Here is a 72,089-nt window from a genome sequence, read left to right on the forward strand (position 1 = left end):
GTGGTGTCTCCTGTATGCTGGCGTTCGATGTCTGCCTCTGGTGCTCTCCATCTTCTTGGCCTGGTTTCATTCTAAAGGATTGTGGGGTATGTCTGGGGGTGTTTTATGGGGTTATGGATGTGTGTCAGGTGTGTGGGTTACACGCTTATCCAATGTGTGCACTTCTTGCTGTTAAGTCCACTTGCCGCCCATGGCGGTCGGAGCCGCCAATAGTCGTTCGGCCTCCACTGTCTGCCAAGGTGATTTGTGCATCATTATTTGGAGGGCGGGATGCGGGTGTGCTTGGCGGTGGCGGGATGGGGAGGTCTGGGATTCCCGCCGACTGGTTCATGGCGGGGAGTGGTGGTCTGGTGATTTTTGGCGGGGTTAGGATTTTCGTTCATTATATGGCGGGTTTCCATTCACCGCCAACGGCGGGATTATGTTTACCGCCGCCACGGCGGTCGGCGGTGTTTCCCACCGTGTGATAATGACTGCCATAGTGGCAACATGTCGTAATGGACGTTGGTTTGGGCTTCTTTCTAGTTGTGTTCTCCCATTTTTTTTATTACACTGATAGTGAAAAATGTTTAATTATTCACGATCAGTGAAATTTTAAAAAATTTAGTACACTTAGTTGGATTAGACCCTCCCTCACAGCTGAGGAATGTAAAAAATGCCTTTAATATATGTTGTGTGCATGCTTGAGGGTGTGTGTGTTTAGATGGGCAAATGTGTGTGTTAGTGTGAGCATGTGTGTGTGAGTGGAATTGAAGGTCAAAATGGCTGTGTGACGTCACTTCCGATACCCCTGGCATTTTGGTGAATTGGCGTTTGGTAGTCCTGGCATCCTTGGCATGGTTTCCCCAACCTTTTTGCCTCCACTTCCCAGGTTGTTGCTGTATGCTGTACTCTGTTGTTGCTGTTTTTCATACTCTGGGCACTTCACCACTGCTGACCAGTGCTAACGTGCAAGTGCTCCCTATGTGAAATTGTATGTGGAATTGACTTTTCCATAGTTGCCATATTTGATTTACTAGTAAGTCGCTAGTAAAGTGTACTAGAGGCTCCGAGGGCCTGTAAATCAAAAGCTATGAGTGGGCCTGCAGCACTGATTGTGCCACCCGCATGAGTAGCCCTGTAAACATGGCTCAGACCTGCCACTGCAGTGTTTGTGTGTGCGGTTTTTGACTTGGCAAGTGTACCAGGCCTAAACCATCCCTTTTTATACATGTAACATACCCCTAAGGTAGGTCTTAGGTAGTCCCAAGGGCATGGTGGAGAGTATGTTAAAGGTGGGACTAGTACTAGTGTATTTTACATGTCCTGACAGTGAAATTCTGCCAAATTCGGTTTTCAATGCTGCAAGGCCTATCTCTCTCACAGGTTAACATGGGGGCTACTTTTAAATATTCTTAAAGTGCAGTTTCCCTTTGAGCAGATAGAAATAAAGAGTTTGGGTCTCTGAACTCACAATTTAAAAATACATCTTTAAGTAAAGTTGGTTTTCAGATTGTTAGTTTGAAAATGCCACTTTTAGAAAGTAGGCATTTTCTTGCTTAAACCATTCTATGACTCTGCCTGTTTGTGGATTCCCTTCCTGGGTCAGACAGACAGTTGAGCTGTTTCTGAATCTCCTCTAGACATTGACACAAAGGGAGTTGAGGTGTAGCCTGCATATCCTGATGAGCCATCTGGGCTAGAGTGGAGGGAGGAGTGGTCACTTACACCTGAATGGGCTTTGCCTGCCCTCACACAATGCAGTCTCCAACCCCCTGGTGTGTGTCTGGGGCCTGGCCTGGTCAAGGCAGGATCTTGTGAACAACAGAGACTTTCCTTTGAAGATTTCCTACTTCAAAGGTAGAAAGGGGTATAAGTAGTGGACCCAAAACCACCGACTTTAGATTTCTTCAAGATCACTTGTGGATTCAAGAGGAACCTCTGCCAAGGAGAAGAGCTGAAGAGCTGAGGGGAAGTGCTGCCCCTGCCTGTGACTGTGATTTGTTGGGCTATCCTGCAGTTGCTGCTTCTGCCTGTGAAAGGGGACAAAGGCTGGACTGTGTTGTGCATTCCTGCTTGAGAAGAATCTTCAAGGGCTTGGACTGAGCTTTCCTCCTGTTTTGAAATCTCAGGGCCATCAAGGAATTCCTCTGCCAGCCCTGGGACTCTCTGCTGAGACTCCTGACCTGCCAAGTGGTGCCCTATCCAGTTCCTGGGCCCTTGAAAGGTGAAGTTGGCAGAACAAGGACTGAAATCCACGCACAGAACACCTTTTCCAGGGCGGTACCAATGTCATCAAAAGCCTGGCGGAAACACATCACTGAAGAGAACTGACTCACCATCGGAGACACAGGGAAGAAGAACACCACCTTGGAACTCGAACTAAAAGTTTTCCTGATGAACTTCTACGTTATGATCCACCTGAAACACCAACGCCGATGAAGATGATGGTGAGTACAGCCACCTAGCACACAAGGGAGGGAGGGAGGAAAACTAGAGTGACACACATCATCCACACACACCATACACACATGCAGCTGCAGATAAAAAACAATTTGCACCTGATACACAGAGAATAATACAAGGACAACAGGAATGCACGAAAGTGAATGTATTAATATCAACAGCTAATAAATTATTGAATTGTCCATGAAGCAGATATGTAGACATGTACACAAAGGGACACTGCCCAGTCCAATTTTCAAAGGGCCACATGACTTCATCCGGATAGACCTCTGCAGGGGCATCAGTTTGAAAATGGGCAGATACCTCGAGGGCACCTTAGCCGGATTCAGGAACAAGCCCACTGGTTCTGGAGGGGGCTCCATGCCCATTGCTCTATCCTGGGGAGAGCATGGCCACAGTCTCTCAGGTGGGTGACTTACCCACTGGTCCTGAATTGGGCAACATGCCCATTGCTCTGTCCTGGGGAGTGCAAGGCCAACGTCTATCAGGTGAGTGACTTGCCCACTGGTTCTGGAGGGGGTCCATGTACAGCAGCCCTTAGAGGCTGGCCTACATGGCGTACGCTGGTGGTGATGGCTACATGTTGGTGGCAGATGGAGGTGCCTCCTGGGCAGCCTCTGCAGGTGGTGATGCCTGCAGGTTGGTGGAAGATGGTGGTGCCTCCTGGGCAGCATCTACAGGTGGTGATGGCTGCAGTGTGGTGGCAGATGGAAGTGCCTCCTGGGCAGCCTCTGCAGGTAGTGATGGCTGAAGTGTAGTGGCAGATAGAGGTGCCTCCTGGGCAGCCTCCGCATGTGGTCATGGCTGTACTTCCTCAACTGGCGGTGGGGGCCCCTGTGACTGCTGGTGGTGGTGATGAAGGTGTCACCCTGACAGCCTCCGCTGGAGTAGAGGGCTTCGTCCCCACCATGACATGGGGTGTGGATTGCTTACCCTTCCTGGCAGGGGTTGATGGCTTCTTCCCCTTCATGGATGGAGGTACAGGCTCCTTTCCCTTCTTGCCTGGAGGTGCAGGCTCCTTCCCCTTCTTGCCTGGAGGTGTGGTATCCTTCCCACCATTCCCACTGTCCCAGTGGACTGTTTGGCTGAGGTGCTGGGCTGGGTCTTTGTGACCCTGCTCTTATGGGCAGGACGGGGGGAGGGGGAGGGAAGAGGTCAAGTTGGGCAAGAAAAAGCTTCTTAGGGACGGTGAGGTGGGAGGAGGGAGGAGTGATGGGAGTGGAGGTTGAGGGAGTGGTTGTAGGAGGTGTATGTCTGCTGGATTTGGGTGCAGGTGCATGGGCTGTATGCTGATGTAAGGTGGATGGCTGTTGGGTGTGTGAGTGCTTGCGTTTGTGTCCTTTAAGACGGGGGACAGACAGGGTGGAAGAGGACAGAGGGGACACGTGCATGGATGTTGTGGAGTTGTGTGCTAGTGAGGTGTGTGCGCTGCTTGGTGTGGTGATGCTGGTGGTGGATGTTGATGTAGTGCATGGAGGTGTGAGTGTGGACGTGACTGGGAGAGAGGTGGAGCAGGAGGAGGAGGGGGAGACAGTGGAGGGAGTGAATGTTGTTGTGTCTGCAACTGTATTATGTTTGCATGAGTGCTTGTGGGATGAAGTGTGGTGCTTGTGTTTGCCTGTGCCACTCTTGGGTGTTGTCTTGTGTGCATGCTTGTCTGTATGTGTGCCTGGGATGGGTTGGGGTTGAGGAGAATGGGACTGGGAAGTGGTAGTTGGAAGAGGAACGGTAGAAACAGGGACAATGGCTGCCATCAGAGAGGAAGCCAGAGCCTCAATTGATCTCTGTTGGGCTGCTAATCCACCGTGAATGCCCTCCAGGAATGCATTGCATTGCTGCATCTGGGATGCCAGTCCCTGGATGGCATTCACAATGGTTGATTGCCCTACAGAGATGGCTCTCAGGAGTTCAATAGCCTCCTCACTCAGGGAAGCAGGGCTCACTGGGGCAGGGCCTGAGGTGCCTGGGGCGAACGAGATGCCCACCTTCCTGGGTGGTGGGCACGGGCAACTCGCTGAGGGGCTACTGGGAGGGTGGAGCTGGTACAGGGGTGGTGGCTGTACCTGCAGCTGGGGTGATCAGAGAGGTGTCCGCCACCACCAGGGAACTTCCATCGGAGGAGGCATCTGAGTCTATGTTGTCACCTCCTGCCTCTGCCGTGGTGCTCCTCTCGCCCTCCGTCCCACTGGTTCCCTTGGCGTCGGTGGACTCTGCCTCCTGGGCCCTGTGGGATGCAGCTCCTTCTGTCGCCGGTGCCCCAGCTCCTATGCCAGATGATGCTAATGCACACAAGGACAGGTTGACTGAACAAAATAGGGGGGGAGAGAGACAAAGGAAACACTGGATCAGTGATTGCACCAACACCACAGATGGCATACACAGCACCGTCACACACAGGTAACAGGCTTAAGCACTATGCATTGCACTACCAGTGATATGGCTAGATGCTAAGGCAAGATGAGGGCCACACACCGCCAACTGCAGCACTCCTGGGATCCACAATGCCCTGCCTGAAATGGACTGCTAACAAGCTAGGTTACCTGTATTTGCCATACACTCATTACCCTAGAGATGACCCATGCTGCAATGTCTGGCCTGGCCTCACTCACATCCACCACCCGGATACCACCCCACCTACCAAATATTTTAGGTAGGTACTCACTCCCTTGTTGCTGCTGTGATTCCCTCAAGGGCCCATCCAGCTCAGGGTTGGCCAACGCCAGTATGCGGGTATCAGGGGGTCAGGTATCAACAGGCACCCCTTCCTCGTTGGGAGGCCATCCCCAGCTGGTCCTCCGCGGTCTTCTGTGCCCAGCGTCTTAGGTCCTCCCACCATTTCCGACAGTGGGTGCTCCGCCTGCCATAGACCCCCAGGGTCCGCACGTCCTTGGCGATGGCACACCATATTCCCTTCTTTTGATGGGTGCATACAGACAGGAGCACACCATTAAACAAATAGTCCAGCCTGTCACACAAATGGCCCACCATACCCGTTTACATCACCATTGGCAGACACATCGCCCAGCACACACCATGTACACCACCACAAGACATTCCCCCAACCCCACCTTACACGATGCTTGCACACACATCTCCATGCATCCTTCCCACATACATTGTGCCCAAAGTGTACTCACCTGTTGGTCTGGAGGCCCATGCAGCAGTCCCTACTGGGGTAGGACCCCATCCACCAGTCACTCCAACTCCTCTGAAGTGAAGACAGGGGCCCTTTCCCCGGTCACACAGGCCATGGTAGGTTCTAGACACAGGTCACAGCAGCACACGCAGTGTAGGCGTTCTCCTGTTGAAGGTCAGGAAACAAGTGAGGAATCATATACAAAATGGCGGTCACGTCTGCGGCGGTGTACACTGTCACCGCCGGCGTACATCCCCATTGGCCACTGTACTCCATAGAGCCCCATATTATCCAATGAGGAATCGCATGGCGGTGCAAGACCGCCTTCCGCCACAAAGCTCAACGTATGGGGAGTTACCTCACTTCTACCTGTCCCTACATACAGGACAGGCAGTCGCCATTTCAGGGGGGGAACAGTCATATCGACATTAACTGTGTCACAGATTAGATTGGAACATACCTCGCCATTAACACTGTCCCAATACATAAGTGCACCACATATACTGCAGTTGTGGTTCCATTGTTCCAATTGTGACAGCCTACTCACTCTTGTGTCCCTTCGATGCCTACCGCTGTGGATGAATAGGAGGTGGAGACATACCCCTGTGTACAGATCCCTGGTGGACTTAACTACACTGGAAGACAGGCACATTATCCTCACCTATAGACTGGACAGAGCCACAATCACAGAGCTGTGTTCCCAATTTGAGCCAGACCTGATCTCATCTATCCATCATCCAACTGGGATCCCCCCTCTTGTGCAAGTGCTATCAATGCTCCATTTCTTGGCAACTGGTTCCTTCTAAGTGACAGTGGGCTTGGCAGGAGGAATGTCACAGCCAATGTTCTCAATCGTGCTGGCAAGAGTGTTGTCTGCCCTGGTAAAACACATGTGCAGCTACATTTCTTTCCCCCCAGGTGGAAGAATTGGCCACTGTGAAGGCCAGATTCTATGCAATGGGACATATCCCCAATATTATTGGGGCGATTGACGGAACACATATTGCGTTTGTCTCCATCACCAGAATGAACAGGTGTTGAGGAATTGTAAGAGTTTCCACTCACTGAATGTGGAGATGGTGTGCCTGGTGGACCAGTACATCTCCCACGTCAATGCTAAGTATCCTGGGTCAGTGAATGATGCTTTTGTTCTGAGGAATAGCAGCATCCTAAATGTGATGGCCCAACTACAGAGCACAAGGTGTGGCTAATAGGTGAGCCTTGGTCCCTACCCACTGTATGTTAGTGTATGCTTTCTGGTGCTAACCCCATAGGATTGTGTGAGGCTAAATGTGCTCCCTCAATACTTGCAGGTGACTCTGGCTACCCAAACCTATCGTTGCTGCTAACCCCTGTGAGGAATGCCAGGACAGGGGCTGAGGAATGTTATATGGAGGCACATGGGCGAACCAGATGGATCATCGAGAGGACCTTCGGCCTCCCGAAGGCCAGGTTCAGGTGCCTCCATCTGACAGGTGGATCCCTGTGCTACCCACCCGAGAAGGTCTGCCAGATAGTAGTGGCATGCTGCATATTGCACAACCTGGCCCTCAGACACATGCACCTTTTCTGCAGGAGGAGGAGACTGGAGATGCCTCTGTGGCAACAGTAGACCCTGTTGACAGTCAGGATGAAGAGGATCAGGAAGAGGACAACAGACCATCAGTTCTCCGTCAGTACCTTCAATGACAGACAGGTGAGACAGTGCAACTGCACAATTCTATGACTATTGGTGTATTCTCTGTGGCTGTAGCATGATGGCATTACCTTCCTTTTTATCTCACCTTACTGTCACCTATGGTTTGTCATGTTACAGACGTTGGTGATATAACAACTGTGTACTGATGTGCTGACTACAGCAAGCTACAGGTCATTATTTCTATGCTCTCACAGTGTGCAGTTCATTTGCACTAGATGTGACTGTTTCCATAAATACACATTTTCAATACATAAAATACTAGTAGTCAAGCTGTGTTCAAGGGTGTTTATTGTAGTGCTAATAAATTGGGGGGAAAGTGCAATGGAATGGGGTGATGATGGAGGAAAGTCCAGGGTATTGTTCCAGTCTGTTTGTAGTACAGGTGCAGTGTCCAAGGGGCCATAGGAAGGAGAGCAACTGCAGTTCAAAGTGGACGAGGTGACTGAGTGGGACAAAAGGGGGACAATCAGGAAAGTCTCATTTCTTGGTGGGGGTCTTGGCAAGTGCCTCTGGCTTGTTTCTGGGTCGCAGAGAACATTTGCGGGGTGGTTCACCTTCTGCAGGGGAAGGGGTGCTGGTGGCCTGTGGGTCCTGTGATGGGGCCTCCTGCACACTAGCTACAGGGGAAGTGGAGGGTGGTCAAAGGACTGGCTAGTGGTAGGGGTTCAATGGTGTGCTGTTGCTTCCCTCATAATGTTTGCCATGTCTGCCAGCACCCCTGCTATGGAGATCAGAGTGGTATAAATGGCCTGCAATTCCTCCCTGATCCTCTGATACTGTCCCTCCTGCAGCCACCTGTTCTCCTGCACGTTGTCAAGGATCTGGCCCATTGTGTCCTAGGAATGTGCGTCCTGGAGAGTGGGTTCCCTGGTCCTGTCCTCCCCCTGGTGCACAGCAGCCCTCCCAGTGTCCCTTATGGCCTGTGCCTCTGTCCCCTGAATGGTGTGCCCACTAACCCCAGGTCCCTGATTGTCTTGGGTATGAAGTATGGCCTGGGGTCCCTGTACAGGTGGGCACACTGCTGATTGACGTGTCCTGGGGACAGAGATGTGGGTACGCTGGGTGGGTGCTGTGATGTTGGATACTGAAGGTGGAGGCTCTGTGATGGACTGTGAGTGGGCTTGGGTGACCGGCTGTCCAGTGGTCCCTGATGGGCCAGGTAGGTCATCCAAATCTAGAAGTCCAGAGTTACTGTCATCACTGGGGGCATCTTCTGTTGGGAGACTGGATAGTCTTGGCACCTCCTTTCCGTTGATATTGTCTGGGGTACCTGTGGGATGTAAGTGATGTATTATGCTTAATGTGTGTGACACATTGCACATCCCTGGCTTCCCTCTATCATTGGTGTTGCCCTGCCACCTTTTGCTTGTGTATGGTGATGTATTGTGGGATTGTTAGTTTCCCTATGCGGTGCATGCTTTGGTGTTGGGTGTCCATGCAGATCTGGGAGGGCTGTCCATGCATTAGTATAGCATGCAGGGCTTGGCATTGGGGTTAGTCATCTGCGTTGGTGCAGTATGCGGGATAGAGTGGAGTGATGGGAGTGAGGGTGTGAGATGGCATTCATGTATGGGAGGTGATAAGTAGTAATTGTTAACTTACCAGCGTCCAGTTCTCCGACTACTACAGTGAGTTCCTCAGGATGCAGTGTTGCCAAGGCTTGCTCCGCCCATGCTGTGAGCTGTGGGGGAGGAGGTGGGCGTCCACTGCCAGTCCTCTGTATGGCGAGCTGGTGCCTTGCTGCTATGGAAGGTACCTTCCCCCTTAGGTTGTTCCATCTCTTCCTGATGTCGTCCCTTGTTCTTGGGTGCTGTCCATTGGCGTTTACCCTGTCCATGATTATCCACCATAGCTCCATCTTCCTTGCAATGGATATCTGCTGTACCTGTGCTCCAAACAGCTGTGGCTCTACCCTGACAATTTCCTCCACCATGACCCTTAACTCATCATCAGTGAAACGGGGATGCCTTTGTGGGGACATGGGTGTTGTGTGTGTTGGTGAAAGTGTTTTGCGTAATGTGGTGCGGTGTGTGATGTGGGGTGCGTGAGGGATGTATGAGTATAAGTGGTGAGTGTCTATTTGTCGCAGTGGTCTTGGTGTCAGTCTTGTGGCAATATTTGTTTTCGTAAAAGGTTGTGGGTAATGTGGGTGTGTGTTTTATAGTGGTGTGAGTGTGTGGGTGTGGTGTGTGTATGGTTGTCAGGTGTGTTTTTTTCCGTATCGGCCAATGCAGTGTTGTTTTGTATGTGGGTGTCCATTCTGAGAGCAGCGCTATGTACCGCCAATGGTTTTACTGCTGTTGAATGTCCGCCGTGGTGATTCATGGGTCATAATGTGATGGGCTTTGTTTTGTTGACGTAACGGTATGGGTGTTGGGACTGCCACTTTTCCACTGACCTGTGGGCTGGCGGATTTGTGTATGTGGCTGTATTCTGTCAGATTGGTGGTGTGTGTCATAATATGGTGAACAGATATTCGCCACCGCAATGGTATGTTGGCGGCTGTCACTGTGGCGATAAGTGGCATAATGAGGGCCTTGTTCTCTTGAAAATTCAGATCTTGACTTGAGTATGTTGGATTTTTGTCATTTTGGTCTTGTTTGATTTAGATAAATATTGCCTATTTTTCTAAACTGGTGTGGTGTCCATTACTGTGCGTGTTGGTACAAATACTTTGAACATTGCTTTTGAGATAAACATGACTGCTTGTGCCAAGCTACCAAAGGGGTGAGCAGGGGTTATCTAAGTGTGTATCTCATTGCCAAACTAACTACTAACTAGAGACCCCATTCCTTACAACGTTCATGGGCTCATGTACGTGAAGAATATCTTACTGAACATTGATAGATATGTGTTTTTAAACCCTGAGTGCATTCACTCGCGTGACAAATTAGTCATCAGAAAGGAACTTCTAAATTATCTAGTGAAAGAGAGATTGAATCGAAGAAAGGATTGGTGATCTATTACTTCCCCTTGTGCACTACTGTCAGTATTGAGCCGCATTTGCTAAAGGTGCCCAGACATCCCAGGTACCTTTTGATAAGATTTAGGCTTCGCCTGGCACAGTTTTTGGTGGCCTATCCTGCAAAGAGTATACTTAAAAAAACGTAGGGGCAGATTTAAGGAAAGTGGTGCTGCACTTGCGCCCCTTAGCGCCCCCCCCACCTCGACCATGTGTGTGCCATATTCAAAGTACGGTGCACCATGGCACAGGGTAGGGGGCAGTAGAATAATTTTTCATGATGCTATTGATGTACTTAGCAGGAGTAGCGCCAAAACTTTGACACTAATCCTGCAGAGTGCATAGGGGCCCATTATAGATAATGGTATGCGCCCTTTTAATGCCTGCTCTGAGCTCTGAACAGGCACTAAAATGCCAAAAATGACAAAAAAAACAGTGCAAGGAAATCTGGTAGATTTCCTTGCGCCATTTTTTCGTCTATGTGATTGTTTGATTGATTGTATTTTGGGACCTTACATCAACTATGACATGATAATGTTTTTATTAATTTTTCTTTTTTGTTTTGTGCGTATGTTCTGCTCTTATGGTTCATTTTAGCCGAGTAAAGCTTATATTAACTAACTAACTCCTCTTTGGATTCCTGATCTAATGATGTCATCTGGGAGTATGACCAATTGGTTTGTAAGCATTTCATTTTCCGTGTCTGAGGGGCCTGTTAGTACACTGTTCCAGGGATTATTCCATGAATCGTCAAGGATTATAGGCCTAGACTCCTTGTAAAAACCCTTAAAGGTATCACCTTCATCCCTAACCCCTTTCTTAATTCCTTTAGTCATTTCTTTAGGTTTTCCCTTGGTAACTTCAACTCAGCCTGGATCGTTTCCACAACGAAGATCGTGTCCACTCAGAAACTGAGTTTCCTGACTTGGGTTCAAAGATGATTTCTTTTGTTTATCACAAAGCCCAAATATTCTAGTAAATCTATAGCCATCTCTCTATGTTGTGAGACTACTTCCTTGCACTGGTACATAATTAGAATGTTATTTAGGTAAATTATTGGCCTTACTCCTCTCATCCACAGCCATGCTGCCACAGGACTATGCAGAAGAAAGGCAAAACAGGAAAGTGCAAAATGTCCATACCTTTCCCATCCAGCTGAACCTGGGATATCACTGATGAGGTGGGCAAACCGGTATAGTCATCATCATCATCAAACTTTATTTTATCTCACAGGTGACCAAAAATGCACAATGTTTAAAAGCAAATAAAAGCATAGAACTTTTTATAATAAATATAACAGTAAAACCACCAATCCCCCTATTCTAAATCATATAACATACTTCTTCCTTGTTCTCAGAGCCTGGGTAATGAAATTTATGACGGCGAAGCAAATTTTAGGGGATTCCAAACACCATACACTCATAAAACCCTTCTATTACAGAGCATTTCTCTCTAAAAATAGGGCATAAAAACCATTTCTAAAAGCAGCATACAGTGTGCAAAAAAGCATGAAGTGCATGGTGCACTGCTTAGAAATCCTGTCACGTGGGCAACAAGACAGTGACGGGAACCATGACCCCATAACTGGGAAAACACCCAAAAAATGAATTGCGTTCATTCTAAGCCATGTTAGATAGTATATTTGTTCTAACCCCTTTCTCCATGACAGATAGTACTCCATGCCAACAGCTGTGGAAATTGGTATATAGGATTGCGTTGAAGATATGTAAGCCACTTTTATTATTCTCAATCTGTCTATATGGGACAAATACAATTCCTTAACATGGAACTTGATATATGGGCTGATATTCTTGGGGGTTCTCTTCACATAGGAAATCCATGGGATAGCCAAATTACTTTGGGTGTTCAGATTAAGGCCATGGGCAAACAGAAGACAGCTCCAGGCAAAGCCCCTCTGTTAATCCCTCCAAATAAAGTACCTCCCAGGATTCCTCCTTAGCACGGGCTGTTGGTGTTGTATCAAAGGAGATTAAACTAGCAGAAAAAAGCCTGTGGCTTGAGATGGGGAATAATATTGGTGTAGTTATTCCACATTCAGTCTCACCAGCAGTTGAGACAGCTAATACCCCAGAGGTGGATAAAATAATCATGCAGCACGCTGGGCCCCCTCCTCTGGAGCCTGTAGGACAGGTAGAATATGAATTAGACACTCCTTCATCAAGTATAATATCTGACCCCGGGCTAAACTACAGTACAAATGAGCCATTACCAAAAAGAAAGAGGAGGTTGAAAACTGGTACAGTGGCCAATAACTTGGGAACTAGTTCGCCTACACAGACCAGGTATGCTTTTTTGCAACATGTTTCCACAATGTTGACATCTGGTGCTGGGTATAATCAAGTTTAGGAGAGCATGGTGCCACTACTGAAGGATACTATTGCTGTTGCAATTGCACCCATTTTGGAAAGAATTGGTTTCTTTGAAGGGGGTATTAAGGATTTAATCTCCCAGTGTAAGACTGCACCTCTGACTTTGGCCCCTATCTCCACTGCCCACCAGTTTATTTTGCCCCTGAGCACCTTTGATAACACCTGCAGGTAATGATAGTAGTGCAGGAGCTAGGGGTGGTCTCGAGAAGCACCAACAGAGTAGTAATAAGTTATGCAAAGGTAAAAATGCTTTACCAAAGAAACTTAATCCAGAGAGGGCAGTAGGTGATTTGTCTAAGCAGGATACATCACATTTGAGGCATAGAGAAGAAAGTTTCTCTTGCTCTTAAAATTATTTAGGCACCAGTGAGAATGCCTCCCATTATGGTTCCACACGTAGCCAGGCACCTCTACATCTGCCTCTGGAATGCTCTCCTTACGTGGCAGTACTAGTTGGGGTCCCTCCTCTAAGAATGATCACTGAAGAACCCCAAGCAGCCCTTAAAAAGAAGGGGTGCCATTGGCTCCCCAGGAATACTGATTTCGCCATTGTGGAGATTAATTACATTCTTATGGTGAGGAGAGACAACTGGAGAGGCTCCTCTGCAAAATCTCTAAAGGGAGACTGCATTGTAATTAACTGTAGGCATCCAGACTTGGCACATCGTTTGGTAAATTAAAGTCATGGGGCTGCTGGAAGAGAGCTGGTGATGGAATAACGATTGTCCCATTAGATTATTTTTACAGAGTACATGATCGGGGTAGGAAGAAGGAAAATCGGGGCATCTCTACATCCTGTCACCAATTCATACAAGGAGCTCATAGGATTCCAACCCAAAATACATTTTAGGTTCTATCAGAGATATATAGGAAGGATTGACTGTTCAAGGATGAAGGCGGATTCCATGAAGGAGGCTCTATGTCATCTCAAATTTAATGGACAGGTTTGTCCGGGAAAAGGGTGGCCCACGCCCAGGGAAATGTGGTGTGTGAAACCTTGCCTAATGAACTACCATTTGTGAGGGATAGCTGAATTTGGTGCTTAAGAAGGTGGTTGGATGGACTATTACTCAGTCAAGTGAGAGGAATAATTAAACTTCCCAAGATAGAAAGCACTACCTACTAACGGATCTGGGGGAACCCGGAAATGAGGATAGTACCCAATTATTTAAATACAGCTCAAACCCCTTCCTGCTCCTCCTCAGGCTATTTGTTTATCAACTTTGGACAGCATGTGGCTGGACTTAGGGCCATATGTACTGAAGCATTTTCCCATAGAGACAGAATGGATAAACTCTTTGATACATCTGGCCCTTATACATTCAAAGTGACAAATCAGGAGTGGTTGAGCTTTATCGCCTCATTTGACAATGTGTGTTGCCAAGAGACATGGTTGCTTGATTGCCCTTTTATTAATGGGTATAGATCTTTCTGTTCCCCTGCAATGCCAACTGTGGCTGGGAGGGGAAAGGAGTGACTTGCAGTCTATTTCTATAGCATCGGGGAATCCTACAATTAAGGAAGTTTATTCAAACATGCGTTTTCAAATCTTGAAGTTATTTTATCCTGTGGTGCATAATATTATTCTTATTAACTTTTACTATAATTTCTTTGGGCACCAGCCGGTGGGTATCGTTGCAGATTTGGGAATTTTGTTCAATGAAATAGTGGAAAAAGATTCCAATGCTACTCTGTTATGGGCAAGAGATTTCAATGTAGCCAAATGTTATCACAATGGGAGAAGGGTTTGTGGGATTTCAAATTGGCAGGAAGACCATATGAGCCATTTTCAACACACAGTGTATGGGGAAGCATTAACTAAAATAGTGTGGTTTATAATTTGTATTTTGCATCAGACCATAGAGCTTTAAATTTGCTGTTTGAACCATCTTTTGTAGGGAGAGGCAAGGGGAGTGTAATCATATTCTTCTGTCAGAAGTCCTTTATCATTGGATGGGGAAGTGTGAGGTGTGCAATCCCCTTGGAGTGATCACTCTCCAATTGTGATTGAGCTAACTAATGTACTCAGAGCCCCCCCAATTCAGAGAAAAAAGCCTTCAATAACCTCTGCCATGAACAAAGAGGTACGTAGAAAAAGGCAAAATGCTGATGCTAATAAAATAATGATAGAAACAGTTAGAAACAACATAAGAGAGGTCAACAGTTGCCAAATGGATGAACCTGAACAAGACAGTTGTAGTACGTGCAACCAAAAAAAATGACAGAGCGGCTATTGAGAACAGAAACTGAAATATTAGAGTAAATGCCTGGGAGGAACTGGAGGGAGCTGCTGCTCTGAAAGACAAAAGATTATTCTGGGAGATTGTTAACAAACCTTTCTTTACGGAAATAAACCCTCTGGAATAGATTGTCATATAACAGAACATTAAAATCCCTAAATCCACCAGACATGCAGGAATACATCTAGAATTTAATATAACAAATATGGACATAAATTGTAAAACGGACATTATTAAGCTATTCCACACAGTCTCTAGGGCCAATATCGACAGTCTGAGGGGCTCGCTGAAAGTAATCTTTGAAGACGTTTGCAGTAGTTGGGCCATTTATCTCAGGCATGCCGAGGGTTTTTTGGATCTAGTCCCCACGCACTCATTGGATCCCCTAATATCAAAGGCCCTCTTGAAAAAGATATTGAAAGATCATGGTACGCAAATCTCCAGAGAAAAGGATATCGCCATAATCAGGGAAATTAGGGGGGTAGAGGGTTTAGCCGAGTCATGTAGCGTCACTAACCTCCAGCCGTATATGAAAGCAGCCCTGGGAGCTCGAATTTTTCAAAGTATTTTAAATATGCAACTCCTAACATTACCGAATCCATGTCTCATTTGATATGCTGCTGCCCGGGTTTGGCCTCAGAGAGACACTGACTTTTGCAACCTCTTTTTCTGAAATACGGCCAAAGGACATGTAAAGAAGCCCTTAAATACATATTAACTGCAGAGATTCCAATGGAGCTGGCCCGTCTTGGGAAATTCTTTACTATCATGAGGAAACATTTACTGCTAGCACACGCCCACCAACTTTCAGAAACTAAAAAGCGGGTGGTTGCCCCTAAAGCAACGTTGTTAACTAAGTGGCTGATGCACCCCCCCAAAATGTTGACTATGAGTAGCTTCAAAAATGGTATTTGGGTGCTCCATCGGCATCTACAATGAGAACTAACATAGACCCAGAACATTAGTTCACTGCCACAGGGGGTCAGAGCGGAACAGAGGCGGATCACTAATTGTTGGGCACCTGAATCCCCATTTTAAAGTCCTTTAGTGAATTTTTATACACACCATTATAGACTTGACATTTCACATTTCTTGGTATTTTATTACACTTCTTCTAGGCAACAATTTTTCCTGCATGCCAATTTTGTTTTATTTATGTTGTGCCGGCTGCACACTCCATATACACTACGGTGGCTCTTGTCATTTTAGCACTTTATAATTGCAACCAAGTTCTGCAATTTAAGTCTACTCTAGTCTAAGAGAACTTTAGGCAATGGCATGAAGATAGATGGCACCAAGGACACGGCGTTTTATTACGAAGTGTAATTTTAGTTTGGTAGTGGTTTTATTGCTTTTTCTTTATTATTATATCTTTGCAAAGGTTTTAAATAATCAAGCAATAAAGATTATTCATTCATTCATTCAGAACATGAATGGGTGGCTCATTTTTCTAAGATATGTAAGGTAAAACAACTTGATAATGTTTTGCCTCCCAAAGAAAAGGCTGCTCTAAAAATTTCTTTCTGGGGGGGTACACCTTTAAAAAAGATCAACCATTTTAGTTATTTTGGTATTTTATTTGATGCAAACTTATCTTGAGACCAATAACTCTTTCAGCGGTCACAAGCAAAGGAGGCAGGGTGTGAAATGCTGTTTAGATTTGCAAAAAAGTTAGGCCACAATCCCCAAAAGAAATGGTCCAGCTGCACAAAAATAAATGCCTATCGGTGGGGACATATGGCGTAGGGGTATGGAGGCATGCTTCACCCAAATCACTCCAAGTAATAGAAAATACATTTTTGAGTAGATTCTTGGGCTCCTCAGATCCACTTCGAGTTTTGTTTCTCATTGTGAAGTGGTACTGGGGTTTCCGGAGGATTGGGTGGGCCTAGCACACATTGTGCTATGGGTGAATCGTGTTATCATGTGTGGTCTTCTCTGAAACTGAATTTCACCCCCAAAATTTTAGCAGACTGTCTCAATCAAAGCAAACATTTGGCTATCGGGTTTCCTCTGAATCGAAACAACCTACCACGGTCTCTCCACTCAAAAAACTCCTGCTGGACCCTAGTAAGCTAGAAAATCTTAGACCTATCTTCCTGTTACCTTTCGTCGCTAAAGGAGCAAGGATGCGTGAATCAACAGCTGATGCAGTTAATTGAGGTTAATAACCTGTTGCACGAGGGTCAGTCAGGCTTCTGCCCTCACCACAGTATGGAGTCCGCTCTCCTATTAGCCTCTGAATCGCTTAGACACACCCTGGATGAAGGGCACAGAATGGATGAAGGAGACACTGCAGCACTGATAGTGCTGGATCTAAGTGCAGCATTTGATACAGTGCCCCATGGCATACTGCTGGAGTGGCTATGGTCCTTGGGCATAAGTGGACCAGCCTTAAGATGGATAGCCTCCTTTCTCCACAATCACACTTTTTAGGTTGTAGAGCAGCCTTGTTCTTCGAAGATCTTCCTGTTTAAACAGGGTGCGCCCCATGGCTCGACCCTTAGTCCTACACATTTTCATCTCTACATGCGTCCTTTGGCGGAGGTGATTGAAAGGTGTGGTGTTAAAGTAGTGTCCTATGCAGATGACACCTAACTGATCATTACCCTTACTCAGAATCAGGAGTCTTCAACAGAACGGTTTAGAACATGCCTGGCTAGTCTTGCAAGCTGGATGGAACAGACCTGCCTCAAATTGAATGCTGGTAAAACTGTAGTAGTAATTGGAAAGCAATCATCAATCTGGTCCTCAGCTTGGGGGCTGGATGCCTTGGGATCAGTGCCAGCTCCCAAGCTTGCAGTGAAAAATCTCGGCATCTGGTGTGATTCCAATCTCAGTTTCGAAAAACAGATCTCTAGTTTGGCAGGCACCTGCTTTGACATTTTAAAAATGCTTCAAAAAAATCACAGACTTCTTGTGATAGATTCCAGGAAAATGGTTGTACAGGCCTAAATTACCTCAAGGTTAGATTACTGCAATGTTCTCTACCTCGGAGCCACTAGGAACAGGCTTCTTAAACTCCAAAGACTGAAGAATGCTGCTGCAAGCTTGCTACTCTACCTTCCGAAATTCTCTCCCATGGGACAGGCCCTCATCTCCCTCCACTGGCTTCTGGTAAGGAAGAGAGTGACCATTAAGGCACTGTGTTTTTGTCATTAAATACTGCAGGGTATGAGCCCCTGGTATTTGCTTCCAATGATGTAGTATTTCCCAACTTGAAGTCTTAGATCTTTTACCGCAGCTCTCATATTAACCTCAAGGGTGAAGAGAGCATGGATGGGAAAATGTTCGTTCAGGCTCCTGGCCCAGAAACTGTGGAGCGATTTGCCTCCGCATCTTGGACAGGAAAGCCAGGAATCATTTCTCTGAAAAAACTACACTAGTTTAAAGCTGGAGTCTCTGTGGAGTGGTAAGTGAACCCTATCGCGGGGACACTACAGGTGGAGTAACCAGCCGCTTTATAAATCCCACTAACAATCCCACTCTAAGCCGGTAATAAAAGGAGTTTTGCATAATTTTAGCCCCTATGTTTTGATGTAGAATCAGCTTTAAGGAAATTACAGATGGAGAATGCACCTTGCCTGTCTGGGTCTCTTTTCCAAGCGGCATCAGACCAGTCTTGACCTTCTCTGCCTCAACATTTTCCAACCCATTGCTTCAGGACGGTCTCCAGTCCTGACATGCCTCTCTCTTCACAACTGCCTTGGCTGTTTTGCCCTCTTCTCTGCCTTCTGCACGTATACGAGGGAGGCTCCTGCTGTACCCGATTGCTTGTTGCAAGCTCGTGTGGGCTCAGTGGCATTAACTCCATTAACCATGGACACTGAGGAATAAAACACATAACAGCAGATCATGAACTGTAAGACTACCCATTCTAAATATCCACAAATTGCAACCATTTTTATAGAGGTCCTGACCTCTAGACCACCTGTCACATAAAATAAACTATGCCTCACCTCTTTTCAGCTGGCATGTTCTGGGTATTCTGAAGCCCCAGAATGTTGAGCAATCCTTATAACAAAATTAAAGTGCCTCATTTTTTAATATCTAAACTCTGAAAGGACTTTGACCCTGGGAGAACATAGCGGTTTTTGGGATCTGTCTTTATAGCCTATTAATTTTTAGATTATGGTTCCTCCTGTTAAGGGAGCTGAAATTTGATTGTAGTGAGCTTCTTTGTTAATGCTGATCTGTTTATGTAGCTGTTATGTACTATTTATGTATCTTTTGTGGCTACTTCTGTGCCGAATGAAGTATTATGATGATGATGGTGGTGAAGAATATCAAAACTGTAAAGCAGTATTTACTAATTTCTGCTGCAAATCATAATAGTAGTATTGTGCCCACAAACCCCTCCTGGATAGGGATAATTCCATAATAAATAACAGTAATATAATTATACAAAATATAATTATATAAAAGTATAATTATAATAATTATCAGAGTATGTATCTGATCTCACCATATTACTGCTTCTTATATGTTCTGCTCCTGAATATCAATCAAATTACATTGAGTCAGACTTCACATTCACGAAATCTGAATCAGTGTACTATACAGCAAAGCCCTCCCTTTGACGACAAGGAGTTTACTCTCACAAACCCACCCTATTTACAACTGCTAATTACCTTTAAGGGCTAGAACCTGTTTTTCTATTTCACCATGTTCATCATACTAAACTGCTGCAGCACAACTACTCCCTGACAAAAAACTTGATCAAAACAATGTGCAAAGCTTAATGTTATAGTTTTATACCAATTGTATTCTTCTTCTGTTTTCTGTAATATAACTCTTTCGTGGTGCCCTCCACTTATCCCCCTCCCCTTTGTTTCCTGGTGGCACAATCCTTCAGTTAGACCTGCTGTCTGCTTTAGAATTTTAAATAACAGTCAGGAGAGTAGGGAGATGAAGTGATGCTGGAGAGAGGGTACATCAAATAAATACTTACTGTTCTCTTCAGAGCAGTGTCTTTACAACACCAGCGAGGATTTGTCTGCGTAAGAAGTGGCAGCTGCTGGGGAGCGCGCGCGAGCCGCAATCCAAGATGGCCACCTGACCTCGGAGCTCCGTGCATCGTCGGCCACTTTTTTACAGCTGGAGCTGGTTTTTTTCCCTTTTTTTGATGGCGCTTGAATTATAATTGCAGTGGGATGTTTTGGTGAGCATTTTCAATGTTCTCATGGTCATCTAGCTTATTTTCTGACTCTTTAATTACGCTTTTACATTTTTCCTCATGAGAGCTGCCATTTTTAATAATTTTTGCTCATGATTACAATGTACTTATCTGTTTTTTCTTTGAATATTTGATGGCTCTGCTTGCAGTTTTTTGCGCAAGCCATGTAATTTATTTTTGCTGTCTCATCAACATTTATTTGGAGTTCCTGTGTCACTCATCTCCTTATTGAAGGCTTTTATTTTCATATGGGCAAACTAAAGAAAATAAAATCCCTGTCACATCAGTTCTCCTCAACTAAAAAACTCTCGCAGTTTTTACAATTGGACACTTCTGTTGCAGCATCTTCTTCTTCCATGTCAAAGATGTCTTCCTCATCCTCTTCTTCGCCTAAAGTTTCTCAGAATATTACTACAACTACTCATAAAAGGGTCAAACAGGACCCACCTTCACCAGTAAAATTTCCCTCACTGATCTCTCTTGAGCATGTCCTTGATGAAATACGCACATTGCGTCTTTTTATCGAAGAAACTAATTCTCGGGTACAAAATCTTGATACTAAGTGGTCTCAAATGGAAGGGAGAGTCTCCGCCTTGGTGCAAAGAGTCAGTGACGTGCAGGATGAAACTCATAAAATTGCTAGTTTGGAAAAGGAAGTGGCAGCTTTGAAGACACTTGCGGAAGATTTGGAAAACAGAAACAGACGCAATAATCTTTGCCTTTATGGATTACCAGAGGGTCTTGTAGGGAGTGACCCAATTTAATTTTTCGCTTAATTCTTTCCACAGTTGGTGGACCTTCCATCTTCTACAGTACTGAACATCCAAAGGGCGCATCACATTGGTCATCGTCCTCTGCACTCCTCCACATCTAAACCAAGAGGCGTGATTATTTTCTTTCTTGAATTTACTGATTTGTTGAAAATTATTAATGCTGCGAAAGCCAAAAAACAAATCTCTTGGCAGGAAAGTTAAAGTTTCATCTCACAGGATGTGTCCAAAGCTACAGCAAACATGAGGAAAGAATTTTTGGATCTTCGTCCACAACTTCGTGACTTGGGAACTCATTTTGAGACTACTTCATATACCTCCCCTGCAGCTCTTCGTGATTTTCTAAGACTACACTCTCCAAACCCTATGGAGACAGCTGGTCCCTCCACATGTTGACTTTATACATTTCTTAATCTATTATGCCCTTGTTCATTGTTCATTACTAATACGATATAGTTGATGGTCCTTCATATGCAGTTTATACAGTATACTAAATTGACGTGACTAGAGGCCCTCTTTGTTAATGTATTGTTTTCTTTTCACAGGTTCCTGGTGTTCTATAATCATTAGTTTTGCTCGTAACTTTTGTCCGTTGATGGGTTCCGTTCCCTTGCTGTGCTGTCTTCAGTCTGTGCTGTCGTCACCCCTCCCCTCTTGTTCATTCATCTCAGGTATGTTTTTGCAGTCGTCTTTATTTGACATGTACTGTCTGTTCTTTTTTTCTTGAATATTTTCCATCTTTTTTCTTGCTGTTTTCCCTTTATTCTTCTCTCTTTTTGTTTTTCTTTCCCCTATATGTACTTTCAGTTATTTATGGTACAAGACCTTTCGTGTATATATATGGTTATGTGACGTAAAAATTCAGAGTTATTTGTTGGAATGTCAAAGGATTTATTAACCCAATTAAAAGGCAGAGAATGTTATCTCATTTAGCTAAATATAATCCAGACTTGTTTTTTTTACAAGAGACCCATTTGACGGTTCCTGAAGCTCTGAAACTTAAAAAAGGTTGGGTGGGCAATGTTTTTACTTCTGCTTCATCTACGAAGAAAAATGGTGTAATTGTGCTCCTCCATAAAAAATTATCAGTTAGGGTTATTTCGCAAAACTCGGATTCCGATGGCAGATGGCTCTTTGTGAGGCTAAGTATTAATGGGATTACAATGACTATCGGTAATATTTATGGTCCTAATAACTCAGATTATTTTTCTGGCCTAATATTACTAAACAATGTTTGCATTATAATGATGAATTTTTTCTTCTTGGAGGGGATTTCAATCAAATTATTGATCCTTTTATAGATAGGCAATCTGTATTTACATTTTCTCCCCATAAAATGCATAAACGATTTAAGGCATTTTTCACACAATGTAATTTAATTGATTCATAGAGACCTTGTAATCCTGATAGTAGGGATTTTTCGTTTTATTCTCCACCACATGGTTCCTTATCCAGACTTGATCATATTTTTGTTTCTAAATCACTATCCCAAAATCTTATTACCTCCTCTATTGAACCTATGGTAATATGCTCCAGTCATCACAGATTTTGGCTTGCTCCTGGTGCATCCCAAGTCCAATAGGTGGCGATTTAATAATTCTTTGTTGCTTGATTCTAAATTTTCCACTTCCTTTGTTACCTGATTTAATGAGGATTCTCATGTTTCTCCGTAATTGTTCTGGGATTCATTAAATGCTGTGGCTTGTGGTCATATAATAAATTTTGTCTCTAATAAAAAAAAACTTTTAATGCCCAGCATCAATCTCTGCTTCTCAAAATTAAACGTTTAGAACATCAATATTATTCTTCCTCCTCTAATTTTAATCTACAAGAATTTATTGAAGCAAAAACACAATTTAACAAAATCTCAAAGGATAATGCCTCCTCTTTTCTTCTATGTAGTAGTGCCCATTATTATGGAGGTCGAAATAGAGCGGGGAAACTTGTGGCTAATTATTTAAAAGTACGAAAGCAACGCCATACTGTTAAGTCTATAGTTACAGATACTGGCAAGTCCCTTTTTAAAGATGAAGATATCTTAGCTGAATTTGTTAATTATTACCATACACTTTATACTCCTGAGCCAGTCCCGACCTCCTTGCAGATTGATGATTATTTAAAGAACATTCCAAACCCTAATAAGACGCTTGTTGATGCTACTTCACTTGAAGTAGATATTTCTTCATTAGAAATTTTTAAAGCCCTTCAATCTCTAAAAAAAGGTAAAACTCCTGGTCCGGATGGATTTACAGTGGAATTTTTTCCACATTTTTCTGATATTTTACTTCCCAAACTTTTTCAGCTTTTTCAATTCTTCATGGGTTCTGGTTGTACGGGGGTAACATTTCACGAAGCTTCAATTTGCTTAATTACGAATGAAGGTAAGAACCATACTTTCTGTAAAAAATATAGACCAATCTCTCTTCTCAATACAGATTATAAAATCTTTTCTAAATTATTAACTTTACGTCTTGATACCCTTTTACCTGCGCTGATAAGTAAGGAACAAACGGGTTTTGTCAAAGATAGACTTACTTCTGACAACTCTAGAACATTCTTCAATGTATTCAGCAAAGCTCCCAATCTTTCGTACTCTTTAGCAGCAATTTCCATAGATGTTGAGAAAGCGTTTGATCGGTTAGACTGGTCTTTCCTATTAAAAGCTTTAGCCTGGCATGGCTTAGGGCCTCATTTCATTTCATTTATCTCTTTGCTTTATCAATCCCCAATGGCATCGATATTGGTAAATGGGAGATTGTCCAGATACTTTGTATTACGCTGAGGTGTACGTCAAGGGTGTCCGCTCTCTCCACTCCTATTTATTCTAGCTCTAGAACCCTTTCTATGCTGTATTAGAAATAACATTAAAATTGAGGGTTTCCATTACGCGAGAAACACTTAAAATTAACAGCATATGCAGATGATATACTTTTATAGATCTCAATCCTGAACTCTCGATTCCGTTTCTACTTCGGAAGATTGAAGACTTTTCTTTGATTTCAGGTTATAAGATAAATTCGGATAAAACTGAAATCCTTCCTCTAACAAAATTTTGTTTTAGATCATCATTTGATATTACTGGCTTTCACTGGAATTCTTCCAAGGTTAAATATTTAGGTATTTGGTTCACCCCATCCATTAAAAAGTCCATTGTAGTAAATATCTCAGATGCTTTAGAGAAGGTTGATAAATCACCACTGATCTCAACGAAACCAAAGAGTTCTTAACACAACAGAAGATCACTAAGTTACAGAAAGACATTAAAAGATTCAATACAGAGAGAAAGTCTACCCTTATATCAAAGAAGATTATACAATGGATACACCTTCCGTTTCATCAGATGACTCCTCTACATCTGGTCGGAAACCTCGCAATACAGCCATAGCTCATCCTCTGACGGATGGAGCACTGAAGACGAGAGACCCCAACCTTATTTCAACTTCCCACAATACCAACCGGGTCCCCCGATGGCATGGCAACAGCCCTTCCCCTTTTATCAACCCCGACCAATGCCACCGTTTGTGCCTTTTTTAGGCCAAGGCAACGGCAGAGGAAGAGGCAGAAGACGAGGGAGAGGAAGACGAGTCCATTGGTCTCAGGAGGAACCACAGATGGTCACAAGGAGCCAGGGCAAAACCCCTCCAACAAAGATCTAGTGGTGAATTTGTCCTCCAGGCCCCTTTCCCCTGATGAAACTAAGGTACTGAATAATGGACTGGGGTACGTCCCCACCCCTAAGGACGATCCTTTCCGTTTGCAATGCGAACTATCTCGGTTCTTTAGAAAAATACGTCTGCAATTTTTCTTTAAAGACAGACCTACTGATGACTCCCCTGTGGACTCTGGTCTTAGAAAACCTTCAAATTTCATACACCCACATACTTCAATGCCTTGTGAGGTTCTGGCTTTTGAAAAAGCGGTCACTTCTGATATATTAAATATACGTCCACAACATAGATTTACTAATCTGTCTAAAATTGAGAATGAGGCACTCCGAGCTCTAGCAGCTGATACTAATATTACTATTAAACCAGCAGACAAGGGAGGTGCCATTGTTGTGTTGAACACAGAAGATGATAGACAGGAGTGCCTTCGCCTTCTTGGCGACTCCACCTACTATGCCCAAATTGATCAGGACCCCACGGCCTGTTTACAAACTGAGATACGGGGCATGATAGAGGAAGCTGTCAACAATTCTTGGATATCACAAAAGGAAGCTGAGTTTTTGGATACGGAGGATCCCCGTATCCCCTATTTTTATTGTCTCCCTAAAATTCACAAGGGAACTTTACCTCCACCAGGACGCCCGATAGTCTCAGGGATTGGGTCTGTTCTCGAACCACTTTCTGTATTCTGTGACCATTTTTTACGACCTCTTGTACAACAATCCACTACTTACCTTAGAGACACTAAAGACGTCCTTAACCTGATTGAAACCATAAACTCATCAGTGATTGTTGATGCCCTGATCACACTTGATGTTGAGGCTCTATACACCAACATCCCGCAAGCAGCCACACTGGAGGTAGTTGAGTCGTCTCTCTTATCTACTAGCTCAGAATTAACGACACCTACTCACTTTATCATGCACTGCGCTAGTTTGGCCATGACTAGGAATTTTTTCCAGTTCGAGGATAAACTCTTCCATCAGATTCGCGGCACCTCGATGGGCAGTACATTTGCCCCTATCCTAGCTTGTTTGTATATGTACGACTTTGAGAAACGTTTTATTCTACCAGATTCTAATCCTTTCTTTGCAAATATCAAGCTATGGCGTCGCTATATAGACGACATCCTCGTCATCTGGCACGGGCCTATAGCTGTAGTAGAGTCTTTTTCTACATGGATAAACAGTCTGGATCCTTTCCTGAAATTCACTTCCTCTGTTTCTACCACTGATGCCCCCTTCTTAGATTTGCTAATCAGCATTGAGGAAGGCCGACTGCAGACCCGCACCTTTCAAAAAGCTACAGATCGGAACAGCTTATTATTATACGATAGTCACCATCCTAAGGCACTAAGACAAAACTTACCTTTTGGGCAGTTCTTACGCCTTCGACGGAATTGTAGCAATTTACGACTATTTAATACTCAAGCTGCTGATCTACAGATTAAACTACATGACCGTCATTACCCAGAGAGAATTATTATTACAGCTTATAAACGAGCCAAGTATAGTGACAGAGAGTCACTATTACAACTAACTCCCAAATCCACAGACAACAAACTCACCTGTGTATCGACATTCACTCCATTCTCTAACACAGTTAAGAAGATAATCAATAATAAGAGATGGTCGGTCCTCTGCAGTGGCGGTGAAAATATTCCCAAACCCGTATTTGTGTTTAAGAGGACCTCCAACATAAAAGACATGTTGGTACACACCCGACCTAAACCTACCATCATCCCCTCTAGACAAAGGACTCTATGGGATCTCCCCCCAATGATGGGCCATTTTCCGTGCGGTAATTGCAACGTCTGTTCACTTACCAAACGTACAGACACTTTACATCTTGAACCCTTCCTTACTTGGCAATTGATGAAACATACTAATTGCAACACCCGGAATTGTGTTTATTTGATCACTTGCCCTTGTAATCTACGATACGTAGGGATGACTACACGACCTGTGAAAATCAGGATAAATGAACACCGCAGTAATATCCGGTGTGGACGTGCCACTACTAAACTTAGCATCCATTTCACTGAACTCAAGCACACACGAGATGACATGTGTTGGGTGGTGTTACAGACTTGTGACCTGACAGGTACTCGTCCACTATTTGAACTTGAACAACGCTGGGTATATCGTCTGAACACCCACCGTCAGGGACTTAATGATGACATTCCCTGGTTCCATCTTTCTAAGTAGGCAGCCGTAGGTCTTTTGATCACCTTAGGCCCCCCCTCCCCCACAACCCCCCCCATCTGTAGACCCCTGGAGGAGTGACTCCCTATGCTGACACCATCTGTGTTAGTCTCTAAACATTGTTATCCCTTTCTTTTGTCGCTCCATAATTTATAAAGTGATTGGATTTAGTTATCGTGGACTACCGATATTCATATCACTAGCATAATTAACGATTGAATTCAGGTCTTGTCAACCACTTTGTACTCGGTTTCTTACCGATCCTCTGTGATTACACTCCATTCCAAGATGGCCGCCATAGACGAGTGGTTTTCACCATCTCGTTTCTATAGTCCATCGTTCATTTCCACACTTGCACGCAACTCACAACAGGGTTGTTAAGACACAGATCACCTAATTTATCCACACGCGCCTAGTAAGCGCCATATTTATACCCGTCGGCCCCCGGCTTCGACCACATCCGGGAACGCGCCCCCGGGGTAGGTGCTACTGAGGACACCGGCTACCTGAGAAGTAAGTGCCCTGGCTTACTCCCCCTCTTAGACCTGTAATGTTAATTTTTTCAACTGTTTCAAGACGCATACTGTCTTGATAGATGGGACTCGTATCTTCCACTTTATGGGACGCTTTGTTAAGCCGAGTGAATGAAGGAGTGACTCATTTTCCTTTGCACTCGTGTTCAACTTGTTCTCAGTTTTTGTTGAGTGAGACGCGCTATTAATAGAAGAAACATATATATGGGACATTATATTCCCGTTGTCTTTTCCTTTCTCATTTGCTATTTACTTTTGACTTGTGTTACTCCATGTGACTTACTTGAACAAACTATTTGATCTGCCTGAATGTGGTTGTATTGGTCACCCGACTCCACACTTGATATTGAGGGTGACTTGTACAATTTTTTTTATTTTTTTTTTTTATTCTTTTTTGACAATGTCGCTGGTGTGCTTCCTCGGTATGACTGCGCAGCCTGGATACACTTTTGAGTTATAACTGTTTGGTCTTTATTTCCACGTCGTGGTTTACCCATACTCAGCCACACTGCTGAGGATTCCACAGATTACTGTTGAACTACAACTTGCTGTCCTCTTCTTGGTATATGTTTCTCTAATAACCAGATTCTCGATGAACCGGGCGAGAGGCCATCGTGATCCCATGGAGCCTGTTCTTTAGTGGAGATGGTAAGCCTCCCTATGTTTTATTAGCATGGCTTGCTTTGACCCACCTGACCACTAAGTGTTGCACAGTTTGTCACTATTTTTACTTTATCTTGAACCTACCACTCTCTAATACTGATGGAGTGATTATGTATAGTGCTAATCTCAGCCTTTTCCCCTTGTTTAGGGCGACTAATAGGAAAGAAAAGCCAGTCCGGTTGAATCCTAGTAAGTGACTGATGACGCCTTGACTGTGAGCGTTAGTCAGCAGGAGTATAGGTATATTGATTTTTTTAGAGTAACTTTATGATCGATTGTGTCATGGAATCCCTTATTTTTGTCTTGGTGGGGTCATCTTGACTCTATCAAAATTATGATTTCTCCTAACATTTTATATATACTATCCATGATTCCGCTTCCTCTACCTGTTACTTTTTTTAAACAATTGGACTCCAGATTGTCTAAATTCCTCTGGAACAATAAGAAATCTAGAATTTCCCTTAGTCATCTTCGTCATTCTAAGCAGGAGGGAGGAGCAAATTTTCCTGATTTCAGACTATATCACAAATCCTTTTGTCTGCGTCAAGCTTCTAGATGGATCTCCCTGTCAGGCTCTATGTTTACTCCATTATGGTAGGATATTGAGTGTTCTTTTCTACTGCCTTTTTCCCCTCCTGAGGTGGTATCCTTTTCTTATAATATTTTGCTTATCTCCTCCCTGCTTCTTAAACATACTTGTGCTCTTCTGCGTTCTCACTATTTACCTCCATCCGTCACTTACTCCTCTTTTCTGAATTCCCCTATTTGCCATAATCGTCTCATCACTATCAATAAAAAACCTTTATTTTGGAAATCCTGGAGACAAAGGAATATAGCGTGGGTCAAGGATTTATTCTCCACTGATACTCCACTTTCTTTTTCACAATTCCAACTTCTATTTCATTGTCCCAATTCATTTATGCCTAAATATCTTCTTCTTATTAATGTTATTCTTGATGTACTTTTTTCCTTGCCTTCCCCGCCTTCTTCTTCGGAACTACCCTTTTCTTGTCCTCCTTTCTTACCTCATATCCTAAGGCATGAAATATTTATGAACTTTTTCATTCTCCTGATTTGACATGTCCTAAATCGAAAATTGAGTCTCAATGAGAATTTGATTTGGGATGATGGACCTGGACTGTTTCCTTTTGGAATAAGGTGTGGCATCAATCTTATAAAATATCTAGATCAGCTTTTACCACACAGTCACTTTTCTTTCTTTACCACAGACTTTATTTTACCCCTTCTACTATAGCAAAATTTTCTGTATCCTCTACTTCACACTGCTGGTCCTGTGATAGCCCAAAGGGAGATCTTATGCATATCCTTTTTGAATGTCCCCCCACTGTCTCTTTTTGGAGAAAGGTTTACCTCCATTTCTCATTTGCGATCCCAATTATCTCCCTCAGTGCTTTTTCTAGGTAGCCTCTCTGCGGATATTGTTTCAGATGATGATAATTTAAAGCTGTTGGATCTCATGTTTAGCTTTAGCCTTTCAGCAAATTACTCTTAATTGGAAAAACTCATCCAACATTTCCTATAAAGCTTGGTGGTATTATGTTTGCCAGTACCATTGACTAGATATTGCTTTTACCTCTTTATGCTGCCCCTCCATAAATAGAGATTTGTATTGGTTACCTTTGACTGATTATCTTAATGCTGTTGCTTGTAATTCTACTAATTGTACATTATCTGAGGATTCTAAGCCACCATGAATTCTTTATTTTCTCTTTTTTAAGTTATTTTAAATTTAGCTTAACTTTATGCTTTATTGAATATCACTTTTTTCAGCTTTTTAAGATCCAATGTACCTTTCTTATTTTAACTGGTCGTGTTCTGTTTTCATTGTTTCTCCCCCATTTTATACTTTAAAATGTTAAACAGCTTTTACAATTCCTTTCAAAATTATATTACTATCATTGTGACAGATATCTTGTATTGTTTTTATGTGACCCATATGTATTTTGACTGTAATAAAGCTGGTTTACCTTAAAAAGGAGTGGCAGCTGCCATCTCCCCTTCAGATTTCTCCATATCCTCTTCAGTGAAAACTAATTTATTGGGACCCAGTTTGTCACCCCTCATCGACTACATTTCTTCCCTTTATGATTACTTGGACAAAGGTACTGTATCTTTAAGTGTTAGGAAAAGTGTATTAGATTTACTGGCTACTCCCCTACTGTAGCGCCTTATATTGTTGAGCTCTAACACTGCTTTAATGTGCTCTACTTATCTCATCCACTGTTCTACCCGCAGTGCCTCCTGAGCTCTTACTTGTTGTGGCCTTGCCTTATTTGCATTGCCATCCTGACTCTCAAGTACTTTTTGTGAGTCGTTTGGTGCCACTCTTGTACTGACACAGCAGGGACATTCCTCAGCACTGGGACAACCTCCATCAGCGCAGCACGGCATTCAGAGGCACATACTTCTCCTCCTTTCTTCAAACAGCCTCTTAGTCCCCCTGACCAATCTGCCCCTGCGGACTTCCCTGTTCCTGCCTCAGCATGTCCCTGCCTTGGAAAATGTCTGTGGGCTGCCCCTCCACAAGGCATGTCTAGTGTAAGGACTGCCTTGACCGGGGCATGTGTGCCATCTCTAGTGTTCTTGTTTTGGGTGTGTCCCTTATTTTAACCACCCTTCTGTTTCTTTGATGCACCCTCCACTAGAATACTTTACTCACATCGCGCCGAATAGATTTACTCATTAGTACTTTTCATGCACACACCTATATTTATGTGTGCTACTCTTCTTCAGACCAGCCCTCCTGCTCCGGTGACACACACACCACATTTAAAACTTGCCATACATTGCGTTCATATAGATTTGCGTCAGTAGTGTTTCCTACAGCGGTGACACGCACAACATTATTCCCCATGTCAATTTTTCAATTCATTTCTGCCGCGGTGACACGCACACCAAGGCCCATTTTTATTCTTTTTTTGTGCCGCTTTTGCATCAAAATGTATGCAAATGTGGTGTAAAAAAGGTAGAAATATGGGCCCAAATTTAAAAGTTGCATACATTGAGTTAATACAGAGCTGCCTAAGGAGTTCCTGCAATTGCGGTGACACACACACCATTATTCTACTTGTCATCTGCTGCAGGGACATGCACTTCACATATGAGCAGGGAACAACTGTGCTACATTAACTTTACCTCAAGGATGCTTATATATGTGGATGATGCGCACACTGTTACTCCTATTTAGTGTATCTTATACTTGTTTTGTCTTACTTGCCACATTTTTCAACTATGGCATACATACTGCAGGATCTTCAAGAAAACAATTTAATTATTGTATAGCATTTTATTGTCCCTCTCCACCCGGTGACATACTCACCAGTACATAAGTCCTCACCTTCAGTTTTATGGTTACACAAGCAACCTTTCTGTGCATTAATTGAATGTTTAAGTTTGTGAAAAGCATTGCATGAAATAACGGATTGCTGTAAAGACCATTGGGTTGAAATGAATACATTACCATAATTGTATGTACTTAAGAATTGGGGGAACACAGAGTATTTGAATATGTATAGTACAGTTATTGTATCTTATGCTCAAAATTACTGGAAGCTACTAAGTTTCATCTGACGTCTGCACCATACACTGATTATTTCTACCTTATGTCTCTTATACTTCTTATCCTTCGTGATTGTACTGTGGTGGCTGCAAGCATGTAACATTCCCTGCCATTTTTAAATGAACTGGGAGAACCTAACATACCTTAGAAAGAATGGGTGAAGATTTTTGAATCCTATCTAATAGCTATTGGGGAAGAAAGGTTCAGCCCTACAAGAAAACAACATATTTAAATCCACAACTTAGGCACTGCTGCCAGGAAAATTTTGAAATGTTACCTGAACCTGATAAACAACAGGATGTAGAAGAAGATGACATAGACCACTATAAGATTACTTTCATGAAACTAGAAAATCAGATTGGGGACAAAGTGAATATTGTATTAGAACACCATAGGTCCTTTAGCAGAGCCCAAGGAAAACAAGAAAGCCTACCTAAATATATCGCTGTGCTTAGGTGTTTGAGCAAGTTATGTGACTTTGATGATTTTAATTATTCTCTTATAAAAGAACAATTAGTGACATGCACAAATAACTACAGGATACAAGAAAAATTACTGCAGAAACAACCAGATTATATGAAGCTCTCAAAATTGGGTAAATAAATAGTACACACACAATTTGTTTAAAAGGAATTAGTACAGAGGAGAAAACTAAGGCCCATATTTATACTCTGATTGCGCCGGATTTGCGTCATTTTTTTCTATGCAAAGTTGGCGCAAACTTAACTCCAAATTTATACTTTGGCGCTAGACCCGTCCAGCGCCAAAGTTCTGGAGTTTGAATCATTTTTTGGACGTGAAAACCTACCTTGCGCTAATGACATGCAAGGTAGGTGTTTCCGTGCAAAAAATGACTCTACGGCATGTGCGCCTTATTTATCCTCTGGCATCAAAATGATGCACAGGAGGAGGCGGGCCTTAAAACAAGGCGCCCAGCCGGATTTGCGCAGTTTTTTAACACCTGGGATAGGGCAGGTGTTAAGGGACCTGTGGGCTCATTTCAATGGTGGGAGACCATGGAAGCAGTTCACAGGTGCCCTTCCCTGCACCCAGGGACACCCCCTGCCACCCTAGCCCACCCCTGGAGGACAACCATGGATGGGGGGACCCATCCGTGGTGAGTGCAGGTAAGTATATATATTTTTTTTTTTAAAGTGGCATGGGGGCCTAACTTGGGCCCCCCTACATGCCACTGTGCCCAATGACCATGCCCAGGGGACAGAAGTCCCCTGGGCATGGTCATTGGGCAGGGGGGCATGACTCCTGTCTTTGCTAAGACAGGAGTCATTTCCATGGGGGTTGTGCGTCAAAAAATGGCGCAAGTCAGGTTAGAGACAATATTTTTTACTTTAACCTGACTTGCACCATTCTTTGGCGCACCACCCCAGTGTTCCCTTCGCCTCCGCTGCCTGGTTACCGTCATTTATTTCGACTCTAACCAGGCCGCAGCACCAGCTAACGTTATTCCAGAAATAAGGCACCCGGCTGTCGCATTGGAATGGCGTTAGCCGGCGGGAAACTTTTTGACGCAAATCTGCACTGGCGCTGATTTGTGTCAAAAAGTATAAATATGGGCCATAGTCTGAAATATGTCAAAATCTCAAGTATTTCATGACAATTTTTTTTTATTAGATAATAATAAACTCTATTGCTACCATTGTGGCAGCAGCAACCACTTAGCTAATTATCCTAATTGCCAGGCGAAATCAACTACATGCAGGAAATGCAATAAGAAAGGCCCCTTTGCTAGAGTGTGCAGCAAAATGTCTAAGGGTAGAAAAGATGCAAAACATCAGACGAAGGTTGCCAAGTAGTAAGGAAAATAATTTTCCATGTTAAAGATGAAATCATATTTAACTAGATTTAGGTTCCCAAGTAGTAAGGAAAATAATTTTCCATGTTAAAGATGAAAACATAGTAAACTAGATTTAGGCCCTCATTATGACATTGGCGGTAACCACCTGCAGAGTAAAACCAATATCACAGGACATCCATCTAATTGAAACACGGTCCACATTGAAGTTTAAGTGACACTCTTATTTGATGCCAACAGCCACCATATTGTCCATGCGAAAACAGAAGCACGCATCAATGTCCAGAAAGGGCCAATGGCCAGTCCAAAGTACAAAAGGTCCACATAGCAACAGGGCACAGTCCAAGGCCCAAGTTGACTTCTGACATTATCCGGACTCCACTGTGCAGGGGCATCATGTTGAAAATGGGCAGGCACCTCAGGGGGAAAGAGGGTGGGGGGCACCTCAGCTGAAGTGGGTAACATGCCCACTGGTTCTGGAGGGGGCGCCTTGCCCAATTGCCCTTGGTGGGGAGGTTAAGGGCACAGTCTCTGAAGTGGGTAACATGCCCACTGGTTCTGGTGGGGGCTCTTTTCCCAGTTGCCCAGTGGGTGGCCTACTTGCCCTTTTGGAGGTGAGGGCTGATGTGCCTCTGCTGGAGGTGAGGGCTCCTTGCCCACTGCTGGTGGAGGTGTTACCCTGGCTGTCTCTGCTGTAGGTGAGGGCTCTTTGGCCACTGCTAGTGGAGGTGTTATCCTGGCTGCCTCTGCTGGAAGTGAGGACTTCTTGCCCACTGCTGGTGGAGGTGTTACTCTGGCAGCCTCTGCTGGAGGTGAGGGCTACTTGCCCACTGCTGGTAGGTGTCACCCTGGCTGCCTCTGCTGGTGGAGGAGGCCTCTTGTCTCTCTTTGCTGGTGGAGCGGGATGCTTCCCTTTCTTGGGTGGTGGAGTGGGAACCTTCCCTTTCTTGCCTCCAGGACTAGGAGGTGCCTCCACTGTCCCCGTCTCCTATCCCTTGGTTTTCACCACCCTAGTCCTCCCTTTCTGAGTCGGTGGTGTGCTCACAGTAGGAGTGGCAGTTGGCACACTCTGGGGCCCCTTTGTGCCAGCAGCTGAAGATTTGATGGGAGCAGTAGCAGACTGTTTGGCTGAGGTGTTGTGCTCTTATGGGCACGACAGGGGGTGAAGAGAGAGGGAAGAGGTCAAGATGGATACGAAAAAGCTTCTTAGGGACGTTGAGGCGGGATGTGGGAGGAGGGATGGGAGTGGAGGTTGAGGGAGTAGTTGTCGGAGGTGAACGTCTGCTGGACTTGGGAGCAGGTGCATGGACAGTGTGAGTGTGTGAGGTGGATGGCTGTTGGGAGTCTGAGTGTGTGCATTTGTATCTCTGAGGAGGGGGCAGACAGGGTGGGAGAGGACAAAGGAGACACATGGATGGATGTTGTGGAGGTGTCTGCAAGTGAGGTGTGTGTGCTGCATGATGTGGTGATGGTGGTGGTGGCTGTTGATGCAGTGCATGCAGGTGTGAGTGCGGATGTGACTGTGAGGGAGGAGGAGAAGGAGGGTGAGATAATGGAGGCAGTGGATGTGGTTGTGTGTGCAACTGTCTGTTGTTTATGTTTGTGCTTGTGACCAGAAGTGTGCCAAAGGCCACATAGGAAGGAGTTTAACCAAATCTACAATCAGGGAGTGTTATTTGTTCCCTAACATGGATTGCATGGTTAAGTTAAAGGTAAAAAATTGTTCTATTTGTGCTGCCAATAGCTACAAATCTGAAATAATTTGCAACGCTCCCTTATCCCCAGTGTCATCCCACAGAAAAAGTTTGGGAAAGCTAGCTTTGGATATAATTGGGCCCATCAACCCCAAAGGAGGGACCACTAATTTGGAAATAGTTTTGTACCTGGTTTCTTTCATTTAAGCAATGAAAATGGTGATATTCCTTTGATTTAGATAAGAGTGGTATGGTAGGCCCTTAGCTTGTCTTGTATAGCTTTTCCTACATGTTAGTGGTTTATGCTTGCTAGTTGAATGCACTTTTGTATCATTCTATTTAATCTTTCAACTAGCCCATTAGCTCAGGGACAGCACAACTCTGTTTTTTGATGTATGATTACCCACTGTGTTGAAAAACCTTTCATAGTTGATGAGGTAAATTGAACTCCATTGCCTGTGATGATAGTGGATGGTATGCCCTCAGTGGTAAATGTGTCTCTTAAGAAGTTTATCAGGGCCTCTGTGGTTATCTGCTTAACCATCTGAGCAATCACCCAGTGCAACTGATAATTAGTTAAGACAAATACAGTGGGTGAGAGAGGATGGAGCCTGATATGATGCAAGGGAGAATATTGCACTACACCAAACCAAATATAAAGAATAGTATGATGATAAACATGGAACTAAACAAGAAAAATTGGATGGGGAGAGTGTGTGTATGTCAAATAAACAGTTGGAAGAAATTACCATGAATCCAATTTGTTTGACCCCATGTGCATTGTTGAAGTAAAACATAATGTAGCCATAATGGACAATCGCCAAAAGTGGAGGATGGGCAGGCAAGCTAAATACTCCCACATACAATAAATACAAGCTCTGATACCCATTTCAATCTTAACATGAAAGACTTGAACAGAACAACTACCATCACCAAAAGACAGGAAATACCACCAAAGTGGCACAAGGACTATGACTTCTGAAATTAATGTCCTTGGAGCTCTAATACACCACTTAATTGCAGAAAGAGTTGTTTTGCTTTATATAACCTATTCAGGGGAAGATGTGTTATAATGTGATTGTTTTATACTAGTTGTATTCTTCTTCTGCTTTCTGAAATGCAACTTTTTCTGGGTGCCCTCCATTTGTTCCATTCCCTATGTTTCCTGTTGGCACAATGCCCCATTTAGGTGTGCTGTCTGCATTAGAATGTTAAATGACTGACAACTCTATTCAGTCAGGAGAGTGAGAGATAAAGTGATGGTGGAGAGAGGAGACGGGGAATAAAGACTTAGGGTCAGATTTAGATATTGGCTGAGGGAAATACTCCATCACAAATGTGACGGATATTCCGTACGTGGAATTGCAATTCCATTATATCCTATGGAGACCATAATACGGAGGACGGGATATCACTCAAGTTTGCTGCAGAGTATTCCACCCACCGAGAGCTAAATCAGGCCTGTACTCTTCTCTTCACAACAATGTTCTCTTTACAACACTTACGTTACAAATAAACACGCTAAATTCAATGTTGTAGTACGTAACCATACCTAAATGATAAAGGTCTGAAAAGTTGGGCAAAACAGTTGTCTTAAACTTAGCTTAACTGACAGCATCATGTTAAATAAGAACAATTCTTGAACACTGAAAGGTCTGTTTTTTTGTAATGAATAGCTGTTTGTGTAAACTGTTTTTCTTCTCTTTACTGCAGATGTTGCCATTTCAGAAACTACCGTTAGCTAGTGAACAGACATGTGTTTTTTTTTACACAACTAATAATAAGGTCTTCACCCTAAGGAGATGGGGACAACAGGAAGAATGATTCATGGGAAAAAGTTTTTGGACCACAAGTAAGGCACGCTGAAACATTGAAAGACTCATGTCTGAAAGATGACTGTGCTCTGGTGAGAAAATTGGGAGCAAACCTGTTCCTAGGAGCCTACTGAAATCCTATTGGTCATCATGAAGAAGAAAGAAAATAATGTTACAACATAGAATTTGTATATTTGTATTAGTTCATGTTCCTAAATCAGACTCAGACTCACTTAGACTGAAAGACAGATCTCAGATCCCTGAACCAGGTACTTTGGATTCTTATCTCCATACTCTGACTAGATAGTCTGCAATTAGATTCTTAGACCTTTCTGCATGAGAAGTTTTAGCCTATTTTTATTGTCTGCTGAATTTGAGCTGAAACTACTTTCCAGCTTATTATGCCAAAGTTTCATGCTTACACTTTGATTTCTCTCATCAGAAATCATTATGGGTATCTGAACTGACACCTTTTCTCATAAATCCTTTACATAGATTAGTGAACTTTTGTTTATGGAACACTCTTGTTTCATTATTATTATATTGACTGTAATATTAACAAATCTATTGTTTTACTTTATACTCAAATATCCATTGATGGATTTTATTAACTATTTATTGTGAGACCTTGAAAATAGTTGTTCAATAAAAGGTGGATAACTAAAAGATTTAAAAATAAAACCCTTTAACTCGCACTAACTCTCTTTATTGACTGAACTAAAAGAAATAATAACTGATAATGCTCTTATATTGATCATATCTCCTTACTTCTCTCCGTCAACATCAAATATCCATTAGACATGTAAATGTGGTTTGATTAATGATTATACTAGGTCACTGAGGTGTACAAAAAATCCCACTCCAGCCATGGTAGCAAGAGGATGGTTTATGTCACGTGACAGGAGCTGAAATATTTAGTCTCAGTTTAGAAATGCCCATTTCCCCTAGGGTCAAAGCCTGAACTTGAAGACTGAGGTAGTTGTGGTTTCGAAGGCGGTTGCACTGGTGGAGGTGTTAGTATCAATAGGATTATGCATCACAATTGTTTTGTTGAGATTATGTCATTGTGCTGAGGTTATGTTTTGTGTTTGAGAAGAGTGATGTTGAAGCGCTAGTGTTGAGCAGTTGAAGTTGTTGTCAGACACAAAGTAGTCTAAGATCCTAAGATATGGATATGTTATTTATCTGCTAAGGTTTGTGGTGTAGATTTGTGAGGGACCACCAATCTGCACAAATTGAGATAGGGACTAAACCGATTGCTGTGAGTGTACTAATATTGATTGGTTTTAGTGGAACCTATTGTGCAAAGGGGAAGCTACATTAGTGATTTCCAGCTGATCGAGATTTAAATCAGGTGTATGTGTGATTGTAAGAGAGGATGAACCACCGCAAGGAGTGAAGGGTTGGGTCAGAGTGTGCTGAACTGGCAATGGTCATTTGGTGTGAAAAGCCAAGCTAAGATTGACTGATGAGTCTTCAAGAAACAGGCTGTAATAGGTTTGTGAAAAAAGGATTCAGACAGGATTAGAGGAAGAATTGACGTGTACAGAATTGCAAACTGAATGAAAACATTGACATTTTGAAGTTGATTGTTGTACATTTATTGTTGAACTTTTTAAATTATTAAGGAGAATATTTATAAGCCCCTAGCGCCACCTTGAGCCACATTAGCATCATTTGTTTTTACACTAATGTGGCCCAACAAACCCAAAATCCTTGCGCAATATTTACAAAGTGGCGCAATGCATACATTGCGCCACTTTGTAACCTTTTGCGCTACATTATGCCTGCAGCAGGCATAATGTATGCAAAGGGGGTGTTCCCCCGTTAGGGGTGGCTGAAATATGGCACAAGGAAATCTATGAGATTTCCTTGTGCCATTTTTTCCTGCACTTTTAATGCCTGCTCCAAGCAGACGTTAAAAGGGGGCTTTCATTAATTAGAATGGGCCCCTATGTACTCTGCAGGAGTAGCTCTACTGAGTGCCAGGTCGGGTGGGTGAAGAGGCACTAGTGGAAGGTACACCATCTCATTACATGGCAATAAATGCAGGTTTCACACGTTTGTTGCTTCTTCAATGGTGCAAGATCACTGAAAATGAAGGCCCATTTTATTTTCCATAATGTGGTACTTATGGCTTAAGGGTTATTGAACATTTAAAGGAGAAATAATATGGGATGAAGCCAACTCTTAGAACTTCACAGTATAAAGCATTAAATGCTCAAGCGAGAACAGCACATGCTGAGAAATAAAAATATCACTGTAGGGCAAACGGAGGTGTGCAGAATTATGCAGATGCTCAATAGGATGAAGGACAGCAAAGGAGGAGATAATGTATAGTTGAGGGAGCTAGAATGTACTCAGCTATAGTCACAGAAAAGACGAAAAAGAATCGAAAACAGGGGAATGATGATGATGAAGCTGCAAAGAAGGCAGACACTTATGGTGTATCAGGGGATGATATTTTGAATAATTTGTTGGCTTCACATCCACCTCCATATGTGGCCGCTACAACGAACACTGATAGTGATACAACTTCTAGTACTAGTCACTACAGCCCCTGATGATTTGAATACAGTTTAGATTGAGAAACCACTTACAGTACTTCAAATTGCACCTGCACTGGTTGAAATGGCTCTTAGTTAATAACTCCAGGTGTTGCTACTTCAATTGTGACTGTTCCTGCCCCAGTGTAACAAGTTGCATGAACATGGACATTGGTTGTGACTGCATTAATACATATTGTCCCAAATATTTTAGCTCAAGGTGCTGTAGGAGAAGTAGCTGTGACAAGGTTCATCCTAACATCACAGAATCCACAAATAGTTGCCTAGTTGTCACCACAGAATGTTCGATCATTAAGAGAGGGTAGGACAATTGTCTTTACAACACCCGCTGCACAGAGTGAGATAGGATCATTTGATGATGGGATTTTTTTCCCCATTGTTTGAAAAAAAAACTCAAAAAATAAAAAGACAGAAGACACAGAGAGACCATCTACTAGTCAAGAAAGATAGAGACCTTTGGATGTCCCACAATTATAGCTGGAAGGAGAAGATATTATTAGAGGATGACTAGATATTTCACATTTAAATCAATATCAGGAAAATGAACTGGTATAGTTGAGTATATAAATCACATGGCATGGAGCAGCTACCACACATGATACATTTTACTGAATTGGCACAAAAATATGGAGTGGGCCTTTCAAAGAGTGTTCTATTACAGAAAAGATTCTGGACACAATTAGATAATAAAGCTATTGTGACAATGCAATCCTCAGGATGAGGTTACATATTGCCCAATTTGCAAAATCCATCCCCAAATGGAGTGATTTTGACAGACTAGATAGCAAGTGAGCAAAGAAAGAAGGAAAGAAAAAGAAACAGTCAGAAGCTGCAGAAGCAAATGGAAAGCCACAATCAGCACCCCCAGATGAAGACGAGGCTTCAACTTTTCCTATGAGTGAGATACTTGGTAGAGGATGTATTCATGTGCCATGGAGTAGAGATGATCTTGCAACATTTACGAACAATTTTATAAAGCTGAGGGAGAATCCTGCACGGTGGTATACACAAGATGATAGATGTATCAAGATCTTGAAGGTTTTGTGGACGGACTTGAATTCCTTCTTTGATTTTGTAGTATACCAAGTGATTTATAGGCTGAGTGTAGGATAGCTGTGCAATTGTCAGGTTCTGAACCTCCGAAAGATGCACGTACTGGTGTACACTCATCTGTGGTAATGACTAAGTATGATGAGATAATTACCTTTTTGAAAGGAAAAGTTCTAGTGAGGGATATCAACTGGTTAAAGATTAACAGAACTACTCAAGAAGCTAAAGAATCAGTGTATGCTTACTAGGAATGGTTGCTGCAGGTGTTTAAACAACACATTGGACAAGAAAATCCTAAGCATGGTAAAATGGGGAGCTTTGTATCACTGTTTGTTCTTGGGTTGCGACCAGAGATCAGTAGGCGTATACAATAGATTGTCATTTGGTGGCAGAAAAAACCTTAAATGAGATCTCGAGGTAAGAAAAATACTGTAGTAAAGAGTAAGAATTGATGAAGAAAAGACTTAATGGGAAGTTCATGCTTGCACAGTCAAAGCTATCTCAGAAAGAGTTTCAAAGTTAGTTGTTTGGAGAAATCACTAGTAGAATACAAAGTGTTGGTTTTCAACCTGTAGAACAGGTTGCTCAAAGAGGAGTTGTTTTTTCACAGGGTAGAGGTTGAGGTGTTCCAATTGATCCGAATACTGGAATTGGAATTGCAAGGTTGAAGAAATCAACTACTTGCCATTACTGTAATAGGCTTGGGCATTGGAAGAGAGAGTGTAGACAGAATCCAAATACAATGAGCGGTGATGGGCAAATGCAGGGAGTGAATCAAATGCAAGTGAAGAATGACCAGTTCAGGTTCCTGTTCAACAAATGCAAATGCCAATCCAGTCAAACGTTTCTATGATGCAAGTTCCACAAGCTCTAATAGCCTCACAGAATATGGGAAATCCCAGGTTCAATGTGAATTGGGTACCAAGAGTAAATCTAAATCCATTCCAAAATCAGAACCCATTCCAACAGTTCTCCATGTTGGAAAGTGAGAGTTTTGACTCCGACAGATCTTTATGATTGTGTCTGAGAGGGAAGGAAGATCGTGTACTTAACAAGATCTTAAAGGTAAACTAATTTGGACCATTTGTAGAAGGAGAAGTTAATGGCCACCAAGGCCCAGATTTATACTTTTTCACACAAAACTGTGTTAACAAAGTTTTGCGTGAAAAAGCTTACCGCTGGCTAGCGCCATTCCAAGACTTCAGCTGGGCATCATATTTATGGAATGACGGTAGCAGGTGGTAAGGCCCGACTAGCGTCATAATAAAAGGATACTAGCCAGGTGGGGGAGGCGTAGAGGGAAGAGGAGGTTGTACGTCATAGGATGACGTTAATATGGTTAGAGGCATAAAAATGCCTCTAACCAGACTAGCATCATTTTTTGATGTACAACCCCCATGGACATGACTCCTGTCTTAGTAAAGACAGGAGCCATGCCCACCACCCCAATGGCCATGACCAGGGGACATTTGTCATTGGGCCCAGTGCCATGTAGGGGGGCCTGAGTGAGACCTCCCTATGGCACTTTTAAATAAAATGGAAAATACTTACCTGTATTTGCCTTACTTACCTGGGATGAGGTCCCCCATCCTCTGGTGTTCCTCTAGTGTGAGTGGGGGTGTCACTGGGGCTAGGGAAGGGCACCTGTGAGCTCATTCCATGGTCTCTGATCATGGAAATAGGCCCACAGGTCACCTAACGCCTTCCTTGACCCAGGTGTTAAATGATGGCGCTAAGCAAGCTTCGATGCATTATTTAAAGCCCTCTACCCCGTGCGTGATTTTGGCACGGGGGATAAATATGGTGCTAAGGCCATATCGTCATTTTTTGCACAGGAACACCTACCTTGCATCTCATTGATGCAAGGTAGTTTCCCGCAAGCAAAAATAACACTAAGTCCAAAGCTTTGGCGCTAGACAGGTCTAACGCCAAAGTATAAATATGGAGTTAGGTTTGCACCAAATTTGCATAAATTAATGACACAAATTTGGTGCAACAGAATATAAATCTGTGCCTTAGTGATACCAGAGCTACTGGTTCCACTGTTAATACTGCAGAAGTCACAGACCCACCTCTCTCAGGAAAGAAGATCCAAGTTGTAGGTGTTAACAGTAAACAAATACCAAATCCTGTTTCAGAGAAAGTACCTTTAAAAACTTCAAAAAATAGGTTCATTTGAGAAAGATCATCAATTTCTTGTATGTTACTCAAGTCCTGTAGATTTGTTAAGAAGGGATCTTTTGAGCAAGTTAAACTGCACTATTTACTGCACACCGGATGGTAGTGAATTTCAAATGCATGATGAAGACATTGAATTTAAAATGGCCGACAAGAAGGAGCTGTAGGATTGCGTTCTACGATAGAAATAGAGGTTTACTGAGTAGGAAGGTAGCCTCTTTCTAGCCTTGTTACCCCCACTTTTGGCCTGTTTGTGAGTATATGTCAGGGTGTTTTTACTGTCTCACTGGGATCCTGCTAGCCAGGGCCCAGTGCTCATAGTGAAGACCCTAGGTTGTCAGTGTGTTTGACATGTGTCACTAGGATCCTGCTAGCCAGGACCCCAGTGCTCATTAATTTGTGGCCTATATGTGTTCCCTGTGTGGTGCCTAACTGTATCACTGAGGCTCTGCTAACCATAACCTCAGTGTTTGTGCTCCCTCTGCTTTTAAAATTGTCACTGCAGGCTAGTGACTAATTTTACCAATTCTGACTGGCACACTGGAACACCCTTATAATTCCCTAGTATATGGTACCTAGGTACCCAGGGTATGGGGTTCCAGGAGATCCCTATGGGCTACAGCATTTCTTTTTCCACCCATAAGGAGCTCAGACAATTCTTACACAGGAATGCCACTGCAACCTGAGTGAAATAACGTCAACGTTATTTCACAGCCATTTTACACTGCACTTAAGTAACTTATAAGTCACCTATATGTCTAACCCTCACTTAGTGAAGGCTAGGTGCAAAGATACTTAGCATGAGGGCACCCTGGCACTAGCCAAGGTGCCCCCACATTGTTCAGGGCAAATTCCCTGGACTTTGTGAGTGCGGGAACACCATTACACAAGTGAAATACATATAGGTCAATACCTATATGTAGCGTCACCATGGTAACTCCGAACATGGCCATGTAACATGTCTAGGATGATGGAATTGTCACCCCAATACCATTCTGGTATGGGGAGTACAATTCCATGCATCCCCGGGGCTCCAGCATATAGCCCGGGTACTGCCAAACTAAGGGGCATATTTATACTCTGTTTGCACCGAATTAGTGTAATTTTTTTTTACTCTAATTCGGTGCAAAACTAACTCCATATTTATACTTTGGTGCTAGACCCATCTAGCACCAAGGCCCTGATTTAAACTTTTTTTGCACCGCATTAACGTAATTTTATGACACAAAAGTGGTGCAAACTTACAAAATATTGGCCCTTATTTATACTTTTTGCTGCAAAACTGCACTAACTCAGTTTTGCACCAAAAAGTTTAGCACCGGCTTGCACCATTTCTGTGCACCAGCCGGGCACCATATTTATGGAATGGTGCAAGCCGGTGCAAAGGGTAGGCTAGAGTAGGGTAGGGGCTGGCAGTATAGAAGAAGAGGGTTTAGCACCAAAAAATGGCTTTAGGCAGGTTAGTGTAAAAAAAAATGACTCTAACCAGATTAGCGTCATTTTATGGTGCTAAACCTACCATGCCACATGACTCCTGCCTTAGAAAAGGCAGGAGTCATGCCCACCACCCCAGTGGCCAGCACAGAGGACAGGGGTCCCCTGGCCATTGCCATTGCACCCGGTGCCATGTATGGGGGCCCATTTCAGGGCCCCTTATGGCACTTTCAAAAATAAAATGCACTTACCTGTACTTACCTGAGATGGGGTCCCCCATCCTCGCAGTCCCTCTAGTGTGGTTGGGTATGCCCCTAGGGCCTAGGGAGGGCACCTCTGGGCTTATTCCATGGTGTTCCACCATGGAAATAGGGCCACAGGTCCCCTAACACCTGCCCTGACCCAGGTCTTAAAAAATGGGGCAAAGCAAGCTTTGCCCCATTTTATGACCCCTCCCTTGCACCATTTTTACATGGGAGTATAACTATGGTGTTAAGGCCATAGAGTCATTTTTTTGCACGGGAACGCCTACCTTGCATCTCATTAAGGCAAGGTAGGTTTCCACTTCTAAAAAAAGACTTTAACTCCATAAATCATTTATTTTGACTCAAAACTGCCTAACGTCATTTTGTTTTAAGCTAGCCTACCCTTTGCACCGGCTTGCACCATTCCATAAATATGGTGCCCAGCTGGTGCTATAAAATGGTGCAAGCCGGTGCAAAACTTTTTGGGGCAAAACTGCCTTAGTGCAGTTTTGCACCAAAAAGTATAAATAAGGCCCTAAGGCTAAATGACTCTAACCAGATTAGCGTCCTTTTTTATGCTAAGGGGCATATTTATAATCTGTTTGCACTGAATTAGCGTCATTTTTTAAAACTCTAATTCGGTGCAAAACTAACTCCATATTTATACTTTGGTGCTAGACCTGTATAGCACCAAATTTATGGAATTAAAGTCATTTTTTAGAAGTGGAAATCTACCTTGCCTTAATGAAATGCAAGGTAGGCGTTCCTGTGCAAAAAATGACTCCGGGGTTTTCTCTGCAGCTGCCGCTGCTGCCAACCCTCAGACAGGTTTCTGCCCCCCTGGGGCCTGGGCATCCCAGTCCCAGGAAGGCAGAACAAAGGATTTCCTCTGAGAGAGGGTGTTGCACCCTCTCCCTTTGGAAATGGGTGTTACGAGCCTGAGAGGAGTAGCCTCTCCTGGCCTCTGGAAATGCTTTGAAGGGCACAGATGGTGCCCTCCTTGAATAAGCCAGTCTACACTGGTTCAGGTATCCCCCCAACCCTGCTCTGGTGCGAAATTGGACAAAGGAAAGGAGAGTGACCACTCCCCTGACCAGAGCCTCCAAAGGGGATGTGCCAAGAGCTCCTCCAGTGTGTCCCAGACCTCTGCCATCTTGAATACAGAGGTGTGAGGGCACAATGGAGACCTCTGAGTGGCCAGTGCCAGCAGGTGATGTCAGAGACCCCTCCTGATAGGTGCTTACCTTTATCTGTAGCCAATCCTCCACTGAGGGCTATTTAGGGTCGCTCCTGTGAGTATCTCACAGATAATGAATGCAAGAGCTCACCAGAGTTCCTCTGCACTTCCCTCTTCGACTTCTGCCGAGGATCTATCGCTGACTGCTCCAGGATGCCTGCAAAACCGCAACAAAGTAGCAAGAAGACTACCAGCAACATTGTAGCACCTCATCCTGCTGGCTTTCTCAACTGTTTCCTGGTGGTGCATGCTCTGAGGGCTGCCTGCCTTCACCCTGCACTGGAAGCCAAGAAGAAATCTCCTGTGGGTCGACGGAATCTTCCCCCTGCCAACGCAGGTACCAAACTTCTGCATCACCAGTCCTCTATGTCCCCTCTCATCTTGACGAGCTTGGTCCCTGGAACACAAGAGCTGGATACAAGTGTCCCCGACAGTCCAGTGGCCCTTCTGTCCAAATTTGGTGGAGGTAAATCCTTTCCTCCCCACGCCAGACAGTAATCCTGTGTACTGCGTGAACTGCAGCTGCTAGGGCTTCTGTGCACTTTTGCAAGACTTCCTTTGTGCACAGCCTAGCCCAGGTCCCCAGCACTCCATCCTGCATTGCCCAACTCGCTGAGTTGGACTCCGACTTCGTGGGACCCTCTTTTGCTGTGCTTAGTCGACTGCCATGCTCAGATCATCTGAACGCCTGTTCAGATGCTTCTGCGGGTGCTGCTGCTTTTGCGTGGGCTCTCTGTGTTGCTGAGCGCCCCCTCTGTCTCCTCCTCCAAGGGGCGACCTCCTGGTCCTTCCTGGGCCCTGGCAGCACCTAAAACCTTCAACTGCGACTCTTGCAGCTAGCAAGGCTTGTTTGCAGTCTTTCGATGTGGAAACAACTCAGCATCTTCCAGCACACCGTGGGACATCTTCTGACCAAAGGAGAAGTTCCTGGCACCTCCCGTTGTTGCAGAATCCTCAGCTTCTTCCACCTGGAGGCATCCCTTTTGCACCTTCATCTGGGGTTTAGTGGGCTCCTGCCCCTCCTGGACACTTGCGTGACTCTTGGACTTGATCCCCTTCCTTTGCAGGTCCTCAGGTCCAGGACTCCGTCTTCGGTGCTTTGCATTCAGTTGTTGTCTTTGCAGAATCCCCTATCTCGACTTTACTGTCTTTCTGACTAACTTTACTCCTACTTTTCAGGGTCTTGGGGTGGGGTATCTTGGACACCCTTAGGCCCATATTTATACTTTTTGACGCAAACTAGTGCCGCCGCTGGTTTGCGTCAACATTTTTACCCCTGGCTAACCCCATTCCTACGCGCCATGCGGGCGCCTTATTTAAGGAATGACGTTAGCCGGCGCTGCGGACTGGTCTGAGTAAAAAAAAATGACTCAAACCAGGCAGCGCCTGCGTAGGGAAAAATGGGGTTGTGCGTAAAAAAATTGTGCAAGTCAGGTTTGAGGCAAAAATCATGCCTCAAACCGGACTTGCGCCATTTTTTGACACACAACCCCCATTGAAATGACTCCTGTCTTAGCAAAGACAGGAGTCATGCCCCCTTGCCCATTGTCCATGCCCAGGGGACGTCTGTCCCCTGGGCATGGTCATTGGGCACAGTGGCATGTAGGGGGGCCCAAATTAGCCCCCCCATGCCAATTTAAAAAGAATAAAAAAAATACTTACCTCAACTTACCTGTACTTACCTGTGATGGGTCCCCCCTTCCATGGGTGTCCTCCAGGGGTGGGCGAGGGTGGCAGGGGTGTCCCTGGGGGCAGGGGAGGGCACCTCTGGGCTCCTTCAATGGTCAGAGACCACGGAAGTGAGTCCACAGGTCCCTTAACGCCTGCCCTGACCCAGGCGTTAAATAACAGGGCACATCAGGCTGTGTGTCATTTTTTAAGCCCCACCCCCTCCTGTGCGTCAAAATGACGCTGGAGTATAAATAAGGCGCACAGGCCTTAAAGTCAATTTTTGGGCGGGAACGCCTACCTTGCATGTCATTAACGCAAGGCAGTTTCCCGCATCCAAAAAATGACGCACACAGAGGAATTTTGACATCCACAGGCGTCAAACTCTAAATATGGTGCACGGTTTGCGCCGAATGTGCGTCAAAATTTTTGACGCACATTTGGTGCAAACAGAGTATAAATATGCCCTGTTAGAAATGGGGTTTTTGGTTGGCAGTCAGGTTACCCCCTGTCCAAGCAAAAGCCCTCACTCTAGTCAGGGTAAGTCACACACAATCCAAGATTATCCTGTGCCCACCCTCTGGTAGCTTGGCACGAGCAGTCAGGCTTAACTTAGAAGGCAATGTGTAAAGTATTTGTGCAATAAATCATATAATACCACCATATAGCACCACAAAAATACACCACACATGTTTATAAAAATATATAATATTTATCAGGATAATTGTAGGTCAAAAAGAATAAAGTTGCAATGGGAAATTGTAGAGATATCACTGAAAAGTGATATAAAGTGTCTTAAGTCTTTAGAATTTAAACAAAGTCTCTTTCAAGCACAAGTACCTGGTTTAGCGTGGAAAAATATCCTCAGAGGGCCACAAAAGAAGAGGTGAGTGGAAAAAGGGTGTGTGCGTCGATTTCTCCTCAGCACACACGGACTTGCGTCGTTATTTTCCACTCGGGGAAGTCGTGCATCGTTTTCCGGCGCTCGGACAGTCTCTTTTCGTGGATCGCGGGGATTACCAGATGTCCCGGGTCTGTGCGGGGATTTTCCTGCTTATTTTCTGGCTGCGCGTCGTTCTGCGGGGCTGCGCGTCTAAATTACGATCTCACGGCAGGCGTCGCGTTGATTTCTCCTCTAGAGGTCGGGCGGCGTTGTCCTTGCGAAGCCGTGCGTCGGATTTTTGGTCGTTCCAAGAGCGTCGAGTCGTTCTGCGTCGGTGAGCGGCGTTTTTCTCGCTGCGGAACAAGCTGTGCGTCGAAATTTTCGGCGCACAGAGCGTCCAGGCGAAAGAGGGAAGTCTTTTTGGTCCTGAGACTTCAGGGAACAGGAGGCAAGCTCTATCCAAGCCCTTGGAGAGCACTTTCACAGCCAGACAAGAGTTCAGCAAGGCAGCAGGCCAACAGCAAGGCAGCAGTCCTTTGTAGAAAGCAGACAGGTGAGTCCTTTGAGCAGCCAGGCAGTTCTTCTTGGCAGGATGTAGTTTCTGGTTCAGGTTTCTTCTCCAGCAAGTGTCTGATGAGGTAGGGCAGAGGCCCTGTTTTATACCCAAATGTGCCTTTGAAGTGGGGGAGACTTCAAAGAGTGGCTAAGAAGTGCACCAGGTCCCCTTTCAGTTCAATCCTGTCTGCCATGGTCCCAGTAGGGGGTGTGGCAGTCTTTTGTGTGAGAGCAGGCCCTCCACCCTCCCAGCCCAGGAAGACCCATTCAAAATGCAGATGTATGCAAGTGAGGCTGAGTACCCTGTGTTTGGGGTGTGTCTAAGTGAATGCACAAGGAGCTGTCAACCAAGCCCAGCCAGACGTGGATTGTAAGGCACAGAAGGATTTAAGTGCAAAGAAATGCTCACTTTCTAAAAGTGGCATTTCTAGCATAGTAATATTAAATCCGACTTCACCAGTCAGCAGGATTTTGTATTACCATTCTGGCCATACTAAATATGACCTTCCTGCTCCTTTCAGATCAGCAGCTGCCACTTCAACAGTGTATGAGGGCAGCCCCAATGTTAGCCTATGAAGGGAGCAGGCCTCACAGTAGTGTAAAAACGAATTTAGGAGTTTTACACTACCAGGACATATAACTACACAGGTACATGTCCTGCCTTTTACCCACACAGCACCCTGCTCTAGGGGTTACCTAGGGCACACATTAAGGGTGACTTGTATGTAGAAAAAGGGGAGTTCTAGGCTTGGCAAGTACTTTTAAATGCCAAGTCGAGGTGGCAGTGAAACTGCACACACCGGCCTTGCAATGGCAGGCCTGAGACAAGGAAAAGGGGCTACTTAAGTGGGTGGCACACCCAGTGCTGCTGGCCCACTAGTAGCAGTTAATTTACCAGCCCTATGCACATAAAGTGCACCTTACTAGGGACTTATAAGTAAATTAATAGTCCAATCAGGTATGATTCAAGGTTACCATGTTTTAAGGGAGAGGGCATATGCACTTTAGCACTGGTTAGCAGTGATAAAGTGCGCAGAGTCTAAAAACCAGCAAAAACAGTGTCCACAAAGTGGAGGGAGGCAGGCAAAAAGTTAGGGGTGACTACCCTAAGGCTGTCAGGTCTAACATGCCCCTTGGTGTTTACTCACCACACTAGGCCTGGGGTCCATTTGTGGTTCGCATTCCACTTTTGGAATGTATGGTTTGTGTTGCCCCTCAGCCTATTGTCTCCTATTGCATTCTATTGTGTTCTACAGTGTTTGCACTACTTTTCTAACTGTTTACTTACCTGATTTTGTTTTTTGTGTATATTTTGTGTATATTACTTACCTCCTAAGGGAGTATATCCTCTGGGATACTTTTGCCATATTGTCACTAAAAAAAGTACCTTTACTTTTAGTAAATCTGAGCATTGTGTTTCTTATGATATATAGCTAAGTGATATAAGTGGTATAGTAGGAGCTTTGCATGTCTCATAGTTCAGCCTAAGCTGCTCTGCTATAGCTACCACTATCAGTCTAAGCTGCTAGAACACTACTAATCTACTAATAAGGGATAACCGGACCTGGCACAAGGTGTAAGTACCACAAGGTACCCACTAGAAGCCAGGCCAGCCTCCTGCATTTACCTCCTGATTTGAGACATACAGTAAAACCATAAGTATAGGATTTTTAAAGAAAAGACATCGGACTAATCAAAGGTGTAGAACCAATCTGCCTCACAGTAAAACTCAATGTAGTGTTCCCGAGAATGCCACCTTAGAATTTAACACCAGAGATAGTAGCTGGAATAATACCAGTGACTGAAAATATGCTAAAACAAGGGATTTTAAGAGCGAGATTGTTGGACTTCCCTGCAATTCTTCTAATATGGGTTTGCAGAAGCTAAATGGAAAATACCGACTTGTACAGGTACAAGATCTTCAGAAGATTAACAACATAGTTGTCCTATGGCACAGAATCGAGCAACAATACTTTTTTGAATTCCCTGCACTGCAGAATGGTTTATTGTTGTCAGGCCTTCTTCTCTATTCCGTTGCATGAAGGCAGTCAATTATTGTTCTCATTTGTGTTTAGTGCTAGAGGTTTTGTTTTATGATGCCAAGTTCCACAGGGGAATACAGAGAGTCTGTCAATCTTTTTTTAACCACTTTATTGATAGTTTTTAACAATAAATAAAACAAACACAATAACATTTCATTCTAAGACAAAGTGCATTTCTCATATGTTGCTACAGACAAAAATGATGACCCCCCATCTGACCCAGCCCAGGTAAGGTACCAGCAGGTTAACGTTTTGTAAGCATTTTCTTTACAGAGCAAACAAATAGAGGATTTGGCAGTACACAACCAAATGACTTTCCATGAGTCTTCTGATATTTCCACACCCAATCCTTTTCCAACTGGGTTACATAGGAATGTTTTTTCAGTGGAGTGAGATCCACTATGTAATTTTAAAGCCAAATGCTGAAGTGAAGCAACCCAATTCTACTTGGAGCACCAGAAGGGTTTCTCTGGCTCGGTGACAAAGCAAAGGATTTCATCTGCAAAGAGAGCCAACTTGTGCTCCTGGATCCCATCCTCATACCATGAATACTATGAATATTTGGTATTTGGGACACAAAGGGTTCCACAGTTGATACAAATATCAGTGTGGAGAATGGGCAGCCCTGCCTTGCCCCCTTTGATAATTGTATATCTGCAGAGCATTGCCTAATGACCTTAAGTTTGGTAGTGGGATGCCTATAGTTTGCTAAAATAAAAGCCTTTATCTTAGGGCCCAATTGGGCCTTATTGAACACCCTCAACAGAAACTGTCAGTTGATTCTGTGGAAGGCCCTCTCTGCGTCTAATGGCAGAAGAGCTATGCCTGTGCAACTACCATGAGGCCTGCTGCCAATCTGGTATTATCAGTTGCCTATCTATGTTCAATGAAGCCAGATGGTTGAGCAGCAATGAGGTAAGGCCATATTTCCTGATCCTAGACACTAGTACTATGGTAAATATTTTAACATCACAATTTAGTAGTGCTCTCAGCCTTTAAGAAGGGCAGAACTCCAGATTTTTATCCGGTTTCCAGAGTGGGACATGTGGGAACCCCACATAGAATCTATTACCACACCCTACTCCAAACAAAGTTAAAGAACCTTGCCAGGGGCTCCACTAGATGCAAGGTGTAGGCTTTGTAGAAGGATGCGGGGAAGCCATCCGGGCCCGGTGTTTTTCTGGGAGGTAGAGAATTAATGGTTGCTCCGACCTCCTCATGGGAGATGACTCCCTTGTGGGGGCTCAACTCAGCAGCCAAATCAAGTGGCATGAAGCCTTAAAGATGCTCGTCTTGGAGGAGAGCATGAAGGTCCTGTGCCTGAAATAGGGTAGCATAATGCCGTTAGAAGGTGGAAAGGATCCCAAGGTTATTGGAGTAAGAATTGCCACCCTCATCTACTATTTTTTTAATATAGTTGGACAAGGTCAACTTTTTAAGTCTATAAGTCAAAAGCTGATCAGACTTATTTCCATTTTTGTAGTAGGTTTGATTTATTTATAATAATTTTTTAGAGACCTCCTTCATGTGAATTTGTTCTAACTCCCCCTGTAAGTTTCAGAGTTCTCTCAGGAAATCAGCTGAGCCCCTCATTCATGTGTGGCCTCAGACCTTAAGATCTGGGCTTCTAACTCTTGTCTACGTTGCTTGCAAGATGCTCAAAGGTTTCTATAGGAGATGTAAACTTGCTGTGAAATACCTCATTAGCTGCATCCCATAAAGTGAAGGGGGAGACCTCACCATTATCATTTGCTCTAAAATGATGATCAATAATGTCTTGGTTTCGGTCCCTCAAGGTTGGGTCTCTCAATGCTATTTCATTCACCAGCCATGGTTATGGAAAGACTTAAGGGGGGAGCTCAGAGTTCATCATCAACCACACCGGCACATGGTCAGAAATTGACCTAATGTTAATGGAAGTATCTACTGACTTTGGTAGGAGGAAATGTGATACCAAGAAATAATCTATACATGAGTAGGTTTTGTGGATACAGGAGTGAAATGTGTGGTGTTGTCATCCCTATGATGGTGGTGCCGTCGTCTACTAGTATTAAATCAAGCATATCTTGAGTGAGGGAGGTAGGAGGCCACGAGTTGCCTTAGTGAAGGTGAGACCTATCCAGGCCCAGATCCAAGAGGAAATTGAAATCCCCACCCAAAACCATGTCACCTCTCGCAATGTACGAGATCATGTGAAGAGGTCCGTATAGAAGGATGGTTTGTCTTTGTTGTGGCTGTAATAGAAAATAAATTCAGCTGAGCAAATATACCCTGATGCCTATCACTCTGACCTTTGTCCTCGACCTGGAAGGGGTTAAATGTTTTCCCAGTAGAATAGCCAGTCCTCTCACCTTGTGTGAGTATGAGGAGTGGAATTATACTGGTTACCATTATGAGTGAAGGCATTTATGATCGACACCAAGGAGATGGGTCTCTTGGAGCAAAGCCAACATCAGCCTTCTTCTGACAGAGCCACTGCAATGGGGCTTAATGCTTTATCAGGGAATTCAAGCTTTGTACACGCAGCAGGTGAGTGAAGAGAGCCTGAACATGCACCTCGAGATCAGCCAGGCGAACTGTTGTCGCAATACCCCTGATTCTGATATTATTTCTCCTTGATTGATTTTCGAGGTTGTCAATCTTTTTGAGAAATTCAGCTTGGTTGCGTTCAAGTTTTTCAATTCTTGCTGTGTGATCCACCTTTTCCTGTACCTGTCTGCGACTGTAGTTTCTACTTGCTCAAGACGAGATTCACTCTGTCCCAATGACTGGTCAAGATCACTGAGAGCTCTGGTAAAGTCCTGCCAGAGGGAGGACATATCTTTGCAAATCTCCTGAAGGAGGGTCTGGATATCCTGTCACTGAGCCTGGAGATAAATCGTTTGACCTGAGGCTGAAGATGAGGAGGTCAGGTTGCTATCTGGGAGAGGGGGACCTCAGGACACTGCAACATGTCCTTGATGGAGTAGGCTTGGGGAGTTTTGAATTTGCTTGCCGCCGTGGTCTCCAAAAACACCACTGCAGCAGGGCTAAAAACACAAAACTGATGGTGATTGGCAGTATGAGCTACACCCAGGCTGGTGTAGCTCCTCAGACTGTCCCTGCAAAGTGTCTGGAGACATCAGGCCACTATGGTATAGATTCCACGTGGCACACCCAGGCCTTGGGACCCAGGTAGAGTCATGGGGGGTGCCTAGGGCTTAGAACCATCTGTAGAGGGCTTCCGGGTGAAAACCAACTTGTGGGCACCCCAGAGACTACCAAAGTGGGGACTCAAGTTTTGGCCAGCAATAGGGGATGGCAGCAGGATCACACGCCTTGCTGGGGCTCTATTTCTGGCAGTTCCTAGATCCTCCTACTCCTCAATGCAGGTTTAACAGGAGTAGATAGCTCACTATATGCCCCCTCACTTGCTGTTGCTCACATGCGTTGGCAGGAGGAGTTACGGTTTGTATGATGAAAGCCCAGGTCCAGCTTGCCGATCAGCTCCTGCTACGGGGCTTGCCAGGCCACCTCCAGACTTAGGCCCTGGGTAAACTCAAGTCTGCCCACAGCTGGACCTTTCCCCGAGGCTAGTGTTGCAGGCATCCTGCATGTTGCACAGGTGTGGTGGGGGCTGCTGCTAGTGCACCCTCATTGCTGATGGCCTGCCCTGGTAACTCTCAGGGTCCTGTCTCGTCTCCATAGGCCCCACATGGGTGGACACCTTCCCAAGGGCTCCCCTCCTGAACTGCTGATGACGGTGGGATTCAATGGGGGGGGGAGAGACAAAGTCTGGCTGTCCTGCTATTGGCCTGCCAACTCCACCACCTCTTTTGGTGGGGCCTAATGGCCGCCAAGCCAAGAGCCACACATGGGCTCATTGGCTGCCCACCGTAGGGCCTCCCCACTCTTTTCCGAACACTGGACTTGCTTCTCGCTTCGCTCAGAGGCTGTCTCTTCAAGCTTTCCTTCTGCTGCAGGCCCTGCTGAAAGCGCCAGGCAAGTCCAGCTTTGCTCTGCTCCTTGTGGTCCCTCGAGTGCTGCCTGGGAATTTACAAATGGTTCCGGCGATTCTTCAAGGGCCTTAGGTGCCCTCAGAGCATGTTGACTGCCATCTTGTCTACCCTACTGGGTTGGCAATTAAACTGACAATTTTCTCAAAGTACTGCTTCAAAACTCTTTCCAGACCCATCACCTGACGCACCAGGGTAGCCACACTCACAGCCCTCGAAATAAGCCCAGTTAAGAGGCTTAGGCATAGAGGAACAGGCGCCCAGTGCCAGAGCTCAGGGGAGACACATCTAGGCAGGTCTCCTCCTTGCCCACGTGCCAAGTCCATCTACCTTTAATCAGATCTTGAAAAAGAATCTTGAGACTTGCAGTTTAGTTCTCATATAGTACATGGATGATCTGCTTGTAGCATGAAGTACACAAGAAGTTTGTAAATCAGATACAATTGCTCTATTGAACCACTTAGCTGAAAATGGACACAAGGTGTCTCTAAATAAACTACAATATTGGTAACAAATAGGCCCAATATTTGGAACGTATCATTAAGAAGTGAATGAGAAAGGTGCTACAGAAGAGAGTTGAGATTGTTCTCAAGATAAACCCACCAAGAACTCAGAGAGAGGTGAGAATGTTCATGTGAACTGTTGGCTGATGTAGACAGTTGATACCAAACATTTCCATAGTTCCAAGCCTTTACTGAAGCTGACAACAACGATGTGCCTGATCTGCTTCCATGGGACATATTGCTTGAAAACTCTCCTAGAGTTGAGAGAAAATCTCTGTCATGCCCTGGCATTAGGAATGCCTGATTACAGTAAAATGTTCACACTGTTTTGCAGTGAGCTTGAGGTCTACTTTCTCTCCGTTCTTACTCAGTTGTATGGAGACTCACAAAGACCTGTGGCATATTTTTCAACTACAATTCACCCTGTTGTAGCAGGACTGCCTGGCTGCCCTAAAGCGGTTGCAGCAGTTTGTGTCACTATTGGGAGAAGTGAGAGCATAGTGATGGGACATCCTCTTACAGTGCTGTTTCCTCAATAGATTGTAATTTTGCTCACTCAAAAAAAAAACACTATTTGACAAACAGCAGACTTACAAAGTATAAACAACTAATACCTGCTGCTGAAAAGGTGTTTTAAAATTACGTCACATTCTACATCCAGCTACCTTGTTCCCATTGCCTGAGAATGAAATTGAAGGGGGTGAAATTGACATAACTGCCTAGATATTACGGATTTATGCACCAAGTCATAACCAGACATTAGGGATGAGCCTCTTGATGAGCCCTATTATGTAATCTTTGTTGGCGTTACATATCTAAGAGACTATCAGGGAACTTTGAGAGCAGCTTATGTAGTTTGTATAATTCAAAAAGTGGGAGAAGCTTTCTGGCTTTGTGATGTTACCTCTGCACAAGTGGCAAAATATTTGCCCGTACAAAAGCTTGTTGTCTTTCAGCTCAATTGAGAGTGACTATATTTACAGATAGTCAGTATGGCTTTGGTGGTCCACAGTTAATGGTAACTATTCAAATGAATCTGGTGAAGACCTTGCCTTTTCTATGTTGTTGTCAGTGCCTGATACTTAGGAAGAGATTAAAAGATTGCAGGAAGAGGTTTCAGAAGCAGAACCACAAGGTTGCATCCAAGCAGGATGACATTTGGGTTTCAGCTCAGAGAAGACCAGTTTTGACAGATAGTTTGTTGTTTCCCATGACACAACATTGTCATGGTCCTGCACACATTGTAAGGGATGCAATGGTTAGGCTGTTTAAGCAAAATTGGTTCAATCCTCGAATTAGAGTTCTAGCCGAAGAGATATGCCATAGGTGTACACACAGGTGTATCATGTCAATATAAGAACGTAAGAAGGTTAACATAAGTAACCATGAGTCATGTAGCAAGATCAGGTGCCCTTTTAAAAGTATGCAGCTGGACTTTGTCGAGATTCCTGTTAGCAACTGGCTGACGTATGTCCTAGTTATAGTGTGCATTTTCTCTCGATGGATGGAAGCCTGCTCAACATAGTAAAATGACAGTCTCACTGTAGCTAAACTGCTGTTGTATGATTTCATACTGAGGTCCAGACTCTCGATTTGTCTGGCGTCATACCGAGGGACTCATGTCAGTGATGAGATCCTGACAATGGTGTGTGTGGCTTTTCAAATGGGACACAGGTTACACTGTAGCTATCGTCCCGAGGCTTTGGAGATAATGGAGCAGTTAAATGCTGAGCTAAAGTCTTGGTTGGTCAACGTTTGTGCATCTACTTCTCTGACATGGGAAGATGCTTTACCACTGGTTCTGATGAGTTTTTGAATTAACCCTGGCAGGAGAACAGGATTCTCGCTACATGAAATCATCATGGGTCCAGCAATGAAACTGCCCGCTGCAGCTACAAATGTGCTTGCAAACATCACAGATGACACGACACTCGATTACTGCAGAGCATTAGCTTACACGGTGTGTTCTATTTCTCATCAGATTGAAGCTGTAACTGCCAATCCACATCAGGAGCAGTGCCATGATCTTTGTCCCGGAAACTGGGTTTCGGTGAAGAAATGTGTGAAAATCTTGCTTGGAGCCAAGGTGGAAAGGTCTTGATTACTAACACTGCTGTTAAATGTGCTGGGATACCTCACTAGGTGCGTGTGTTGCACACCCAGAGAATGAAATGTCCACACAAAGAAATAGGGCCTCCCTCATTTCAACATTGGTGGTAATAACCGCCTACCTCCGTGGAGATAGCATCCACCATACCACCGCGATGGCGACCATCCATCCGCTAGATTATGAGCACTGCCTGACTTCCGCCACAATAAGAGTGGAAATCCGTCAGTGTTCATACTGGCAGACAGTGGTGACCTGGCGCTGGTACCACCTGCACTGTCCCACCAGTAGAAGGTCACAGCTGTATTTTGAGCTGAAATATGACCTGGCGGTGTTCTGCTGATGGGGTGCTGCTGGTGGTAGCAGAGCCCCTTCCCGTTCCCTGACAGATGACTTCCTCCCCCAAAGGTACGTCAGGCATCCGACAGGGAAGGGGTCAGGGAGGGTGGAGGGGTGTTGTGTCTGTGTGTGTCTGAGTGTGTGAGTGCATGTGTGAATGCGTCTGTGTGTTGTGTGGAATGCATGTGAGTGAATGCATGTAAGAATGGTGAAGTGAGTACGTGTCTGCATGTCAGTGTGTCTGTGTGTAAGAATGTCTGAGTGAATGTGTGTATGCCAGTGAATGAGTGAATGTGTGTATGCCAGTGTATGTGAATGGGTGTATGTGTGGTGCGTGTGGGTGTATGTGTATGCAGGCAGGAGGGGTGTGAGGTGAGGGGCGCTGTGACTGTTGTGGGGGAGATGTGTGTATGTGCATTGTTTGGGGGGTGAATATGCGTATCGGAAGGGGTTGGGGGGTGTTTAGATGGAGGGGGGTGGGGGTGTCAGGTGAGTGTTGGATGATGGAGAAGCAGCCTACCGGTGACAGGGAAGGAATTCCCTTGTCACCAGTTTGGCCTTGCGCCATGGTTTTCGTGCTGTTGCTAATGCCACGGAAACCATGGCGATAGACCAGCTTATAATGCCGCCGGTGGTACTCTGTGGGCCGCCGGGTCGGATCCAACCTGCCACACTTATGATGTACTGCCATCCTATTGGCGGTAATACCGCCACATTAACCCTGGCAGTCAAAGGACCACCAGGGTTAAAATGAGGGCCATAAGGTTCTTTGAGTCAAATCAGAGAGCACCATTGACAGGACATCCAGAAGGACAAGAAGGGGGTGAAGAATAGCAAAATCACACAATCATGCAAATTCCTGAAATATCACAAAGTGGTGTGGAGGCACCCACCAAAGAAGAAGACAGTTTGAGAGCTCAGAGCAAAGAGACTGTTGAAGCATCATGAGAGCAATCAAATGATACAGATGAAGGAACAAGTGTGAGAAGAGAAAGTCCCCCAAAGAGAGACGAATGACCCAATGGTAAGAGGCAATTATGATCGAGTGTGTCAGCTGAACGTATACTGCGAGCAATCATTGATGAGACAGAATCCAGTGGTGTAAGTGAAAGAAGATCAACAGACACCAAGGAGATCCAAGGGAGCAAGACTGCCTTGTCAGAGATATTCAGCACCCAAATGGACTTATTATGCAGAAAATGTGCTAAATGTTTCAAATCAAAACTCTGATGAGTTAAACTCTGAGTTATTTGAACCGCCATGACATACCACACTGACAAACAGCATAGATTTACTAAAAATATTTCAAACAAATATTATAATTAAGAACTTGAGAAGAACAGTTTTTTGAACTTGGAACTGAAATTAACTTCAACAAGAAATAAACAAAACTGGCAATAAAAAATGAATGAATAAAAAACGAAAGAATTAGGAAGAAATACCTTGGGCAAAGTTTGCAGTAGAAGAGTAGGGATAACACATTACAGAAGAAGATGGGGTAGGGCTAGGAATGCCTCACAAAGATCATTGTATGTAATCTGAATAAAATATTTGTGATTCAATCTTTTGCTAGTTTGCACAAGTAGAAGTTAAAGCAGAATATTGAATATGCCTGCTGCTGTATTCTGTGCAAGGTCTGACTGTAGAAAAACATGTCTCCTTACCAAAGATAAATGCAGGATCATTGTAGGCATTAACAGGATAGCTATGTTAATATTGATCATAAAATGTGTAGTTGAAATTAGTTTTGCACCAAAGATATAGACACCTATTACCACACCCATATCTACAACGCCTGCTCACAAACAGATGAAATGAAATTGAAAGCTTAACTTGTAGATTATTTGAAAAATGAGTGTTCAACTAATGCTTATTTTAAATTAGTTCAAGGATACACACAAGCCCTAGATACTAATGATTGTTATGTATGTGCTCACTTACCTTCCTCAACTGCAGAGGGGGGGTGACATATCACCATATCCCACTATCACATGCAGTTACATGTAGTATGTTGGAAAGTTTGAATATAATTTTTTCAATAATTGACATGATTCATTCAAAGTCCCTTTTCAGAAAAGAATTAATTCTTATCCATAGGCAAAAGACATGGAAATTGTAAGGCATTTGCGTAAATCACCCACATTTATAGACACTATTATGGCATACGAAATGAACCTAACCTGTTTAAGGAGACCATTACAGAAGGTATTAATTTTAACACTACAGGAGAGAAGGGCTCAAGTTTCCATAGTAAAAATAAAGAAGACATTTTCAAATAATGTTTGGAAGAAAGAAGAAGATGACTATAAAAAGCAAACAGTGTACACAAAACCAGAAATTAGCTAGACAAAAAGGTTAATTATGTGTTTACAAAAGAAGAATCAAAGTTAGCAAAAGACATTGGGATTACCAACTGTGAGCAAACAGATGAAGTGCCTGATCAAATGTTAACAGGGAAAGAAGCAGTTATTCTATGAGTTTAATTTATTTGTGGACAAGATGCTTATTTTCATTTAATTGCTGACTGGGAGGGTGTTTGCTATTTAGCTTTGTTTTCCCACAATATATATCATGTAGGTATCATGGATGCTTTGACAAGGACACCAGCTCACAGAGACATGCCTAGTGTTTATGATGGGACGCAATTAGTATGAGACATTTGTGGAACAACCATACCACCTGTAGGAGTAGTTTGGATGATGAGAAAATAAGGAAGTTATCAACAGTAGTGGATACATTAGCACCTGGTACATCTGGTGCTTTGCTAGCTGCTTACACAAAATTAGTGGCTAATAGATCAGTTGTTTTGCAAGATTGATTAGCTTTAGATATTTTGCTGACAAAGACGAAATCTGCAATATGTTGAAAGCATCAAGCTTCCTGATGAGAGTAGAAAGATAGAAGAATTTGAAAAGAACATTTCTGACCTGAAACCGAAATTTCACCCTTTGAAACCACAAGTGTATTAGGGAATTCAGGAAAAGGAGCTTCTGTTTTTGATAACTGTTTTGTGACAGTAGGAGGAGGTCTTTTTAGAGTCATTTTGAAACCTGTACTAATCATCGGCATTTGTTTGATAACTTTATACACTCTATATAAACGATGAAGATGCTATCTAACAAGGAAAAAGAATAAAGAAACAATCAAACAAATTAGAAAGGAATTAGAAATGTAAGAGAGAACGAATAGAGAATACAGGAAATTGAAAGAATTTGGGAAATTGAAAATTAAACAGTATGGCTCAACAAAGAATGAAAGTGTACTCAAAAGGTTAATTTCTGAAGAAATGGTGATGCTTTTTTAACCATCAGAGGGGGTATATGCTGCAGCAAAATTACTCACTGACAAAACGCTTTATTAAATTAAAGTGCAAAGCTTATCATAAAATAAGCATGTACTAAATGCACATTTTGTTGTAGAAAACCATACCTAAACATTATAGGTCTGTAAAACGGGGATGAAACGTTGTCTTAAACTTCCTTAACAGATTGTGTCATGTGAAATGAGAATAATGCATTAATACTGAAAGGCCTGGTTTTCACATTGAATAGTTAGTTTTCTGTGCAAGATGTCTCTCTTCTCTTTACTACAGATGTCATTTTGGAAGCTATTGTTAGCTACTGAATATACACATGTTTTTTATGAGATAACTGATAGTAATTTTCACACCATAAGTAGATGAATACAACAGGAAGATTGATTAATGGGAAAACATTTTTGGACCACAAGAAAGGCACGCTGAAACATTCAAGGACGCATGTCTGAAACGATTGTGTTCTAGTGAGAATAATCCACAAAAACATTGTGCTTCCTCGTTAACACTTTCTTGCCCTTCAAAGATGACATCAAGAAAAGGACACCAATAGCTTTGTTCCAGCTATCACTATTCTGCAAATTCCTATTGTTCCTACTATCATTTAGTTTATGTTCTACAGTCTAGGTCCTTGTGCAGTCACAAATTGAGGGAGGTAATGCTTTGCTTGCTGGACTCCCATAATGGCAGATTTATATGCAAAGGCTCAATCAATCACTAACCAAATAAGGTTTGGCATATCTCCCAAATCTTAAAAGATTAGCATTGGCTTCCTCTTCCCACTACAATCCAATTAAAAAATGTGTTGATGATTTATGTTCACCTTATCTGAAAACAGCTGACTGATTGTCCTCTAATCATAGCTCAACTTGCAGGTTTCAGATAACAAAGAGCACATCCCTTCCCAGATTGGTAATCCCAAAAGGCCGTCAAAGTATGCACAAGTCAACAGCCTTTTTTGCTTACTCTCATAGAACTTTGGCGCCTTAGTCCTTTCCACCTTAGACCCTATAATTTTGAAATTCAGGAAAGATCTAAAAATCTATTACCTTCACAATCATTATACTTTCATAAAATGTCTTCCCTGTTCTTTCTGTCCTCTGATTGATAGGCTCAATGTGAGAAATGGAGTTGTTGACTGACCTAGGTATGAGCCTCAGTCAAGCAAAGCCAAAAACCCTTGCAGGGTGAACCACAAAAAGTCACTAAATTGACTTGTGCTTAACCCTGGGTAACTTGGCACAAAAAACAGTCAGGCTTAAATTAGAAACAATGTGAAAAGTACTCATGTAGTGCACAAAATCCAAGAAAAACAGTGGCTGTGTACAGGTTCAGGTTCAAGATGGTGGAAGTTCCTGTTGTCCTGAACAGGAGGCAAGCAAACTAGCCCTTGGAGTCACTCTGGTAGTCATGGGTCCAGGTGAAGATGTGGGGCTCAATCACAGTAGTGGCCTCTGAGGGTTCAGAGCAGGCTCCAGGCAGCAAAGCTTTCCTTCCAGGTACAGCAGGCATTCCTCTGAGAGTCTTTCTGTAGGTCTCCAGGAGTGATTTGAAGAGTGGGTCTGAAGGTCCTATTTTCATATTATGGTGCCCTTCTTGGGAAACACTTCTAAGAAGCTTCTTTGAAGTGCATTGAATTGCCTGCCTCCCCTGTCCTGGCTCCAGAGACAATGTGGAGGTGTTAGGTCCTTTGTATGAAGAGAGACCACACACCATTCAGTTGCAAGTTTGGGTGGTCAGCGCTCTGTCCTTCTATTCTGTTAGCAAATGGCCCATTGAGGCACAACTAATCCCTCTATTGTATGACTGTTCGGGAGAAATTCACAAAGTCTAACTGTCAGCTACACCCAGTCATGATACCCAAAACAGGCTGCAGGTACAAAGGGGTTAAGGTCAGGAAAATGCCAACTTGCCAAAAGTGTCATTTTCAAAATTGTAATTAAAAATCCAACTTTACTATTCAAGAGGATTTTTCATTACAAGTTCATAGATACCAAACATGAACTAGATACCTGACCGCAATCAAAAGTTAGCAGTTACTAAATGTAATAAGCAACCCAATGTTATCCTATGGGACAGGTAGGCCTCACCTTCGTGAAAGATGAATTTAGGCATTTTCCACTACCAGGGCATGTAAAACCTAAAAGTTCATACCCAACCTTTTAATTGCAATGCATCCTGCCCTATGGGCTACCCAGGGCCTACCTTAGGGGTAACATATGAAATAAAAGGGGAGTTTGGGGCTTGCAAGTGGGTTATATTGCTAAGTTGAATTGGCAGCTTAAAGCTGCAGTAAGGCTGTAATGGCAGGCCTGGGACATGCTCTTAGGTGCTATGGGTGGCACAGTAAGTGCTGCAGGCCTACTACTAGAATTCAATTTACAGGCCTGGGGTATTAGATCTAACACTCTACAAGGGACGTGCAAGTAAATTAAATATGCCAATCAGAAGTAAGCAGATCAAATCATGTTTAAGGGAGAGAGCACTATCATTTTACCACTGTTTAGCAGTGGTAAAGTGGAAAGTGTCCTAAGGCCACAAAATGAATTCAGGAAAAAGTAGAGGGTAAAAGGCAGCAGGGTTGGGGGTGGCCCTGCAGGGATGGTCAGGTCCAACACTTCATATCTATTTCTGACTATTAAAGCACATTCCACATTGTAAAAATATCAGCATCTTCTCCTCCTACCATCTTTAGTGTTTATTCTATTGTCCCATAGGCTCTCATTATTCTAAGGAGACTACTGGATTTTGAGTGGCAGAATCGCGTGCTGTGTGGGAGACTGAGTCTAACCCACTACAGGTGACACCTGTCGCTCTAATCCGGGTTCTGCTCCGGCTACCTAGCAATGCCTCATCTCTACCCAAGGGCAGGGATGATTGGGCAGCCGCGCGCATGCCATAACTTGTTTCTCAGGGAAGCCGTGGTCACTCAGGTCTCATCCGTTTCTCTCAGTTACATTAGTCTCACATACACAATGACAAACAGAGGCAGTATATATTTCAATGAGGCTTTAATAAAGCGACTGCATCTTAGATAGCAAAGCGTGGACTACAATAACCAGGAAGATACAGCATGACAAGATTAAAATTGTTACAAGGAGAGTAAAACAAAAAAATAATGCTACCATATTGTCACTAGAGACAACAGACTAATTCCTACCAAGGCTATGATAGAGCACAGCGTATTAAGCTGTAATTCTGCCCTTTAGGTCCCCCTCGGAAGACATCATCCCCCATACCTGAGCAAAGGCCTGAAGTCTGCTAAACAGCTGTAGCGAAGCATTCGGCTATCAGCATCGGGTCGTGGTTTCCTGGCTGGAATCTCCCTCTAATGTGTAAGGGACAGGAAAGTGTTGTTATAATAAAACAGCTGGTGTTCTTAGAAAATGTCCTTACGGAAGGATGTGTATTTTCTATGAATGTCAGAGACTAAACTTATACCATGTTCACCGGCAACCTATTTTGCTGTAGCCTTGAAAGAAGCACAGAGTGAGCAAGAATGTCTTGTTTGAGAACAGAGTGCTGGCCTAGGCAAAAACAGTTAGATAGAGAGAAAATAAAACAAGACCGTAAAAGTGGCTACTGTAACAATAATAAAGCAAAGCTGAATAAAATACATCTAGGTTAAAGTGCACAGTGGCAGGCCTAGTATGTTAAAATAACGTACATGGATCTATAACTAAAATGGCTACACAACACTATTGCTACGTAGAGTTCTCATCTCCCCTTTAGGGGTAGATTCAAGCTTTATAAATCCTGTCAAAAGAATAAGATAAAGTATAATAATCTGCCAAAGTCAAATAAGCTGTATTTCCTCCAGCAGTATTGATTTTCATTAGTTGCTTGGGCTCAAATTGATCCTTTTAATGCCTAGCCACATTGTTACTTATTTCTGCATAGAGAAATTGAGGTCCATTACTGTCTGACAACATTGATGAGCATTCAGACTCATTATTACCACAAGACATTAATACTTATTAGAACATTGAAATGACGAGAGCCCCTTTGAAGACAATGAAGTGGCTCAAGGGAATAACGGCTGGTACAAAGCTTCTGCTCCAACATTTAAATATTTATCTTTCTGTTTCTCCTTTTGAATGCATAACATTCTACCCAAGTAAGTGGGATGTTGTAATTGCCTAGAAGCCCTTCTGTCTCTAGCAATAAAGGGTGTTAAAGGCTTACACCCACATTATGGGCCCATGCCTGTAGTACTGGCCAATAACCCTGGTTTCCGGTCTTAACAACTGTTATTAACCTTGCAACGGATTATAACACCTAATTACGGTCTGGTGCTATTTGAGGTCCATACTGAATTAACCCATTGATTTTCACAGGGATGTGTCAATAAACACCAGTGGTGCAATTATGCTGATTTCACAGAGATATCTTTTAATAATCTGCTTAACTATAGCCAACTTCTGACGCCACAGGGACTTCTGTGTTTCTGTAGTAAGCAAGACAGTAAAAGAGGAGGAATTTAGGGTTCCAGATAAGCTCACTGCAATTGAACATGGGTAGGGGCATTCTTATTCACCCTCCTCCCCCAGTGTTGGGCATATCTGGTGGTTATATGGGGACATTACCTTTGTAAAATAAAACTCCCTGTGCTCAGGGAGGGGATGCTCTGAGGTCTTCCAAGATTGTTGGCCTCCAGCATCTTTGCCCAGGCTGAAGTTCCTCGTCTGTTTAGACCCCTCAGACCTTTTCTCTTTTTTGTATGTTTGAGTCAGCTGAGGAATTTCACATTCCCGTCACCCTTTTTGACTGGGCGTGTATTTTAGTGTTTACTATAGAAGGTTTCACATGAAGTAGTTTTTAAAACTTTTATTTTCATTTTTCAGAAAAGACAATTTGAAAAGCATTTAGCATTTACTTTAAGTTACTACATCTTCTATTCTTCCAGATCTAGGTGGCAGTGACAATTTCAAGCAATTATTAGCAGAGTAAGCAGATTTTATTGTAATAATTTACGATTCAAATCCTCACTCCTTTATCTAGCATCTCAAGAAAATAAATGTACATGAAACTTGCAATTCAAGATATGTAAGCCTCCATTCCCTCATGCCTTCCTTTCCAAATTTTTAGAACAACTAGGATTGCCATCCTACTGAGAACTCCAGCTTTTTTTCTTTGCCTCTTAAATTTGGATGTGCTTTAATCTATCGTTTTCCATTACACCTCATTTTTTAATCAATGCCTGTTTGGCTCTCCAGGAAAGGGATGACAAGGTTTCCTATGGAGCCTAATATGTAGTGAGTGTGCTATTATGTCAAAATAAAAAGTTAGTAACTTCACTGAATTCTATCGTGTGACTCACGTTGTCATCATTATTTTTTTATCAAGAAGTAGACCCCAAGGGCCTCAGTAAGCTCCACCTACCTCACAAAAGTGAAAAAATGTAGGATTCGTCTTCGATGCCCACCTTTTGTTCACATTCCCAGTCTAGGCCCTAGCTAAATCGATCAAAAACGAACTGTCATATCCTATAACAAAAATTTTGGGTTCTCTAAACCAAGCACTGCGGGTAATTCACGATAGCTATGGCCATGGCTCAACTCCAGTATCAACAAGTACTGTCATTCATAAACACGGGTGTCTTTGAACTTCTAAACCTATGGCCATATTACATACAGTGTTCTGTGGGTGCAAAGAACATGTGTACCTATATTCTGGGCCTCAGGGGTACTATAGTGTGACAGTAATGGCTGCAGATGCTTGTGTGACCCTATCTGTCATACAGATAGTTCTGGTGCACATATAGCACTTATGTGATCTTAAGGTGGTGTTCCCTCATTTGCATGGGGACGTGGACCCATATAAGTGAGCAAAGCACTTTTCCTCTACACTTGTTCTGTAATATGGAAGCGAGCACACAGGCAAAGAGGTCATCAGAAGGTGCACTGACGGTGCAACACAAAGAGATGCTGCAAAGTCATCTCTCTGCAGATGGGTGTAGTCACTCACTTCATCTGCCTGCAGGGGGATCGCTGTCCACTATTTCCTGCAGTTAGAGAGGACAGGGGTTTGCTCCAGGGTCTGCAAACACCAGCTATCATCCTCATCCACAAGGAGGCCAAGCCTCCTGACCAATGTGCCTCCTACAGGCCCATATCACTACTAAACACCAAAGTGAAGATATTGGCCAAAATATTAGTGACCTGTCTTACATTGGTGATTGATAAATTGATTTCTCTGGATTAGTCAGGATTTATGCTGGCACGGTACCTCTGTGATTATCTGCAACAAATAAAAATCTGGAAGAAGACAAGCATACTTTTGGACTTTTTTTATTCAAGATGTACACTTGATTTACATCACTGTTGGATAGTGCTTCAGTGTTAATACCGAGTTCCTGCTGGAGGTGCTAGATAGAATGGGCTTCGAGAAGTACTTCATCTTGTGAGTATGCACACCAACCCGATGGCAAGGACATACGTCAACTGGGCGATGTCAGGAAAGTTGTCTCTGCGGAACCACTACTGTTTGCTGTGGTACTGGTGCCCCTTGCCTGTTAAATATGAGTAGACACACAGATCCAGGCACTGTGGTAGTGCCCCAATTGGGAGGATGTCATATCCCTTTACACAGATGAAATTCTGCCATACTTAGCGGAGTTGCACGTCTCGATTCCTAGGGCGTTTGAAATCATTGACACCTTTGGCGAGTACTCTGGGATCTGGATTTACTGGGACAAGTCTTTGGAGTTACCCTACAGTTTACCTACAGGCATACAGGCATGGCATGCATTCTGCCTTGTATCTGTGGTGGTTATATGGTAGTAGCAGACCAGCCATTCTTCACACACCAACGGAACTGGTGGGCAAAATATGGTGCAGGGCCACTGACAAAATGGGATGGAAAGGGAAACTAACATTGGGGAAACCATTGTGGAAAGCAAGCACATTGTCAGAACTGAGAGGTCTTCAGTGCCAAAGGCATTGGGATACGATTGGGATATCCAAGTTAGGGAACATATGGGGCACGAAGGGTCGGGTATCATTTGGGGAATTCTGTGAACAATATGATCTGGCACCTTCCCAACATTCCCAGTATACGCAGCTTCAGTATTGCATGGAGAGGTACAAGGAGCATCTAAGGGAGGTGGCGTAGTTCACCCTGCTCGTGCTTCAGTTACTCAGGGCACCCCTGCACAGACATGCAATTTTGCTCACATGCAAAACTCTCCCAAATAATTGTCAGCCAGTCCTGGACATGCTGTAGGGAGTGTGGGAAGTGAATTTAGATGTCCTGGGGTTCAAGGAGTGGAGCGAGGCATGCCAACAGCCCAGAGAAGAGGCTGTAAGGGCAAAGTTTAGGCTGGTGCAACTTGAAATATTTCACCATGCATACTATTCCAGAACAAGGTTGTTCTGCACGGGGAGTGCAGACTCCGACGGTTGCTTGAGGGGCTTTGGACAGCCAGAAACGTTACTGCATACTCTCTGGGACTGCCCAGAGATTCAACATTCCTGGGCATAGGTAGGAGACTGTATTTCAAGGGACTCAGAAGAATCAGTGGTCCTAGATCAGAAACTGTCAATAATAGGGATATGGGGGGGGCACACTACCTAGATATATGCTCCTCTTCCTCAATATGGCCCTCATGGTGGCAAGAAAGGATATATCCCACTCGTGGGGGAAGGGAGATTCCAACTGTGGCACAATGGAAATCAGGAGTGGATTGGTGCATGTAGGCTGACTGAACAGTATGTAAGACCAGGGGCTGTCCCCGGAAATTTGAGAAAGTGTGGGGAATCTTGAGGGACTAGTGAGATCTGGACTGAAACAGGGTGGAGGATGCTACTGACGGTGCGTGAGCTGGGGACCCATGCCATAAAGAAATTGCATTTTGCAAGAGTCACATTGTTTTTAAAAAAAATCTGTTTGTTTTCCAGTTGTTAAATACAATAACAATACTTTTATACCTAAAAAAGAAACTCAGATAGTTGAAATCAGCGAAATTGTTGATGGCTAACATAGAGGGTTAAGGGGCTAAGGCAATCAGCAAAGGGGAGCTCAGGGTCATAAGAAGTCTCAATTAAGCAGAACAAGGGGTGATTGAGGCTCCAGATAGAGGTTCTTGGTTCTCAGATAGCCTACAGATCGATTCTGAGTAACAAATGTTTGTTATTGCCAGCTGAGATGGCTCTGGGAACGAAGACCAGTAGTGATAACCCCAGCACTAGACTCTAAGGGCTACTTAAAGGGTTTTGGAGATATATATGTGGAGGAAGTGTTTGGAAGGCCAGCGAAGAAGTAATGAGTGTCAATACTAAAAGAATGGTCAGTCTGTGTGCCTCCAAAACCTTTTAGCTAACATTCCATGTATCTGTATGTGTGGTGGACATATACCAAGTGTGTAGAGTAAGACTGTGTGGTGAAGCTCTAAGTACATGGACCAATGGGATGCACTTTGCATGAAAGGATGAGGAGTTGGTACAGCTTCCCTAGACAGTTGTAGTATATTGACCACATCCCTGTAGATGAAGTGTGGAGACCCAGAACTGAAGTGAGATAGGATGGAGAAATAGCTAGTGACAAAAAGTCTCTGAGGTCCTTCTTAGCAAAGTGTGCTGATTATTTCTGGGTGACCAAATAGGGTAGCTGTTAAGAGTGAGGGGATAAGTCTGAGGTTTCACGTGTTAAAGGTAACGAAGCTTCTAAGCAGGTCTGCCCTTTGTCTGTGCCTGGCGCCTGATCAAGAAGGCTAAATGTAGCCAGTTGCTCAGATCACACACTTCATTGTGTCCTTGTTTTGGATACTCTCGCTTGGAGCCAGCACTGTGAGAGCCATTCCCTAGCACAAAGACTGTGACTGAGCTACAGCCAGATAATGGCATTTAAAAAAGAGGATCACCCCATATCAGTTCTGAAACCACAATATTGGATCCACAGCCACTGTCTGGAAAATGATTATAAAAGTGGAACTGTGAAATTATCAATCAACAGGTCACAAGAATGGAGGTAACAAAATATCTCTATTTATTCAGTGCCATATTTCTTGCAATATGTGTAATAAAGTTAATGAATAAAATGGCTCTGTGAGTTTATTTTCTCCTGTGTCTTTGATGCCTGTGTATCTTTCTCTGATTTACTGAAATATTATTTTATATTCCAATGACAGTCCGTACAATTAATTATAGTCTCACTCCTTTGCTCGTGGCTCCCAGACTGAACACTTTCTCTGTTAGCCTGACAGAATAGGGGTCAATGGACGATGAACTTTGCACAGTCCACCCTATTTATGATAAAAACCGGCTGTATGGGACAGTAAAAAATAATGACTCCCCCACCCATAACCCTGGGAGAAACCTCCCTGAGTGTGGGTGCCATTAGCTTTTTGCTCTGCAAAAACAAACTCACGCTTTGATTATTTTTTTTTAAGCCAAAAATGTTTAAAACGTTTGCCAGCCCACCTGCCATCATGTGTGATTGCATTTTCAGTCAATCGTTTCCTGCATAGACGGGATCCACCCATGACAGCAGTTCCTGTCAAAGTGTAGAGTTGTCCACTGGTTCGGCTGACAACTCTAAATTTGCTAGGCATATGTCCTTCATGATGGTAGATGTTTTGTTTCTTGCCATCCTGACAGAGTTAAATATATCCCCCCAAACTTTAAATCAGGTCGATATTTTCTGTTTCCTCAGTCATGAGATTCTAATGAAGCTTCTCAATTATACTGTGTTGGTGACTACATAAGGGGCCGTATGCAACTGTTTTTGTTTTGATTAGATCACCCTAAATATCAGGTGGCACTATGTAACTGATATACAACATTTCCAGTTCTTGTCTTTGCTTTTAAAAATCACTGTTTTTAGGTGTTTTAGTATCATTTGCTTAACTGAATTGAACTAGAAATAATAATTACAGAAGGCACTGATTAGCTGCAGAAAAAGAGGTGTTCTGATTAGGCCTGGGTGGAGTTCACAGAGTCCGACTCATGGAATTCCATGGAGTTAAAAGAAAACTCATTGGGATTCTACCTAGACGGATTTCCGTGACCTGCGGAGTCTTGAATGTGCCTGATCTCGGAAGCACCAGGCCCGACCCTGCTTTGCGCTTCTGAGATCCGGCGCACTCAGGAGAGGGCCTTGGCACTGAAAACTGCCATATCAGGCCTCTTGTTCACCGGCCTGTGAACAAGAGGCCTGAAACTGCAGCGTTCTTTTGCTGCCTACGCCCCTGGTCTGAATTCAGGCCAGGGCCGTAGGCAGTGAAAGCTGCCAGGCCTCTTGTGCACCGTCCTGCCCCATGTGCACTGCACACAGGACAAGCAGGTGCACAAGAGGCCTCAAAATGCAGCTTTCACTGAATTCAGACCAGGGGCGTAGGCAGTGAAAGCTGCTGTTTCAGCCCTTGTTAGTGCACCAGTGTCCACAAACAATGACAAAAAAGAGAAGAGAACTTACCTGGGTCTTCCCTGGGGGTCCTCCTCGCCGACGAGTCCTTCTCAGTGCTGCTGCCTCCCTCCTCTGCTCTGGTGTCCGCTGCAGCCCAGTTATAAGCTGCACAGCGCAAGTGCATACTGTCTGCGCTTGCGGTTTGCAGCCCATACTGGGCTGCAGCACGCACCGGGTGAGCTCTGCTACCTGGCGGGGCTAACAGGGTTTTTTGGACAACTCCAAGCAGAGTTCCAAAATCTCTGTTAGCTTCGCCAGCGGAGCTGAGCACCTGGCACACTCCTAGTTGTGATAACATAGAGCCTTTTGGTAACTCTTTATCTGGCCCTAGTACATTCCTATGTCTTTTTGAGTAAGAGCGAGTACATAGCTGTAGAAGGGGAAAAAGCTTTAACTAGTCTTGCAAGGGTTTAAATCATCTTTATCATTATCCACCACAGCAGATAAACCTAAAGGAGTAGGAGCAAGTGTGGAGCATGAGGCAGCTCAATAAAGGGCCCCCAAATCATTGTGTCTTGGCCTATGGTGCAATGATGGGCATTCTATGCCTTGTCTGTCAAAATACCATGAACGTTCATATATTTGGGACCTTTAGACTTACAAGTAGTGGCAGGAGTAACTTCTGTAATTTGCTGTAGCGCAATTACACAGCAAAATGATCTGTGATTTCATGTTGAGCATAACTCAGCATTTAGAGCTACTTCAATAATGCAAAATGCAGCCTCCTATCCAAAATAGAGCAGATGATGCATTTTGTGCTCACCTCAAAGTAATGCTAATTGCAA

Source organism: Pleurodeles waltl, chromosome 5, assembly GCF_031143425.1.
Source record: "Pleurodeles waltl isolate 20211129_DDA chromosome 5, aPleWal1.hap1.20221129, whole genome shotgun sequence".
Classification (NCBI taxonomy): domain Eukaryota; kingdom Metazoa; phylum Chordata; class Amphibia; order Caudata; family Salamandridae; genus Pleurodeles; species Pleurodeles waltl.